Source organism: Osmerus mordax, chromosome 7 (genome assembly GCF_038355195.1).
Source record: "Osmerus mordax isolate fOsmMor3 chromosome 7, fOsmMor3.pri, whole genome shotgun sequence".
NCBI lineage: Eukaryota > Metazoa > Chordata > Actinopteri > Osmeriformes > Osmeridae > Osmerus > Osmerus mordax.
In genome coordinates this window covers 7,490,148-7,558,205 of record NC_090056.1, presented here as the reverse complement: position 1 = coordinate 7,558,205, position 68,058 = coordinate 7,490,148, and the positions used below count along the sequence as shown (strand labels likewise).

The 68,058-nt window shown below is 43.8% G+C and overlaps 8 protein-coding genes across 18 annotated transcripts; 6 read left to right on the top strand and 2 right to left on the bottom strand.

Annotated features, from left to right (window-relative positions):
- Positions 1-17,310: 17,310 nt before the first annotated feature.
- zgc:174906 (uncharacterized protein LOC571548 homolog) lies at positions 17,311-19,362 on the top strand. The gene is made up of 4 exons (XM_067240668.1): positions 17,311-17,329; positions 17,703-18,051; positions 18,158-18,229; positions 18,310-19,362. Exons 2-4 carry the CDS (start codon positions 17,733-17,735, stop codon positions 18,591-18,593), a joined length of 675 nt encoding a protein of 224 aa, XP_067096769.1. The 5' UTR covers positions 17,311-17,329; positions 17,703-17,732; the 3' UTR covers positions 18,594-19,362.
- A 1,966-nt stretch (positions 19,363-21,328) lies between these two features.
- On the top strand, positions 21,329-23,396 carry LOC136945254 (cysteine sulfinic acid decarboxylase-like). Its single transcript, XM_067239000.1, has 7 exons — positions 21,329-21,476; positions 21,913-22,039; positions 22,232-22,322; positions 22,569-22,791; positions 22,974-23,053; positions 23,196-23,254; positions 23,386-23,396. The coding sequence occupies exons 1-7, from the start codon at positions 21,333-21,335 to the stop codon at positions 23,394-23,396; spliced, it is 735 nt and encodes a 244-aa protein (XP_067095101.1). The 5' UTR covers positions 21,329-21,332.
- Positions 23,397-23,465: 69 nt separating this feature from the next.
- Positions 23,466-25,826, top strand: csad (cysteine sulfinic acid decarboxylase). The gene is made up of 7 exons (XM_067239363.1): positions 23,466-23,576; positions 23,735-23,799; positions 23,989-24,070; positions 24,232-24,431; positions 24,616-24,667; positions 24,900-24,989; positions 25,091-25,826. Exons 1-7 carry the CDS (start codon positions 23,565-23,567, stop codon positions 25,262-25,264), a joined length of 675 nt encoding a protein of 224 aa, XP_067095464.1. The 5' UTR covers positions 23,466-23,564; the 3' UTR covers positions 25,265-25,826.
- Positions 25,827-26,885: 1,059 nt separating this feature from the next.
- On the top strand, positions 26,886-30,634 carry znf740b (zinc finger protein 740b). Of its 4 annotated transcripts, none has more exons than XM_067239359.1 (6): positions 26,886-27,019; positions 27,233-27,484; positions 27,760-27,894; positions 28,034-28,196; positions 28,315-28,433; positions 28,542-30,634. In XM_067239359.1, the coding sequence occupies exons 1-6, from the start codon at positions 26,975-26,977 to the stop codon at positions 28,713-28,715; spliced, it is 888 nt and encodes a 295-aa protein (XP_067095460.1). In that variant the 5' UTR covers positions 26,886-26,974; the 3' UTR covers positions 28,716-30,634. The 4 variants fall into 4 exon arrangements, with proteins under 4 accessions (XP_067095460.1, XP_067095463.1, XP_067095462.1 ...); XM_067239362.1 differs by having other exon boundaries at positions 27,233-27,502; positions 28,076-28,196; XM_067239361.1 differs by having other exon boundaries at positions 27,233-27,502; positions 28,073-28,196.
- A 9,130-nt stretch (positions 30,635-39,764) lies between these two features.
- Positions 39,765-42,686, bottom strand: copz1 (COPI coat complex subunit zeta 1). The gene is made up of 9 exons (XM_067239722.1): positions 42,620-42,686; positions 42,126-42,194; positions 41,859-41,940; positions 41,681-41,772; positions 41,499-41,554; positions 41,326-41,403; positions 41,151-41,202; positions 41,019-41,057; positions 39,765-40,398 (listed from the first exon to the last, which is right to left on the bottom strand). Exons 1-9 carry the CDS (start codon positions 42,635-42,637, stop codon positions 40,351-40,353), a joined length of 534 nt encoding a protein of 177 aa, XP_067095823.1. The 5' UTR covers positions 42,638-42,686; the 3' UTR covers positions 39,765-40,350.
- Positions 42,687-46,030: 3,344 nt separating this feature from the next.
- On the top strand, positions 46,031-50,846 carry nfe2 (nuclear factor, erythroid 2). 3 transcript variants are annotated; one of them, XM_067240884.1, is made up of 4 exons: positions 46,031-46,267; positions 47,617-47,695; positions 47,989-48,126; positions 48,935-50,846. In XM_067240884.1, the coding sequence occupies exons 2-4, from the start codon at positions 47,648-47,650 to the stop codon at positions 50,243-50,245; spliced, it is 1,497 nt and encodes a 498-aa protein (XP_067096985.1). In that variant the 5' UTR covers positions 46,031-46,267; positions 47,617-47,647; the 3' UTR covers positions 50,246-50,846. The 3 variants fall into 3 exon arrangements, with proteins under 3 accessions (XP_067096985.1, XP_067096987.1, XP_067096986.1); XM_067240886.1 differs by lacking the exon at positions 46,031-46,267 and adding an exon at positions 47,391-47,500; XM_067240885.1 differs by lacking the exon at positions 46,031-46,267 and having other exon boundaries at positions 47,467-47,695.
- Positions 50,847-50,864: 18 nt separating this feature from the next.
- Positions 50,865-55,027, bottom strand: hnrnpa1b (heterogeneous nuclear ribonucleoprotein A1b). 6 transcript variants are annotated; one of them, XR_010876909.1, is made up of 12 exons: positions 54,941-55,027; positions 54,305-54,421; positions 54,042-54,188; positions 53,736-53,946; positions 53,552-53,647; positions 53,376-53,459; positions 53,199-53,288; positions 52,963-53,115; positions 52,721-52,879; positions 52,514-52,601; positions 51,050-51,119; positions 50,865-50,948 (listed from the first exon to the last, which is right to left on the bottom strand). XR_010876909.1 is itself a non-coding variant. In XM_067240888.1 (11 exons), the coding sequence occupies exons 1-10, from the start codon at positions 54,950-54,952 to the stop codon at positions 52,528-52,530; spliced, it is 1,143 nt and encodes a 380-aa protein (XP_067096989.1). In that variant the 5' UTR covers positions 54,953-55,027; the 3' UTR covers positions 50,980-51,119; positions 52,514-52,527. The 6 variants fall into 6 exon arrangements, 5 of the variants coding, with proteins under 5 accessions (XP_067096989.1, XP_067096988.1, XP_067096990.1 ...); XM_067240888.1 differs by lacking the exon at positions 50,865-50,948 and having other exon boundaries at positions 50,980-51,119; XM_067240887.1 differs by lacking the exons at positions 50,865-50,948; positions 51,050-51,119 and adding an exon at positions 51,253-52,272.
- A 673-nt stretch (positions 55,028-55,700) lies between these two features.
- cbx5 (chromobox homolog 5 (HP1 alpha homolog, Drosophila)) lies at positions 55,701-59,135 on the top strand. Its single transcript, XM_067240892.1, has 5 exons — positions 55,701-55,833; positions 56,131-56,348; positions 56,473-56,728; positions 57,149-57,249; positions 57,822-59,135. The coding sequence occupies exons 2-5, from the start codon at positions 56,218-56,220 to the stop codon at positions 57,961-57,963; spliced, it is 630 nt and encodes a 209-aa protein (XP_067096993.1). The 5' UTR covers positions 55,701-55,833; positions 56,131-56,217; the 3' UTR covers positions 57,964-59,135.
- The last annotated feature ends 8,923 nt before the right edge of the window (positions 59,136-68,058 follow it).

The window sequence follows — 68,058 nt, the reverse complement described above, 5'->3', positions numbered from 1 at the left end:
AGCATTCCCTGGTCACCACGTCTGATAATCAAGTGTGTGGATCTCCTCTGCACATGTGAATACACACGCACACAAACACACATCCCAAACATCCCAGCATGCTCACAAATACACACACACACTGAGGCATGTAGCGCACGTGCACCCCAGACACACACTCTCACACTGGCCCTTTGTGGCTAATGGACCTCTCATATGGGTTATTGATCAGGCCAACCACAGCTAAATTAATTTATTCTTCCAATCAAAGTTTAATTAATCAAAGGACACATCGGAGACCCCCATTAAACAGCTTGGTCATTACTCACAGGGGGGAGGGTTGCCGTGGAGAAACACCAATAATCAAAACGTCCCTCTTCAGCCCCCACACTGCAGCTGCTCCTAGATGAAGCGTTTGAAAGAAGGCCGATTGAACTTGATTATGTTGGTGGTGGAAGAGTGCGGGCATGGCTAAGGATATTGTGCCACATCTTAACTTTGACGAGTGGGTTGTGTGTGCTTCTGTGATTATGAAGAAGGGAAGTGATGTCGGCGAGAGAAAGGCGGAGAGAGAGAGGGAGGGAAGGAGAGAGAGATGGAGAGAGAATGACAGGTTAGGAGACTGAAATGCAGAAAGCTTGCCAGGTTGCACTTAGCGGATGATAAATCTCTCCGATTGCTGCTCATCCTCAGGGGGATGATGGTATGTCTGCATACTGGACCTCTGTCACTGAAACATCAGCACACAGGAAGAAGGCACTAAGACTGTCCCTGCATGGATACACGCACAAGAACAAGCTCTCTCCCGTTGAGTTTCTCTAATGGCCATTTATTGTAGTTCCGTGTGTATGTATGAGTGTGGGTGTGTTTGACTGTGTGTGTGCGTATCTGTGAATGGAGGGTGAGTGGAGGGAGGACTCGACAATTACCGTTCATAATGAGATCAGGGTTATCAGGCTGGCTCGCTGGTCACGGCTGATGAAAAGAACACTAATTCAGTTTGTCTGTTCCGCTCCTCTAACAACGTTCACCGCTGAGAGGAGAGAGAGAGAGAGAGGGGGGGGGGGGGGGGGGGGGGGGCGTGCGAGTGCTAGGCCGAGCACTCACCAGAGCTTTATCAAATATGAGCTAAACAAGGCCCCAAGTGTACTTATATTGCTTTGAGGATTCAGCAAGAGATATGGGAGGAGGGAAAGAAAGAGAGAGAAATAGAGGGAGAAAAAGACAGAGGGAAAGATGAAAGGCAAACTGTGGCAGCAGGTCTAAGGAATCGGCTGTTGCTCACGTCCTCTCGGCGTCTGAGCTGTAATGATGAGCCGAGGCCCTGGACTACAAACTGCTTGTTGTCATTTCACTGCTTGTTGTTTTGGAAGTGTTAGAAGTGTGAGGTCGATCCCCTACCCTCACATGCACTGACTCTGTCTATCTCACTCCGTCTATCTCTGTGTGTGTCTCTCTCTCACTCCGTCTATCTCTGTCTCTCTCTCTCTCTTTCTCTCTGTCTATCTCTGTGTGTCTCTCTCTCTCTTTCTCTCTCACACGCTCTGTCCCTCTCTCTCCTGTTGTTCTGTCTCTAAATGTATCTGAGTCTGGTTCGCTCCGCAGGTGTGGTAAATGAGTGTGAACCACTCTGAAGGGGGGAGAGATGGATGGATGGAGAGATGGAGGGAGGAGCGTGAGTGGCGAGAGATGGATAGAGACACAGGCGGAGGGGTGGAAGACACTGAGAGGGGACGTTCACACACATCAATACGGACGCTGACAAACTGCCATCGCTCACTCAGTAAGTACTGGGAACAGGAGAAACACACACACACCTCGCTCAAGTCCTCTCATCTCACTACCAACACAAACACAAATCCGCAAATAGGTTCATACCCTATTGCCACCATTTCCTTTCATTGTCTTGACCAACAGCTATTGCAACATGGAGGCCCTTTTTCTGGACACACGTCTGTCCCACGTAACTCTGACTCCAGATCAGCCGTCTCACTCTGACGACGTGCACTTCATCAAAGGAACTTAATCACCAAGACTGATTAGAAGACGGTCCAATGTGAAAGGACCTCACACAGACCATCTATCTCTCTTTCTCTCAGACTCTCTCTCTCTTTCCCACCCACACACACACACACACACACACACACTCACACGTGCACAAACATGCACAACCACACACATACTCCCCTCATCCATCACTTTGCCCATGGCTGGTCTTTCTGAAGCCTCCATGATTAGTTGTCCTGCCTTGCTGAATTATGTTGTTAATAAGTCACTATTAGCTGGACTATCCACTCACACACACACACACACACACACCTATATGCCCACACACCCATGCCCACACATACACACAAAAACACAAAATGGCATCTCCCGCATCACATTGACTGCTTGTTGGGGGCGGTGACCTCAGACTGACAGAGAGGGAGTGTGAATCGATGCTCTCTCTCTTTCTCTCTTTCTCTCTCTCTCTCGCTCTCTCTGCTTTTCATTGTGATGTCCTTTCCTCATAGCTAACCTGTTATTCTGGTGGTATTTGTGTGATAGCTGTTTTTGTGGTATTAAGTTTAGCCTTGCTGCTTTGGATGACATACTGTATGAGGATGCATGAGGATGCTCCAACAGACACTAACACACACAGACACACACACACACAGACACACACACACAGATACACACACACAGACACACACAAAGACACACACACACATAGAGACACACACACAGACACACACACACATAGACACCCAAGCCCAAAACTCCTATTACAACCACCATCAATTTTTGTGTCCCTGAAGTTCAGGTGTGTTTGTGAGTGTGTGTGCATCCAGTGTGTGTGTCTGTGTTGGTGGGTCTGAGTGACATGCTGGTAAGATCCTTTATAAACTGTGGGAAGAACATCAATGACAACCTACTGTCCAACTCAATACAGGCATAACCCAACACTGTCCTGGTCAATAGTGGTGCCCGTAACCCAGAGAAATGGAGAGAAGGAGAGAGAGGGAGGGGGTGGGGGGAGAGAGAGCGAGAGAGCATGGAGTATTTATCTTCAACATGATCTATTACAAAGTAGTAAGACATGTAGGTGAAATGGCAGAGGTCACAAGCTAAATTACATAACAGATCAATGGCGATACCAGTGGCAAGGTTGTCTGATTGGAACTTACCCTTCTGACGATGGCCCTGATCAATGTCTAAAAGCATATTAATCATTGATTTCTACCTTGCCGATAGGCAATGTTCATGTATGTTTGTGTATTTGAAAGAAATGGAGAGCGCACACATGACAATAGTAAATATTGTAAAATATCGTTAGTAGCAAACATCCAAATTGGCAAACCTCAACCAACACATGCATTAGCTTACTGTAAAACACCTCTGTGGGGTATAAAAAGATCTGTCTAAGACCAATCTCCATCCCCCCTGTGAATACACAGAGGGAGAACTGAACAGTCTTATCAGAGGGAACCACGGAAAGGATTGATGTTTTAAGTCGTTTTAATGTTAAGTGCTCACTGAGGAATAGCTGAAACAGTATGCCACTGATAATAAAGAAAATAACCCATAATCAAAATTCCTGTTATTAAACTCCGGTGTTGCAGACTGGTGAACCATTAATGATCAAATCATTTGCAGTGGAGTTACAGTTTTTCTCAATTGTTTACACACAAATACTGGTACTTAAGACACAATGACCACAACATGTAACTCATGCACCAACCCCATGAACCAATTGTGCTAAACTACAAGCACAATTCCTGCTTTACACTCAAATTGCAGTTCTAACACACACTTTTTTCAAAACACTACACACAATTCTCTGCATTTGGCACAATTTTCATGAAGACAATCTTTTGTTTTCACAAAGAACACACTGCCATTCAAATACGCACACTGACTCATCGCATGGGCAAACACCTGTCACACAGTTTTACAATTAGCAATCAGAGCTTTAGAATAAAAGGGAAACAGGTGACCTTTTCTGTTTTTGAGCAATGGATGCCAGAGGCAGAGGAGTGAGAGTAAGAGGAGGAGGACAGGGAGGACGAGGATGAGGAAGGCCAAGGACCATAATCTCTGATGATATCCGAGCCGCTTTGGTTGACCATGTAGTCAACCATGGTCTAACAATGAGGGAGGCTCGGCAAAGAGTACAGCCAAATTTGAGCAGGTACACTGTAGCATCCATCATCGGGACTTTCCGAAATGAGAATAGGTAAGAAATCTACTCTCACCAATAAAATTGCAGTAGGCCAACTGCATATAAATACAGTACTCAATGAGTACAGTAGTACAGTATTGCCTGTGGACTGTTCTGTTGGACTGTAAAAATAAAGTATGTTTCAAGCATTTGGAAAATGTATTCCTACACAGTATTCCTACACAGTATTTACAGTATTTTACTATTTGTTTGGCAGAACTGAAAGATTACCAACACAAGGTGGTCGGGAACGCCTTCTGTCTCCTGAACAGGAAACTGAAATCATGAACATGGTCCTAGAAAATAACGCCATAAAATTACGGCAAATACAAAGAAAAATAATAATAATGTAACTGTATACACTATACAGTAAATTATTATGTTGTTTTGTATGTAAACCACTGTATGTGCAACTTTGTGTTGGTTGGGATGTACACTGTGTACATATATGTAAAATATATTTGTTACCGTGTATTTCTGTGTTCTGAGTATAAAAACAATATTCTCAAATATTTTACAACACACTTATGTATGTACTGTCTGTAGTAAATGTAACACTGAACAAAAAAAGGCCTAACTCACTATGATGAATGAAGAATAAGTGTTTTCCATTCATCATAGTGTTTTACATTGAGCACATCAGTGTTCAAATGGTTCTTATAAATGTCTATTCATATGATGGTTTGTGTTTGTCATTTGAAAACCAAATACCATTTTGAGATTAAATAACATTGTTTTGAATGTTAAGTTTAATTTTGCAGGAGAAGTGAGGGGTTTTGCCCATTGTGTGTGTGTTTTTTTTATTTGTGTGTAGAGTTCTGAGAGTATGAGGTATGCATTCAGAAAATGTGTGTAACCAATCGAGAAAAACTGTAAACCATATTCTCTCTTTTAAAAAGCTACTTTAATCCCAGTTAGCCCTTTGTAGCCTTTCAACTACAGTTTTTCTGAATTGCTAAAACACTAAAACCAATTGGCTGAACAAGTTCTCAGTTGCCTGAACTCATGTAGCTAATTGTGCAGTCTGTTGTCAATACCTTAAACCATTTCCCATGGTAAAACACAATTTGCAGATCTCACATAGACTTTTCATTAAAACTCTAAACACATTCTCATTCTCAAAACACATTCTGCACTCTAATGCACATGTAATCCATACTGGTAAACACAAATGGCAACAATCAAATACAAATAGAGAAAACATGTCATTGACAAAACACAACCACTCAAAATTGATTTACAGTTTTTCTCGATTGCTAACACACAAAAATGGTATGTGTAAGCCATTCCCACATAACCATTTTGCCAAATCCCAGCAGAAAGACCATGTACCCCAATCTTTAAACACAATTTACCCTTTTTGACACATTTCTCAGGTTCATTCACACTTCTTTGCAAAAGTCTAAACACACCTCTTACTTTAATACACAATTATCACCATTATGTCATTCAGAAAACACTGCCATTTGATAAGTAAACCCAAAACAGCGCAATTCAAACACCCTTACCAACCAATTATCCATGTGTAAGCACTAACAAGCAAATATACTCAACAAGCAGTCAGGGGTTTGGAATGAATACAAAGGTAAGCTCATCTGTACTTTGAAATCATGGATGAAAATATCAGAAGAAAAGGAAGAATTGTCCAAATGAGAGGAGGTGGACAAGGGAGAGGAAGAGGCAGAGGAAGAGGAAGAAGAACAACAATCTCAAATGAGATCCATGCCACACTATGACAGAAATCCCTATGATGATTTGTTTATTTCCTTGTTTTCTTAGCCTTTGTTCCCCAAATTACAATTTACAGCAATACATTTGTGTTGTTGACTAACAGTACTACTATTTGTATACTGTGACTACTACAGTAACAAGAGCTCAAAATGCAATTGCTGTATAATATAAAATAAACAGCCTGTAAGAAGGACAATTGCAGTAATTGTGAGTTTTATGATTTACATCATGTCAAACTCATGAGGTGGAACGTATCTAAAATTCAGGGACACGTTATAGTCAGTGGTTCTTGGAAACCTTTTTATAATAGTGTTTTCAATTCCTCCCAGCAGTGTCTAAAGGGTATTCAGAAGGTTGAATTTATTTGAGGGCTTTGTGTGTATTTTGAATGCAAAGTTAGGTTTATACGACAGATAATATGGTTTTGACTACAGTGTTTGATTTTGGGTCAAAAGTCAAGGGTTTGGCCAAAACAGTGTAAGTATGAAGATGTGTGTTTAGAGTTTGGAGAAAACACAGTACACATTCAAGAAATGTGTCTTAACAATTGAGAAAAACTCAACTTGTTTCAAATGATGTGACACAACCAATATAAGCCAGTTCAGAGAGCAAACAGGTTGTTGAAGATGGGAAAATATTGCTTGTGATGTCGACGAAGTGCTCTGGCCTGACCCAGCCCAAAGACAAGAAGAAGCACATTGATCACATGTTTACTCCTTAGATTTTTGTCCCTTTTACTGTAGTATTGTATACTGTAGTACAGTGCATTGTAGGCTGTATACTGTACAATGAACAAATTGTATGGCCCTGAACATTGTGCTTTCCATTTGTTACAGTAACAGTACTGACTGCTCAATAGATTTTGACTGGTTGCAGGTTCATATCAACAAAGAACAAGAGTGAGTTGTGAGTAGTGAGATGCAAGGTACATTACTGTATAGGGGTACAAGGAGGAGAAAGAACAAAAAAAATTGCAAAGAGCAAAGCAGAGTAGTAATTTCTGATACATTTTGAGCTACTATGATAGAACATGTTGTCGTTCATCAAAAGACAATGATGGATAAATATGAAATTTGTTTTGAGGTTACGTAACATATAGTTCTCCTTGAGAACTATATGTTTTGAACAATGTATTTTCAATTTGTTTGTGTATTGTTTACTGACTGATTGATAGTGTATATCATTTTGATCACTTTTTTTATGATTTGAGAGCAGTGTTTGATTTTGAGCACAGGTAAATCTGTTTTGAGGCGAAAGCTTGATTTTGAGCACAGGTAAAACTGTTTTGAGGCGAAAGTTTCATTTTGCAAGAGGATTCAGAGGTTTTGTAAATAGTGCTTGAAGATGAGGTTTTGTGTTTACAGTTTTGAGAAAATGGGTGACTGTTTCAAGAATGTGTTTTAGCAATTGTGAAAAACTGTAAGTACAATAACCATTGAAGTTCAAGAGAATTACAAACAGAACTTGCAATATGTTCATTATTGTGTTGTTTTAGTTAGCAAAAGAAAACATAAGGGGCTTTTAGACACCATCTGTTGTTGAATTTCTACATAATGACTGGACTGTAAAAACGTATCCACCATTTGGGCTGATAAAAAGGAAGATAGCCATCTGTTGACACAAAATGGCCGCCGTCACAATGCAGATTGCCTCCTAAGCACTGGTCTCATGATGGACATGGTGAAACTTTGGACAAGAAAACTTTCCCTAAATGTGTTCATTTTGTTATATATATATATATATATATATATATATATATATATATATATATATCCGGATGTCACAATAAGTGTTAGCCTACTTAGACAACTGCTTTGTCATTTATTCATGTTGCCTTGACAATGACCACAACAGACCACAAGTTAAAAATCTTGTAAAATAAGCTGTTTATAATATGTAATAACATCTGAAGCAAACTCACTTCCATAGTCATACCAGTCTTGATAAGGATTTTTGTGCCAAAGTAAACGTGTTAAGTCAGCGTGAGGTATCAGTCTGAGGAACTGTGTGTTCTTCACCACTGGGAAGGTAGGTGGGGTGTGACTGGAGCTCAGAAGTGACAACTTCCATACTGCTCTTTGATGCCAGCTGATGGCAGTATCAAACATGCACCAGAAGGAACGAGAGGCAGAGACATCACCAGGGCTGAGTCTGAGTGCGTGTGTTTGTGTGTGAGAGACAGAGAGAGAGAGAGAGAGAGAGAGAGAGAGAGAGAGAGAGAGAGAGAGAGAGAGAGAGAGAGAGAGAGAGAGAGAGAGAGAGAGAGAGAGAGAGAGAGAGAGAGAGAGAGAGAGAGAGAGAGAGAGAAATTGAAAAATTGTAAAAGAAAAAAGGTGAGTGAGTGGAAGAGATGTTCCCCATCTTCTCTCATCTCAGTCTAATCCCGTTAGGTTAAGTTAATAGAAGCACTTTGGTAGAGATGGGTTGTGTGTTTGTGCGCGTGTGTGATTGAGAGAGGAGCAGGCCAGGGTCGAGCATTTCCTCCCTGCTGTAACTTCATTAGAGAAATATAAAATGGCAGGCCATTAGGCCAAACGTACCCTGCACTCTTTTATTGAGAGATGCTTTTATGCTAATCACTTTTTCCATTTTGTATGACTTGGCATCCACACAAACACTAGAACACACATTGAATGACACAGGTGATACACACATGCATACACACAGCACACACACAACACACACACACACACACCTGCTCATACACCCTTGTGTTTATCTAATTCCCAGAATATGGCAGTGCCTCTTCGTAGGCACGTAGAGACCAGCGGGGGGGTGGAGATCCTAGTCGACGGGGGAGAGCGTAACCAAGGTGATGGAGTGGCACCACAAACCGGGCCGTCTGTACTCCTCTGTCCTCTTATTAACCATCACTCACTCAGAGAAAGAAGGAGAGAGGGAGAGAGGGAGAGAGGGAGGAAATGAGATGGGCTGGAGAAGGAGAGATGGGGAGGAGGGGAAGGGGGGGGGCAGGGAAGAAGTAAGGCTCATCACATTTTGGAGCTTTATCTTCAAAACTCCTCCACACCCCACTTTTGTCCCCTTTTATCTTTCTCTCATTGTTTCCCCGAGACACCTCCCTCCGTCCTCACCTCCCTCCTTCCCTCCCTCCTCACCTCCCTCCCTCCCTCGTCCCCTCCCTCCCTCCTCCCCTCCCTCCCTCCCTCCTCCCCTCCGTGAGTTATTTCAGATGAGGGGAAGTCATTCTGTGTGTGGTTATTAGTATTGATCTGCCAGGTCATTCCACAGACGCTTCCTGTTGATTTCTTCTCCTCTTTTCCCACACCTTCCTCCCCTTCTCCTGCATTCTATCTTTTAGCACCCACCCTCCGCCCCCTTATCGCCCTTCAGCCCTCCTCCCTTCTTTACTCTCTCCTCCTTAATCCCCCTGCTCAGGTGCTCACAAAGAAGAGCTCGAGCTGGCCATAGTCTGTTGTCTGATGCGGCTGTCTGATTTGGTGGGCGTTTCTAAGTCCAAGCATTCACACTCAAGCACACACACACACACACACACACACTGCTCAGCCAAGGAAACAATAACTCAGTTCTATGCTCACTTGAAGGCTGTCCAGCGCCTGTGAGCTTTATTGACTACTATCTACCAGACTGAAAATATACTCTCCACGGTCCACAGCATTGTACACTCACACGCACGTTATTACATTATCTGTCTCTTACTTCAGCAATAACTGAAGAAATCACGATTAAAAAGGTTTGCCTATAGCCATGTGGGAGAGTTACTTCTGTTCGTTTCATTTTAGCGGAGTTAGCACTTTTCAAAACTAACACAGATGATTGTCTGGACATTTGTGAGATAGCCTCTTGTACAAATGTGCACACACACACACACACGCTGGCCTGCCGGTCTGGTGCAGGGAATGCTCATGGTGGGCCTTTTTGCATCATTAATGGTGCATGTAAATTATACAGGTTGAGATCCATTTATTATTGATGGTATTAATGTCAGTTCACACTCCACACCCTGACTCTTGCCCACACCGCAAGCACTCACTCACACACGCACACATGCACACACACAGAAACAACATAAACACAACATGCATCTCCTACACACATTTACAATGAATGCATATCACATGATAATTACGTCCGGGCCCCTGCAGAAAGTGAGCACACAAATAGAGTATGGATTAGACATTAGATCTCCTGGGTCCTAGGTGATAACATTGATTGTATCCCAGGATCATATCAATGTGTGGTCTGACAGCCATACATTATGGGCTGTGCTCCTTCTCAGGATAGTCAGGTGAGATGTAGAGAGTGCTTCTGAACATTCCACTACCCTTCACCAGTCAGCTAGTGTCCTCTGTGCAAATCTAAAACATCTGCCAAAGGCAGGATTACCTGTAGAATAGCACTATTCGTATTTTGTCGAATAGGGAAATTACCTTTTATTTGTATTGTTGCACCTAAGTTCAACATGCTGAATGCAGAGTAGATGATGAGTGACTTCTGGGGGGATTCAACACCACTTCTAAACCGGGATTTTAACCCAAATCTCTCTAGGGACATGTACTATGTGTGTGCTTGAGGGCAAACCGTCTCATAGGTCAATTACCTCACACTAATTTGACCTTCACCCTCCCCCTAACCTTAGCCCTGAACTGAAAGACTTCATTATGAGAACCCATAGCTCATAGTTGTTCAAAGCAGGTGGCTATTGACGTTTTTGTCCTTGTGTGACATGACCGAGCAGGTCTTTCTTATTAAGTCTAGGCACTGTAGCGTAGCTAGCTGCTAATGACAAAGTGTTGGTGATGCTCACACTGACGTAACATAAACACACACACAAGGTCAGCACAACACAGACTTAACAACCAAAACCAACAAAAATGTGGAACTGTTTACCAAATAATATTTATATTTAGTACCTGAAGGTTCCTCAGCATATTCTGGTCTAGCTGGTCAGAAACAGAAGGTTTGTAGAGCTAAATAATAACTGGCCAAGGTACTTTGACACAGGTCTTTGTTTAAGCTCATCTTCAGATATTTCATTGTGTATTTAATATTATGAAAGTAAAAGAATGGAATATGGCACTGAAACTTTTGATGGATATTGAGAAACTATAGAAAGTATTCCACACTAGCATTAAATATATCAGAATGTGTGTGTTGTTATGTGTGTGTCTATGTGTGTAAATGTTTGACATAGTGCTATAGGTGCATAATGCAAAGCTAAAGTAGCTGTCCTTAGTGGAGGAACTCGGACAGCCTCTCCCAGAGGCTTTGATGCTAGGAAATTACCAGGAGAATGCAATTTTTAAAAGTACACTTAAAAATAGAGGCATGCCTTCCTTTTTCGGGGACAATGGAAGGACAACAACTGCAACAGTGCACCCAGGCACACTTCCACACGTACGCATGAGAGGGAAAAGTAGCTTCCATTTCGGAAGATGATATTGTCACGTCTGATGCAGGGACACACTTCCTCACATGACCAATCACTATGCATACAGCATATATACATAGAAACTGGGTTTCTATTGTCAACCAGATCTGATTGGTTGCCATGTTTATCTACGTCAAATTTTGACCGGAGATTGGAACGTGTTATAGCAGCAGTAAGAGTGTTTCCTTCCAAATGAACACTGAATCAAAAGAGGGGATGGTCCTGTACGTGCCTGGCAACCCTGCAGACTGCTAATGAAGATGGGAAACAGCCTCCTGTGTGTTCCCAAAAACCCAGTGATTCACAGTGCTGCGGGCGTACGTGGCTTCTCCTATGTGTCTCACTCATCCACAGTCTATCTTCACTCCCTCTCCATCGTTCCCTCTTTTGATCTGGCTCTCTCTTCCTAGACTTCTTCTCCTCTCTCCCACTCAGCACGCATCAGACAATCCTTCGTTTCCTCCGACAACCGTTCTTTTCTTTTTCTCGCGCGTTTGCTCTCACAACTCTTTGCATATTTCCCCTTTTCATCCCCTCCCCCTTGTCAACTTTCCCGTTCATCCTTTTTAGGCCCATCCCTCCATTCCTTCCCCCCTTCCTTTGTCTTCCTGCCCTCCTAACTCCAAAGTGCTGAGGAGGAGGAGGGTATTACCATGTGCCTGGGTGTTAATCTACCTCAGATTACCCCCCTGATTACTCACTGTATCAATTAACATTTTAGACATATTTCCCGGGTGGGGTTCTGAGTGCATGGGTTTAGTGAATGAGCCAGCCGTATCACATATTAGACCTTTAATTGCCCTTTCACCATGATGAATGGCTCTTTAATTAGCCAGCAGTTATCATCACCGACCTCACCATGGAGCTCGCTGTCACAGATGCCCTATCCGACTTTGCGGGCACGTTTGTGGGTAGACCACTAATGGAGAAGGGTCTGGCTTGTAGTTCCTGAGTAAGTGGGTTTGTAATCTGAGTTGAATGTGGGGTGTAGCTACTTCAACTTGCATGAGATAGAGACTTCAGTAAAACATTCTCTCAGAAGAGGGATTCATTTCCTGACCTGCAGCAGAGATTGCAGAGCCGATGAACCCGATAGTCTTGAGCATTGTCCAGCTAATAAACACATGAAAACATAATGAAGGAGACCAATTGAATAGACTGCACACACACACACACACACAGAAAAAGAGGAGGTCCCAAAATGGTTCTGTTTCTAATACATCTCTCTCTTTTTCTCCTTCATCCACACCCTCCCATCCATCTCTCCTTCCCGCAGCCTCCCACCCTCCTCTCATCCATTTCTGGCTCCCTCTCTCACAGATTTTTTTCCCTCTATCCTTTTCATCTCTATTTCAGCCGCTCTCCAGCTCTCCATTTCGTGTCACTTTTTGAATCCTGTAAAGACTCAAGACTTCCTCCCAGAGGGGATGTAGTAGGCGTGAGCACGCAGTTGGAGATGTTGTTCCCGCATTGACACTGTCACCTATTAGGCAATACACACACGCGTACGAGAGAACACACACTGCGGTTGGGAGAGTGACAGCTGTCACAGACACTAAGAGTCACAAAGACAGCTTCTACCTCACGGCTTCACTCTAATGATGAACATTCCTACACACAAACACGCAGCAAACTGTGCATAGGTGCTGTGATCGACTGTGTGTGTGTGTGTGTGTGTGTGTGTGTGTGTGTGTGTGTGTGTGTCTGTGTGTTGAGGGAGAGGGCTTGGAAATGGATACATCCTGGAGGGCTGAATCATCAACCCTTAATGTTTGTGTTAATCCCTACAACAGCAGCCACATTGGAATATGTCTCAGGAGACCAGGTGATTATAATCACAATATGGAGATTATAATTACAATTATAAGGTCATTAGTTTTGCTATTAAGGCTATTTTCTTGAATACCTAGAAATGTCACACAGTGAAATGTGTCACATAACATAATGCACAAGGTTGTACCTTAGAGGGCTTGGTGACAGAGGGAAAGAAGTACCCCGTCTTCAGAGTTTAACGTCAGCTGGGGCCCCACATGCAGCAAACAGTCAATGGGAGATAAAGATATGCAGGTATTCAAAGACAGCTTTACACTTTCGTTTACTGGCCTCATCCCTCCATCTCTCCCTGCAGCCAATAAGCTTTTATGAGGACCTAAAATGAGACGGATAAATAAGAAGAGAGTGCTTGCATTTTCGCTTAGAGAGACTAGGGTATAATAAGGTCTAAACTTTTTCATTAGTGCCCATTGAATGTTAAATACCCCCCTATAAAAATGTGTGTGTGGGTGCGACACTGTGGAGCTAGGGCTGGGAGGAGAGAGAGGGAGCAGGGAGGGTACTGTGAGGTTATTTCATTAGTGAAGATATAAGTCAGTGCTGAACACCATGATTTTAGGAGAGAGGGGGGGGGGGTACTGAGTGTGTGTCTGTGTGAGAGAGAGAGAGAGAGAGAGAGAGAGAGAGAGAGAGAGAGAGAGAGAGAGAGAGAGAGAGAGAGAGAGAGAGAGAGAGAGAGAGAGAGAGAGAGAGAGAGAGAGAGAGAGAGAGAGAGAGAGAGAGAGAGAGAGAGAGAGAGAGAGAGAGAGAGAGAGAGAGCTAACTGCTGACATACAAATGAGAACAGCTCCTTCCACCGGCAACTTTTAGACTGCACTCATTTGCATTGAAGCAAGACAATCTCTCATTCATTCGTCCCTCTACATAACCTCTCCATCCATCCATCCTTGACATCTTTCCAACAACCCCTTCCCTGGAAGTTTCATTCAGCTGGACACATTCATTTCCACGACTGTTCATTGAGGCATTGAAGTGTTTGTTTATTTGTGATGTTCTCGGAGGAGTTCAGAATAGCATACTCCCAGCTTTGGTATCCAGTGCATGGAGTCCTGTGTGTATGTGTGTTTGTGTGAGGGGCTGGTTACGGGAAATCATGTAGAGGTGTATATTCATATCCACCAATGAAATCACCAACTGAATCGTCTGTGTGTGTTTCTTACAGTTTCAACATGGACCTGATGACAGGATGATGACATCCTGCAAGCACGTCATCCAGGCCCTCACTGCCCCTTCTCTTTAGTCTTCAAGTTCTTCCCTCCTTTAAATCACTGCATTTATACATTTACACAAACACGTACTCGCACACAAACACACACATACACAAAGACTACAACACAATTGGATTTGAATCTAGACGGCAGATATAGAGCCCTGAAACAATGTGACAGAAGATTGAAGTCTCTCCACACTAAACGTGTGTGTATGTGTGCATACATGCGTGTCAGACTCAAGTCATACTTGTTCCAAACACTGGCACAGTCCAACATAAACATAAACGCACACAAACACACATGCACACACAAAGAGAGAGACTCAGAAAGTGGAACAAATGCTTTTGAGCTGTGACAGTGGCAACTGTGATTTCTTTTCGCTTTCCTCTTCTTCCTGAAATCTGCTATGCGTGTGTGTGTGTGTGTGTGTGTGTTTGTGTGTGTAGGTACTCCCAGTCTACAGATAGATGTGCAGGAGAATGGTTGTGGTTCACACTGTCTCTGTGTCTCCTCTCAGAGACAGATTGTCGTGGATGTTTCAGCCATGGGGCTGAGCTGTAGAGCTTTCCTCTGCTCCTACACCCCAGAGCTGCAGGCTCCTTCCTTCCTTCTCTCTTCACCTCTGCCTTTCTCTTTCTATCGACCTCCCTCTCTCATGCTTTCCCTTTCTGCCATCCTCTCCTGGACTGATTGCGTGACTCAGGCTCCCTGTATCCCTGTCATCCTGCTCTCTCTTCCTGTACTACCTTTAGATTGTCCTCATAACGACCTTTCTGTTTCCAATCTATTTTAACTCCAAACTCCATCGCTTAAACTCTATCTTTCCGCTAGACTCGTCCATAGCCCCTGTTGATCTTGGAATGTCCATTGTCCCTGACTGGGCCTCTCACACTCCACACCTCCCTCCCTTTCCATCCTTCTCTCCATCCCCCTCCTCCTCCTCCTCTTCGACCGTGCCCTCGGCGTGCCTGGAAAGCCAGTTCTCAGAGGAGGCCTTCTGTTGCTCCATCACTCTGCCTCTCTCTCTCTCTTCCTCATGGATAATGCATGGCAAACAAACAGGCATGTCAAAGTCGTTCAGGCGCACCGCTGTCCCCTCCGTTCCACCTAGCAGGCGGGGTGGAGGGGAGAGGGGGGCGGGGGTGAGGCAGACGGCGGGTCCCTCACTGTCCCCAGCACTGTCCAGAACACACACACCTTGGTGGACACAAGGCCACTGGGGGCGAACATCGACCTTAGAGTCCGGACAGCTCTTCCCTCACACGGCACCCTGTGTACGAATGTAGGCCAGGCTACTGAGCGATGCTGTGGTCCACTTTGGCTCAGGTGTCACTAGAGGGTGCTAAAGAGGCTATATGGTTTGATGAGGAGTGGTTCATGGGCTTGTTGGGTGTCCTGTAGGGGTTGGGGATGGATGTTTGTGCTTGAAGAGACTTTTACGATCCGACTGTCGCACTTTCAACCTCCACATCGGCAAATGGGCACATAGACACACAGACACACACACACACACACACATGCACCATTCTAATTTTCCACTTGGCGAAGTCTGGAGAACAGAGCTGGAGCCACTCAGAAGGAAAGAGCACTTATATCCTAGTGAACACAGTTTAGAGACTGAGTCACAGCAGAGCATCATTAATCATTATACCATTTACCACCTCAATGTACACACATAAACACACGCACACACACATCATGCAGACACAAGTAATGATAGGATACAAAACCACAAAACTGTATGCCTGGAAAGATTGTAGGCAGTTTGCAGCCTGAAGTGAGCTGATTCATCAAATCCTTCAACAGATCAACAGTGTAATGGCACTGGTGTATTTAAAAACACTAGGCAGACACACACGTACACAATCCCATGTGCATGCACATACACACACAATCTGTGGCTCACTCTAGAAATAAGGTGAAAGTCAACACTGAGAAATGTATTTCAATCAAAAGCAACATCCTGATGTTTTCTGTCAACTAATGATTGGACTTGACCTTGCTAACATGAGCTAAGAAAAGGCTCCAATGAGTTCTGCAGCTTTGTTTGTTGTTCAGACCTGCTGTCAGTAAAATGGCTTTCTGTTGAAGCAGTTGCCAAGCACAGTCTAGTGTGTGTACATACACAATGCCAGTTACTGAAGACAAGGAGTATAAAAGACTATTAAAAGAGCTATATTAATTTTAGCACAGATACACTTACTGTTTGTTGTTTTTGTGGTGGTGAGCGAACCAAAGTCGAAGTGCTCTTTGTAATTGTATTAGATCACTAATGCATCTCAGACATCTTTTCATCTGAAATGAATTTCTGAACAGAGGTATAAATCATGTATCTACCCTTTCATTGACCTCTCTCTCCTTAGATACGTGTCCTTCACAATTCTCTCTCATACAGGCTCACAAACACAGAAGCACACACACGCAAACAAACACATTTTGCAATTTTGCGACCGGTTCCTATTTGTGCTCTAACACACCAATTAAATATTTATTTTGATGTTTACACGATTCCCCTTCTCTTTGAGGAGATGTCACAACATGTATTTGAGAGCTCGCATTGAACTTTTAAGTTCTCACATAGGAGGGACCATCTTGCCCGGCAGACATGGTTTAGTTGAAATAACCTACCTGGAAGATCTAATGTCTCCAAAGTGTGTGTGAGAGGAGAGAGAAAGAGAGAGAAAGAGAGAGAAAGAGAGAGAAGGAGAGAGAAAGAGAGAGAAAGAGAGAGAAAGAGAGAGAAAGAGAGAGGGATTTTTGACGCCAGATTTCAGTGCAGGTCCAACTTGCAGGATGTTTATTTGTCCACCTAGTGGCGCTTCAATAATGTGAGTCCACTAGACTTGTGGCCTCCGTCCATTAGGTGGCAGTATACTATCTTAGTACCACAGGTAAACAAGTGACGAAGTAAATGTGTAAACTTTGAATGACGGCGGAACTTGGAGGACGTCTTTATTTTGAGTACTGTTTCATTGTATCAACATGATTAAACTGTAACCCCTTTTATCTTACTGTTTCACAATTTTTTTCATGCATGAATCTGTCTTGTATAATATGTAGCTAGGTAGCCAGTCTGCTATATGTTTTGCTTGCTACTACGCATTGTGTGGTAATGAGCCAGTAATTATACAGCTAGGCTACTGTACTGCCGCAACTTCAACTTGGTTCAGGGTTGCCCATGAAATCAGTAAATCATAAACAGTAATCGAGGGAGTGAAATTACATTATTTTAAAATGTTACAGAAGTGTAAATGTATTTATCATTATATGGAAAGCTATCTTTAACTAGGCACTTTGTCAGTTTTCTAAAATATTGCTACAATCGTTTTCTCAGGTCCAAAAGTGAGTGTTGTAAAACTACGTTATGGCCGAGGATGGAGAAGGTAGCAGCCAGTGGCTTCGGAGCTTGAAGAGCCGTCTTATCGAGATTTTGAGTGCAGATCCTGATCATGTGTTGCAGCACGCAGACTCGCTCGGCCTACTTACAGATCAACAGTACAAACAAGTCAAAGCCGTAACAGACCCAAGTGCAAACATTCGAGACCTACTGGATAATGTTATCCAGAAAGGGGATGCGTCTTCAAAAATATTTCTACAACTGTTGAAGAGAAATGCTATGCAAGAAACATTTCCCATGTTGGATTTCCTGTGTAAACTGCCAGAGATCCACAATCAATCTACAGGTAAAGTGACATACTCTTGCTGTCCAGCATCATGGAAATCTCCACCCCCCCCCCCCCCCCTTACATATTGTAAACTTAATAACAGCTGTGTTTGTGTTGGGGACAGCTGAAAAACAAAGGAAACGAGAGGCTGCTGCATCAGAGGATGTTATACCAGCCAAACAGGCATCCAAGGGTGGTAAGTGACCTTCAGGAGACTCAGGCAAAACACGATGATGCTTAACTTCAGTAACCAACCCACGTGTCCCATTGTGGTAGCCCCGAGTCTGGTAGAGGAGAAGCAGCTGATGAAGCTGGCTCGTAACATTGGGACTTCCTGGAAAGAGATCGGAAGGCTGGCCCTGGACATCGCCACTGTGAGGCTGGAGCAGATCGAGGAGGACCATCCCAACAGCCACAGAGAGCGCGTGTTCGCCATGCTGCTGTGCTGGCGAACTAGCCAGAGGCAGGAGGCCACGGCAGTCCGGCTCCATGCCCTGCTCTGCCAGGACGACTGGGCGCTGCCACCAGACAGTATCGACTTTCTCCTGGAGCCCAGATGAGCCCCTTACAGGCTGTGTCCATCATGGCTGTGCCTCTGCAGGTTTCCCTGCAGTGTTAGCCTGACTGATTATGTCACAGTGGGAACTTTGATATCGACTTTATATTCTGTAAGCCTATCTTTGTACTTTGGTTTGATGTGTCCGATCATGTTCTAAAGCTTAATGAGATCATGGGATCCCTATAAGTTCACATCTAAACAACAGCAGGTCCTCACGGGTTTACACAATACAGGACCATAAACAATTCCAAATCTTCCAAGGGACAGTTGTCACATTATTATCCAACGGTAATAGTCAACTCCAATTATGTTTTATATCCTTCTGAAGTGCTTTTTTATCCAACCAAGATCATTTTATGATTACTATGTGATGCCTAAATGGAAATCGATTGTAATGGATTGTTGTCCTTTTTCTGCAGTATGCTGTGTAGCCTATGTGCCTATTTCCTGTTAGTCACCAAATTATGTATAATTGTGAAAGATGAGGAATGCATGGTGTTGCGTTTATTAAATTTTTTACTAGAATTTTATACTTACTTAGGAAGTCAGGTGGCTGAGCGGTTAGGGAAGCGGGCTAGTAATCTGAAGGTTGCCAGTTCGATTCCCGGCTGTGCAAAATGACGTTGTGTCCTTGGGCAAGGCACTTCACCCTACTTGCCTCGGGGGGAATGTCCCTGTACTTACTGTAAGTCGCTCTGGATAAGAGCATCTGATAAATGACTAAATGTAAATGTACTTTGTATTCTGCCTTATAGCGGCTACTGAAAATTCCAGGAATAAAAGTCTCATTACGATTACTCATTCATCAACAGTGGGAATGTTTTTCAATTCAAAGTCTGTCCCATCCAGAACTTTTATTGTCCACAAGATGACACTATATCACGCCCACTCTTGCATCGAAGAGCGTTTCCTTGCAGGAGTCTGGAACATTCTAAATAGCCTTCATGCACTACGACAGCCTCACGTAAACAAGGTGCACAGTTGACTTTAATGTTAATTGAGTAGTTAAGACTGCAGTACTTGGAACACGAAGGATACAAAATATTATTGATGATGGTAGCTGTTATGGTGGGTCAAACTAGGTGGAGAAGGATACAAGTTACATTCCACACCATGTTCTTTGTAGTTTATTCATAAGAAATTATGCAATAAACAATGAATACAACACACCAGGATGTTCTCAGTCCAGAACAGTAAATCAGTTGATGCCTATGCAGCTTCACAGAGGTCTCAGATGTCTGAGATGTCTCAGAATAGATCAAACGAAGGCCTTCATTGCGAAAGTAGTCTTGACAGAAATCAGAGAGAGTTCTGCCCAGTCCAAGTTCTGTCTCCCTGTCCTCGGGAGACAGGTCTTGTACCCCCAAGAGAGGGAGGTGTTTGTTAGGTGATTGGTCAGAAGACCACGGGGAGGGGATGTGGTTATCCAATTAGATGTCCAGGGCATTTGTGGTCTGCACATGGTATTGATTGTTGTAGCAGCATTGGATTAGCAGTATAGATATAATTCCTTCATAATTCCAAATCCCTCCTTTGACACCACTACCTGGTGTGAACACTAAAAAGACATTCAACCAGATATTTTAAATGTTCTAACAATCCCTCCTTTCACACCCTTTAAATGGTGTGACAACAATCACAAATCACGCAAATTTAAAATATCCCAGTGAGATTACACAGTAAAGGTTTGACGACATACGGTATACCTAGTTTACATTATCGTAACCTAAATTATTGTAACATGAAAATTGGGTCATCTTGTCTACCACGATGGCAGTATGCTGTTACAGGCTGTAAATCACCATATACTTGATAAGCCAGTAGATAGCAGGAAAATCATTTGCGAATCAGCAATACTGTTAGCAACAGCTTTCCAGGAAAAGTTAACTGTAGGGGAGATCATGTAAGACTACTGTAAATTTCCACTGAGGTGAAAGTTAACCTGTTCACTGAATGGAAATTTCCTTTGATGTTTTGCAAAGTTGCAGGTTGAAGAATTGCACGTTGTACAGATGCAAGTTTACACAGAGATTATTCGACAACATTGTTATCAGTCTATATACATTTCTTGAAAAGAGAGGAAAATTGCCACATTGTAGGCCTAGCTAGGACGGTCCGCTAACTTGTTATCCATCCAAATTGTAGCAGCTGTCGCACCCTCTGAATTTTAATTAGGCTATGAGTAAGAAATTGAGATGGCATAGACTTCACAAGGGGCGGTTCAAAATGTAAAGGTTGATTATAGGCTATAGCCTACTTTAAAAAAATACAGTTGCCATGGAAATAAATAATGATTTGAGGGAATTGGGCGTTTAACACGTCGGATACCAATTAGGGTAGTGTATCAGATTAGGCTACCGGTTTTATGGATCTTTTTTATTCTACTTAATTTTTTTTAATTTACCCTTGGTTAAGAAAATAATAAGTGAACTGGATAAGGACCTCCCATTTAAGCTACATCATGACGTGACATGGTGAAGACACACAATCCAACTTCAGTGAGATCTTGATCAGGAGGAGACCTGCAGCTATTCGATAGCCTATACTCAGCTGAAACCCCAAGGTGAGTAAGACATCCAACTGCATACGATAGGCAAATAATTTGATTTGACATGATGGCAAAAGAGCAAAAGCATCACACAGGATTTTAACAGGTAATCTGTATAGTATATCTCTTGATTTGAGCTTTCCCCCCTCATTGTTGTACTATCGACGCCTTCCCCCATTTGCAGGAAACGAAATGGCCAACGGTTTAACTCCAAACAATGGCTTGGATCTGAACGACCCCTCGCATTACCACACCGATGGTCAGCTCTTTTTGACTGAAGCTTTTAAAATCATCATGACAGAAGTGCTACGCAAGGGTACAGATGTGAACGAGAAGGTCTGCCTTTATCGCATTGCTTTGTCCAAAAACAGGTTTCTGCTGAAATAGTTTTAAAAGTTGTTCATAAGTGTAGAGGGGGTCTATAGACAAGAATAAAAAGATGGTCATAACCTGCAGATACATATCTACCTATGTCCCATCAGAGGCTATCAGATGCTGATTGATAAGACTAAGGTTAATGCACAGCACTTTTTGTAAGAGAGTACATGTGGTGATTTGCGGCAAAATAGTAGGCATGATACATTTGTCTTTCAAATTGGTGTGACTGTGTTTGGGTTTGTTTAGGATATATAAATGCAAAAAATCAACATCCTTAAAATTGTCACCAATGTGTATGCTTAACTGGCATCCAATAAGATGTTGTTTTATCAATATCATGCAGCATCCGCATTACAAATGGATCATGTCAGAACCGTGTGTGGTTCAACCGCAGGTGTGTGAGTGGCGGGACCCAGACGAGCTGTCAGCGCTGCTGGACCTGGAGCTGAGGGACAAGGGCGAGGAGCAACCCCAGCTGCTCCAGAGGGTCCAGGACGTGGCCAAGTACAGCGTCAAGACCAGTGAGTAAGACCTCTCCACAGAGGATACACCTAGTGGTGTACAGGATGAATTCATGGATACATAGTGTGGATTGACAGGGATGAGAGTTGACCCGACTGAATCTCTCCTATGCTGAAGGCATCACATGGATTATGTTGGGCCAGTTGTCGATGATGATAATGGTATGATTTCCTTATGTTCTGTCTCTTCAGGTCACCCTCGGTTCTTAAACCAGCAGTTTGCCGGGGTGGACTACCATTCACTGACAGGACGCTTTCTCACTGAGGCTCTCAACACAAGCCAGTAGGGGCATTAAAGACACACACCTCCTTCACACTTAAATATAGCATCTGATTATCTGTCACCACAATTGCAAGTGATTAGAAACAATGTCAGTGTGATGATTTATCCTGCTTCCAAAGCCCACATATTTAGATGATTTCAGAACATTAATGTCAGAACATTTAGATCTCCTTGCTGGAGGTTGGTGTTTCAGATCCCACCATCTGACAGATGAAGGACCTGTGCTTGCTGTCCACTCTCCTGCAGGTATACGTACGAGGCGGCGCCGGTATTTGTTCTGATGGAGAACGAGGTGCTGAGGAAGATGCGTGCGATGGTCGGGTGGACCGACGGGGATGGCATTTTCTGCCCGGGAGGCTCTATCTCCAATATGTACGCTCTCAACTTGGCACGCTACAAGACCTTTCCGCAGGTCAAAGGTCAAGGGCTCTGGGGCCTTCCACGACTAGCTGTGTTTGCATCCAAAGAGGTGAGGGGGAAAGCCTGCAACTGCCTGTAATGTATTTAACCCCTTCATGCTGTGAGTAAGGGTCCAATACACCAGCAGATCCACAGAAATATAAACTTAACATCTATAGTTATATTTTCTTGTTTAAAAAGATGTCAGGTCACACTACAAATGTTGACAAGATGCCTTCCTATATACTCTAGAGCCACTACTCTGTGCAGAAAGGAGCTTCATTCCTGGGCATTGGGATGGACAACGTCTTCATGGTGAAGGCTGACAGCAGGTAATTTGGGTTAACCTGGATTAACCTCACCTAGAAATTGTGTGCTGTCAATAGGTCATTTATTGTTGGTTGACGTTACAAAAGTTTCTCTTATCTATCTGGCTGTCTTTTGTTGCCCTATTGTCCTCTCTGTCGTTTGCAGGGGTTGCATGATTCCAGAGGATCTGGATGAGAAAATAGCACTGGCCAAATCACAAGCAAGTTGGCTCCTTTTGTATTCAACACGTGCACACCTTTAGTGTGGTCTTATGTTAGGAAATGGGAGACAGTGTGTGTGTATGTGCATGTGTAGGTGTGCCTGTGCATTGTGTACTGTACTGCATTGTGCCAAGATTCCTACTGATAATGTAAATGGGGTTCAAATAGCTTTATAAGGTCTCTTACACCAGCCTCCTGCCTCTGCCAGGGTGCAGTTCCTCTCCTCGTCCACGCCACGTCAGGAACCACCGTGCTGGGCTCCTTCGACGATCTCAACCGCACGGCTGATGTCTGTCAGAAACACAAGATATGGATGCATGTAGATGTAAGTTCTTCAGATAGGTTTACAGTACATGAAGAAATGAGTTTGAAGAAACACAGTTGTGCCATCACCGTTATCCTATCATGATGTTATGGCTGTTGCAAAATACCTCTGTTGCCCATTGACTAGATAACAAGGCAGTGTGGAATTTTGTGATGTAGGCAGCATGGGGAGCAAGTGTGCTGTTCTCCAAGCAACATAGGCATCTCATGAATGGAGTCAACAGGTAGGTGTCATGTTTGTGCTAAAAAATGGTGTGTTCTCAGTTAGGGGAAGGAGTTGACAGTGCGGTATGGCATTGTGCCTGCGATGTGTTGGATGTCTTAGCTTGTCCTGAACGTGGCTGGGCATGCCGACTTGTCTTCAACCCACGAGTTGCAACGAATACTAAGTAGTAATGTTCTTCTGTGATCAGAGCCGATTCAGTGACTTGGAATCCACACAAGATGCTTCTGACAGGCTTGCAGTGCTCTGTCATTCTTCTCAAGGATACCACGGTTAGCCAACATTGTCAGGCTCAAGTCTAATATCAAAAGACATCGATGAGCTCCGACTCCAATACATTTCCACATTGTTTGTCCTTTACACAATCATTTATATGCGTAAAGTTGTCAACAACACCTTTTTAAAACCAAGTTTTTCTCTCTTCGTGTCCCAGGGCCTGTTGAATAAGAGCCATTCTGCCAGTGCCACATACCTCTTCCAGCAGGATAAGTTCTATGACATGAGTCTGGACACAGGGGACAAGTCCATCCAGTGTGGCCGCAAAGTGGACTGTCTGAAGCTGTGGCTGATGTGGAAGGCTTTGGGTTCTGAAGGCTTTGCGGCCCGTATCGATAAGGCAATTGCCCTCGCAAGGTTCGATACACCTCCCAAAAAACTTGCATTACAAATAATTCAAATTTTACCATATAATTTACTTTCAAGACATAAATGCTAGCAACAATCATGCTCGATATCTGAAATGAAAGATCAAAACTGATGATTTTATGATGTCCATCATAAAAGGATTATAAAGATTGTGCCCAATCTATTCCTGCAGATATGTAACAGAGGAGTTGGTAAAAAGGGATGGGTTTCAACTTCTGGAGAAGGTAAGTCAATCATTAATCATCCCCATGCACATAGTTACTGTACACATGTTACAGAGATGATCTGAAGATTTCACTTGAGAGAAAAGCATAGGTCACCCCTTAGTATCCTCCAATTGCCTTTTGGGGATTTTCCACTCTGCTTCAATATTTAGCCATTTGTTAGCGTAGCATGAGACCTCTTTCATTTTATTGATCTCCACTCATACTCCACTGCTCTTATCTCCTTGAACAGCCGCAGTATGTGAACGTGTGCTTTTGGTTCATACCACCCAGTCTAAGGGGAAGGAATAAGGATGCAGACTACCAAGAAAGGCTGGCAAAGGTTGGTGTCAAAATGCAACATCGCTGTGGAGATCAGCGTGCGATAGAACGAACACCTAAGCACCCACTGTTCTTGATTTGATTCCTGTTTGTGGTCCTCAGGTGGCTCCTGTGGTGAAGGAGCGCATGATGAAGAAGGGGAGCATGATGGTGGGGTACCAGCCACAAGGAGACAACGTCAACTTTTTCCGCTTGGTGGTCCTTTCTCCTTACGTGTCCCAACAAGACATGGACTTTTTCCTGGATGAAATAGAGAGGCTGGGGAAGGATCTGTAATAGATTTGCACTGATTGTTAGAGGCCATTACAGGTCATTAACGAATATGTAAAAAATGCATTGTATTCCATATTGCATTTCTCATGCACGGTTCATTTGATTTATATTCATGTTTGTATTATCAGGGTGGTAGTGGATGTCAGTAGAAATAATTGTTACATGTTTACCAATCTAACAGTGATGAAAATGTTGGGGAAGAAGTGTTATGACAGATTCACCTTATTTGTTTCTTCATACCTACATATACAACCATGCAGACCAGCTTCAAATATAAACTGTACTTGATAGTGTATATGAATGTATTATTGTTCAGTGCATAAGCAATGTCATTCCATAAATACATACATACCAGATATTATGGTTATGGTCGTGTTCTGTTTATTTAAGTAAAAGTGCAAACATTATGTATGGCATTGTGGAGTCACCAGGATAAGAGATGTATGTGATTGGAGAGGTTGAACTTCCCGCTGGAAAAGAATCCTTACCAACATGGCGGATTATATGTTCCATTATAGCCTGTAGGTGACTACCCTCTCCCCGGGGAACACTTCCGGTAGCGTTTCCTGTGTTTGTAAACTGAGAAAAATTGGAAGTGCGACAAGAAATATTATTCTGCGAAACTTGGAAAGACGAAAGGTAAACGACTTGCGTAATTACGTACATAGAAACAAGCTTTTGTGTTTCAGTATATATAGGTAAAGTATTTTGAAGAAATAAAGCCAATGATACTTATTGCAATTTGTAGTCGGCGCTCAACCCGCACGCCCTGCCTCGCTGTTGTTGTGTTGTCTGGGGCGGGGGGTGGGGGTGCGAGGATAGTTTTGCTCCAAAGCCTAGTACCAGCTAGGAAGCTAACGCCAGTGAGATTAACTTGTGTGTTGGCCCATTACCCACATGTATTACACGTTCCGTTGCTGATTCACAAAATAGTTAGTTTAATCCTATACCTGATTTCCGTCGTTGGCATGATCTATGTGTGTTAGATTTTCGGCCTCAAACTCATTGATTGAAAGCCTAACTGCTAGCTAGTTAGCTTGTTAGCCTGCCATTAATAAGTCAGTTTTCATCTCAAGCTAGTAAATGTTGTATTTTATCTTTATAGGCAGCAACGTTCACTTATTGAGTTTATATAAATCCTTTATGGTGAATATAAGGAGCCAGCTTAAAGGGAAAATGATGTAAACTAGCTAACAGAAAGATGTAAGATACCTTGGTTTGTGCCTGTAACTGTTTTTGTAGTGTTTATTGCTTGCTTCCTTGCTCGTGTATATTTTGTCTATTGAGTTTCAACTTTAAATGTTTAAACCTGCATTTCAGAGCATACTTAACATTTATACAGTTTTTTTGCTACCCTCTCATTATTCCTGTTTTTTCTTTGACACTCCAGCTTAACCAGGTTTGTCACTAATATTCAGTTCACCTCAGGAAGAGGTGGCATGCACCAAACCATTGGGTTTCCAAGCCTGCTATTTGACCATGACAAACAGACTTGACAATATGACTAAATTCACTGACATTGATTTTAATTTGATTGGCATCTTGATCCCTAACAAACGAGTCAAAGAAGCGGACCAATCAATCTTGGCTTCACGTCCCTCCTCTATTTTCAGGCTTTGGGCCCTGATGATTTGGGTGGGTGTGGTCTCTTCCAGTACCTTTCATCCTGAGTGAAGTCCCCCCTCTGTTTCCCCAAAACACACCCATTCAACGATGACACACCATCCCAACAACACAGTGCGAGACCATATGAAATGGGTCAGTGGATTTCCTCTCATTTCCAGAATCACCTTCATTGTTTTTGTTTATTTATAGTCTCTGTGCCTTACTTTCAGACTCCGTAAGCCTACATGCAGGGCGGGGAGACTTACGTTTTCCTTTACGCTCACTTGTTTTGTTCTAGAGGTTTTTTTTGGTCCCCTCCTACCCCGAACATTGGCAGCTCCCTAACATGTCCGTCTGTGTCGTCAGGCTGGGCTGCTGGGCTGTGAGGCGGTGCTGTCCAGCATGGCACTGATGCAGGCCAACAACATGACAGGCCAGAAGAAGATGATGTCACCACTGGGCCAGGGACACGGCCAGGGCCAGAGAAGCAGCCAGGAGAGCCACCAGTCCCACCACAGCCAGTCCCACTCCCATCCCCACCACCACCACAGTCACCAGGGCCATGGCGGGCACCACGGGCACCAGGCGCACCACAGCCACATGGTCCTGCCCTCAGGGGTGAGCTGCCCGCCCCTGGTGAGCGACAGCACACTGCCGTCCAAACACAAGGGCTTTCTTTATTCTTCTTCTCAATGTTGTGTTGTCTCAATGCCGTTCGTTTGCTTTGCATATAATGCAACCTCCCTGAACACGGTCTCATGCCTGGGTCTGGACTGAACTCCAATCCCGGCATCCTGGACCAATCCCAGGCATCATCTGTGTCCAGGAAGTTAGCCCTCAGTTGACTTGTTCCATCCTTGTTTTTGGTTGAGCATGTTTTGTTCCTCCCCCAGTTAATCCGCAAGGATGGAGAGTTCCACTCGTCCCGGCTGCTGGAGGAAAAGGACATGCGGGCAAACCAGAATATGCAACCCAAGAAGAAGCACCGGAAATCAGGGACGCCCAACAAAGTGAGAGAGAAAGTAGAGGTAAGTGTTTCCCACGCACCACAACGTACGCACATGCCCAAGTCATCATCGACCAACTTCCTGTATATAGACACTGCTGGATTCTGGACTTCTGAAGAGATGGAAATATTAATCCACCATTGGAATTATCTCAAACTAGGCCTCACCGTGTCCGGGAACACCCCCCTGTGTGTCCCAGCAGGTGGAGATGGACATCGATGGAGACAACTCCCTCAAGGTCCAGAAGAACTTCATCTGCGAGCACTGCTACGGTGCATTCCGAAGTAGCTACCACCTCAAGCGGCACATGCTCACCCACACAGGTGATGGGATTATGTCAAAGCTGTGGTTGTAGAACGTTCTGTGCCCAGATACCAGGACAAAAAGATACCCTAAACTCGCAGGAACAAACGTACGTCTGACACACATTGCTACTTTCAGGTGAGAAGCCGTTCGGGTGTGACGTGTGTGACATGCGGTTTATCCAGCGCTATCACCTGGACCGGCACAAGAGGGTCCACAGTGGAGAGAAGCCCTACCAGTGTGACCGCTGCCAACAAGTAGGACAACATGCACACCCATGTATGACCTATGTTCCATTCCTCCCCTGTTCTCTGGTTCCATGTATTGCGTTTTTTTTTTTCTTTCTCTCCACTTCTTTCATCCAGAACTTCTCGAGGACGGACCGCCTCCTGAGGCACAGGCGCCTGTGTTCGGTGGGAGGCGTGGCCAAGGAGGAGGGCCAAGCGTGCTGCGAGGGCCGCTCGTACTCCCAGGACCCTCCCTCTCACACGGCCACGTGGAGCCCCCTACAACCCCCCAGCAACCGCCTGACCGTCTGACCGCTACCCCCCTCCCCCCCCCCCATCCCTACCTCCCTCCCAGGCCTCCCCCCGTCCTCCCTTTAGAGAAACCCACACTCACACAAGACGGCATCCTGACTTGGCTTGCCGCTCAGTGCTGCCACGTGCTGGAGCACTCCAGTACTGCAGAATCGGCCAGCCACGAGCCAGCTAAGACGTGACGAACCAAACATTTTAATTTGTTCTCTCACCAGCTCATATCCTGAGATTGGGATAGTGAATTATTTTGTACTCGTTTTATTCTTGTTTTTTGTAATTGTTCCATAACGTCTTGAATCTGGTACTGACAAAACAGGGATGTCAGAGGGGACGGTGGGCTTAAAGTAGGCTGTCTGTCTTCTTACCAAGGCAATAACTGATGAACAGACACAAGAAGCCTCATCCCCAGAGAGGTGTTGTGGACCGCCTGTAAGTAAGGATCCTCCTTGTGAGGTGGGTAGTGTGAGGTGGGATCCACAGGCCCCCTTCCACTTGGCTTTTCCCATCTATTCACCATTGGGCAATACTGAACAGTAACCTGGAATGAGAACTCTGGTGTCTGCCACTTCCTATGGACAGGAATGTGTGAATGGCAATCTGAGAACACCTAAATCTTTGTGGCCTTGCCAGCACCCATCCACCATCAAGTTGGTTTTAATGAGACTCTACTGATAGCATACTAGTTAGTTGTCCTACTTGTTTTAGTGAATGGTTTGACAATACTAGTTCACTAGTCAGTGAACAGATATAGTGACTAGCCGATCCTGCCTTGATGTAGTAATGATCAATCGAGAATGGGGTCATTTGTTCTGTCCACACATCCATCCAGCCCTACTTTTGTGTTCGCTTAAAGAATGTTAAAGATTAACTTAACTTTCTACACAAGATAAGACACTGGTCGGTTAAAAAAAAAAAAAAAAAGTTGTTAAACACTGGTCAGTGCCGATGTTTACCTCTAAAACATCTCCTTGTTGTCGTTTCAGATAACAGACTTTGTCTTTTCAATTAAATTACAGTTTTGCTCCCAGAAGATTTTTGTATTTTATAGTACTATGTTAATTGTTTTATTTTGTATTGTTTATTTCTTCTTTTTTTTAGTTCTAATTGTGTGTCAGCCTGTATGGAAACCCCTTGGTCTTGTCCCCCTCCCCCTATAACTCAGTGTTACAGTATTCTGATAAGCTGGTCCAATGTCACCTATCTGTCGTCCCATAGCGGGAGGACGAACCTGTCAGCATGGACCCATTCTGACTCTGGTCTCTTAACTGGACCACGCCATATTGTGTCTGTTACTTTACTCCTGGCATCTTCAGTGAAGATGACTATGTTGACCTAGTGGGAAAGGAAACCCAGGGATTCTTTCAAACCCCGTTGTGAAAGTTCTCTGTAAACACTGGAATGACAAAGCCCAAACCTAGAGGACACTTGTCAGCTTCAACAGATGTTCTCTGCGTAGACGGGACTGGTTTTGTAGACCAGGCGTATTACAGTCAGACTCTTAGTTGCAGTATATCAAAGCAGTTTTGGACCTTTCAGTGAGACTTCATACAGTTTCCCTAGCGCCGATTTGAAGTTAATATATATATATTTTAAAGTGTATTAGGAGTAGAGGCAGTGCTGCCACTAGTGCCCGTCTAGTAGCAGTCATGATTAGTTATTTTTTTATCATTTGTTTTTTGCATGCATTTGTGATCCCCCAAGATAACTGAACTAAGGGATTTTATATTCATTTTGTTTTTGGTTAAGAGAGTAAGAATGTTTTTTGATAAAGATAACATTTGTTTTTGGAAAAGAAGATCTTTGTTATAACCGTGTTTCTAGTCCTATCACAGGTAAAGTCCATTTTGACCCAGTAAGGCATAATGTAGTTAATGGAAAGTTAGGGCCTCAAGCTTGAATAAAGATGTTTCTCTTTTTAAGTTGGTGTGCTCTAATTCATATGATCCATCCATTGTTGTATTGATACTTGTCATTGGGATTCAGTCAGATAAATCTAGATTCTGGATATTTCCCACATTGTCATTTTACTGATCTTACCAGCAGATGGCACAAGTTCACATAAATCTGTTGAATGGCATCTGGATTCAGAGCATTTATACTAATGCAAAAGGTTGGTATGAATTTAAGGTTTACGTCTTTTTTCTTATTTAAATCTTTGATGTGTTATTTTTAACGACTGATAGTGTTCTGTGTAACTTTTGTTTGTTTCTTATACAACAATAATCATTCCAAGGTTGTTAATTACATCACATCCACCACAAGAGGGAGCTCTATTCTGTGTTGCTCAACAACAGACCTTTACCTTTACCTTTTTTCCTGGAACTGTCCAGCCCTGCCTTCCAGGAATCATGGATTTTTATTTTCAGAGTATATCCATACTGATGGATTGCTTAAAATGTATTGAAAATACATCTAATTATATAACCTCCAACATTCTACAGAATAATGCAAAATAAAAATGTGTGTGACAGAGAATATGGCCAACCCTTCGAGAACCTTCCCCTTCTTATTGACCAGCCCTTTAATTAAAGCTTCGGGGTAGGAAGGATGAGATCAGCTTGAAGGCTGCTGGGAGTGTGTGCTTTGGCCCATGGGAGATATTGGCTCCTTCTCTGGTACCTGATTTACTGCACAGGTCCACAGCACTTAACACAGGGCCTTCTTAAGTGAGGGAGAAGAGAAAAGATGGGGGGACACCACTTTATCATCGCAGAGAATGCTGAACTTACACAGCTTTGAATTAAGCCTTAAGAGAATAGACTGGAGTCGTTCCATTCAGTAGAGAGGTGATTATAAAAGGTGAGTCTAGTCACTACAAAAGTCTACAGATTATTCAACAGAGTAGGCTAAATCTTTAATACCTATCTGCTCGTTTTATTCATGTAAAAACACCGTTTTCATTTTCTAGACAGTTCCTGTTGAACCTCGTCTCTGATAGTCAACTCATGTAACCTACATTTCAGTTGGCTACACACACTGTTCAACTTCACGCAATTTAGGCAATCTGTCTTGTCAAATGTATTTTTTCCCCATGGTGTTGGTTGCCGTTCTGTTCCTATTGTCAGATAGCTCTCACGAAACCCTTCTAACAATAGCGCCCTTCTCGTTATTCCCGAGGTGTGGAAGCGTCTCTTTATTTCGTGTTTGATTAATAAAGGAATCAGGTGCTCGAAGGCAGCGATCGGCTTGCCACCATCCATCACATGTTTGACAAGGCACCTCTCCGTGTTAATTAGCGGTGATATTTAAGTGAGCAGAGGTTTGCCACGGCCGTCAGCATGGCAGCGCTAGCTCGTCATTAAAATTTCAATTCCTCTGTCCTCACTTTTCATCTCCCCAGACACTCCCACACCCCACCCTTGGCAAGTATGACTGCAGGCTGACTCCAAGTGATGAGAGTGAAATATTAATACAGGAGTTGTCTTCCACCATAAGGGTTCAGTCCTGAGCCATGGGCCTTGTGATTAATCAATAGTTCTTACACATCCACTTATATTTTAAGTTTGTCAAATAGCATAAAAAACGTTTTACCTGCAGCTGTTACAATATGAAAGATAACATGGTTTGCTAACTTTCATCTTAAAAGGCATATTGTTATTATTTGCTCTATACTGTAGATATTTGTTTGATTTTGAAAGACATTGGCTACAATTGCCAATGTTTTAGCATTGTGATGCTTAAAAAAGTAGACCATCAACAACTGGAGAACTGCAGCCTACTGTGGAATTTGATAATTGTCAATGAATTGTTGACAATTGAGTTGTATGCTTAGGAAAATTTGAAATTATTGAAACGAAAAAATATCCCTTTTGCTTTGTGGGGGAAAAAAAACACAATTGGCTACAGTCATTTGTCAAAATGTTTTACATTTAGCTAATTTCTAAAGGTAAGAGCGGTCCCACAAGGATTATGCAATGCAACTGCTTTTTGCACTGCATTACAAAATTGTATCTTGTACATTTGTATTTTTTGTAATATTTGTATTTTTGTATTTTTATATTGTAAATTACGGCAACTTATATTTTATTTTATTGTATATTTTATTTAATTATAATTCCTCTTAGTACTGCTAGTTTATGTACCCCTAGTATAGATAGTCCACATATTTAAATTTTAGGTCCCTATATGTTTATTGTATGCACCTTCCTGCCAAAGCAAATTCCTTGTCTGTGCAAACTTTCATGGCGAATAAATCCCCATTCTGATTCTGATTCTGATATAAGGAATATGTTTTAGTAAGAAATGTAACTTGGTCTTATGTAATTGCACACAGTCTCAAGGAAACTGAGACTGACAGTTCTCTCCTGGGACGTGCAGGAAATTGAGTCTTGATTAAATGGCAGCCATCTTACTTGTTTGTCTAGCTGACTGACAGACAAAATGGCTTCCAAAGGAAAAAAGCAACAGGCAGGTTTGTTTCATGCAAAAAGATGATAACTAGCAGCCCCTTACTGTTCCATATTCAACTGCTTTATGACAATGTCAACCCAATTACCTCTGAGCAAGATTAATTAGCACATGAAAATCATTCCCAATCCTTATAGCCTCATCCCAAGTCGTCAAATCAGGGACAATCACAAGTGAGTCTGATACGTAATATGGGAACAATTTTAAGGTGGCCTACTGCAATGTTTGTTGTAAAAAAAAAAAGAATGCATATTCATAACCTTGCATTAGTGCATCCACTCAAACTCAAAAGCTCTAAATGAGTCTTATGTTGTTTAGTATTTCTCTTGTTTGTCTCTGTTACTGGGGAGACTGTACAGGGAGAGCTGCAGGGGCCCCAAGCAGCTGTCTCACCGTGCTCCTAGGTTTGAGTGCTCTTTAACTCTCCATTCACACCCATGCTAGCTAGGAGGGGGGTTGGACTAGAGGAGTGGGCCCAGCTTAGTTGAGCAGCACCTCATTGTTAAGATTTATCTGGCTCGAGAGTCATCCACATTCCCCTTGACAGGATGGACACCCCGGCGCTCTGCCGATGGTGTAAAAATCACTTTCCAACGGAGGCGCATTTAGCCTCGACAGATACATTAACATGCCGTCGCCCCACACCACCCCATTAATCTGCAGCTTGTTGGGACGCGTTGGGCCGAGGCGAGGTGGACTCCCCGAGGAACATGCAGCCAGCCAGCCTGTCGAGGGTCCCTCAGAGAGGGCCTCCACAGCATTGCACTCCAGAGGCTGTTTACCCAGTCCACTCACAGGTCCAACCTTCTCAGACCAGGCTCTTATTTAGAACTAGGAATTGAAATATGTCCTAGTCCACATTCTGTGAACTCACAACTGAATGATGAGAACCTGGAGAATGTGGACAGGGAATGTGGTAATGTGGGAATGTAGACCACCAAGAAGATCTGATTTGGGCCAAAGGTTTGAAAGTCCATGAGGACCATGAGTTTGTTGCCACAAAGTCATGGACCCAACTACTAGCCATTGGCTTGATGGAAGAAATACAGGTATTTTTTTTATACCAAAATGGAGGGGGAGTTTCTAAACATACCCCAACGGTAGCCGATAGACTCTGGCATTCTGTCTTTTGACTGACTGTATGGCTCACAGTGCTAGCTGCATAATCTATCAATGAAGCTGTTCCTGAAATCAATATCCTTGATCACAGAGTAGTGAGTGAACAGAGTAATGGAGATATCAAACTATAAGTTAGTGTATTTTATACTCTGATCTTCTCATAGACAGCACAGTGACAGTGAGTATGCAATGCATCTCTGAGCTCCAACGTTCACACGCCCTTCTCTCACGGAGTTACCCAATCACAAGGAACCATCCACTCCAGGGCTTCCCTCTCCATTTTCCAGCAATTTTCCACCCGAGCAGACCGCCATACGGGAGGAGTTACAGGGTGTGGACAGATCAGATACTGGAGGAGGGGATCACGCATGAATCCTTGGGGGCTTTGATAGACTGGGCCGACCTTGACTTTCACCTTTGGAGATTCTCCCAGGTCATGGCCGTTCCCGCGGCACATTCTTGTTCCTTTCTGATCTCTGGGGATAAACTGTCAGACGGATGAAGAGATAGGCCCTTGTAGATAGATGATGTGTGTGGCTCCATGCTCCGATCCTGCAGTGCACAGCAGTGGGTAGATAGAGTCAAAGTGACTTTGACAGTTTGCTTCTGTTGATTAGCTATGCAATAAATTGATTTACCTTCCATCGTTTAAGGTCCTTTGACCTATTATAAGTCATCTGCAGCCTCACTGATCCTATGATGTATGTGGGAGTAAAGGTGTGGCGGGATGGGAAAAGAAAGGATGGGAGAGTTGGATGGGTGAGGAGGAGTTCAATGATAGTGTCCACTCATCCTTGACAGAGTGTAGACCATAGCCGCCCTAAACTACTCATTTTAACTGTGGTAGAGACGGATAGAGAGGGAAGCAGAGGTTCTGATAGAACGATTTGCTGGACAACTTTATGAAAGGCGGGCCTTCGTGTGTGATTGGATTTAAAGATCAAGAAATACCCCCAACCTTGAAGACAATCTCAACATTATCATACAATAGGCTACTCAAGCAATTTAAAGGATACTGTAAGTATCATATGTTGAATCGTGTACTCCTGAGAAACACACTATATTGTCATTTGTATTCTTTGTAATTATATAGCTCTTTTCCCTAACCCTCCAGCAGGTCTCTCCTCCTCTTGTGACGTCAGAAGTGTTACACACCAGCGCCATCTCCCTTCAGGGAGAAGATTTTTACGATTGCAACCTGACACCATTTCTGTGTCCTATAAGCGACAGAGCCGTAACTCACTTCAAAGGAAGCAGGCATCAAATCACAGCGCAGCCATAAATTAGCCTGTCAAGTCTCGGCCAATGAGAGCAAAGCACTAAATCTCTGCTGTCACGCTGGCGGCCAATGAACAGAGGACAGCGGTAAATCTGCCAAGGCTTCGTCTGTTAACGGCGCTGCAGTGTGGTGTGGTTGGGGAATCCGTAGGGAGGGTGGGGGAGAAAGTGTGTGAGAGAGAGAAAGAATAAATGACAGAGTGGGAGGAGGGGAGAGGATAGAAGGCTCAGAGGTATGCTGCAGAATAAACTGCTCATTTTCTCTCTCTCCCTCTGTCTTTTGTTAGGTGGAAAACCCACAACTGAGCACAGTTTAGTAAAATAGTAGAGCTCTGACTGGGCAGGTGAAGGAATTTGGGGAAGAAAACAAGACCAAACATGGCCACAATAGAGGAGAAACACATGTCCTGCAATGGACGTTTCGGGGTAGAATAAAAACAGAAACAAACGTCTGGAACACTTAACTGCCACCGCAAATGTCTGTTGTCGACTGTCTACAGTGAACTTGAGTTACAGCCATTCTTGAGGTCTAACTCTTGCATCAGCTTGTCTGCTCCCTAAAGTTTGACCGCTGTATTGCACTAACCCTGTAACCTCAAGTTGTCAGGAAATGGCACATTCGGTGCTCAGCCACTGTAGCAGAGACTGGACTGGACACGAGGCAGGCTGTTGGAGGCCCCAGATATGTTCTGCTAGATCCTGCAGGCAAGCAAGATGAGGAGCAGTCTAAGAGGCCACTGCAGTATGGAGGAAGCCAGGCCTGGGGGAGGGTTCTATAGGCTTCTAAATCAAAAGGAGGAGGGTGGAGGGGAGAGGCAGCTCCACCCACACAGAACATTACAGGCTGGTGTTGACTGCATGAGGACTATGTTCATGTCTCACACAGCCAAGCTATTTCTTTAAAGTATAGGGTATAGGGATGTTCTGTATAGCTACCTATTTATTTTACAATCAGTACAATTCAGCAATGAAGTTGCACCATAGCCATACTTTCTGAATGCACTTGAAATGGTGCAATAGGAGGGACACTTCATCCCGTTCTTCCTGATGAAGATGTTTTCATGAACTCAGCCAAAGTTCAATATTGTGGCACAGAAATAGATGAATAGCTGTGCAGTTCTCTGAAATGTTATTATTCAAGTGAAAGAAGCACATTCTCACATCGAACTATACCAAAATGGCAGCCAATAAACAAGTCACTATCATTTTCCAATCATAAATTAACACCAGATAAAATATTAGCAAAAAAGGATTTATGGTCACCTTATTTCATACTTACTACAAATACAATGGTTTCGTATTTTTCTGGTGAGAAACAAAAACAGAACGTTGAATTACGACACAGGGTGAACAGAAATGCCATGGAGGTGGTGTTGGTTTTGGCTGACTTGTCCAGCGAGCAGCAATGATTCTCTACTCTATAGGAATCCATAAACAGGCCCCTGTGAGGGCAAGCTTGGTCATAAAGCAGGTCACACTGCGGTGGAACTGTTGATGAGAGGAGCGAGGGGAGGGTCCACCCGTGCCTCGGACTCACATCTCAACGGAATCAGAACCTTTTCTTCCAAATACAAGCGCGCCTTTTTTCATCCCTCCTAATTCACAAATTCTATCTGCTTCGAAAGACATCCTCTGACAAGACCATATTTTTCTGCCAAAACACTGAACTACACAGGGCAGGCCAGACAACAAAGAATACACAGTGTGTCAATGGGTGATGTATGTTATGGTCTGACATAATTCACTAATGAGGTGATGATCGAGTTATAATTGTGTCATTTCATTTGAATGTTTGCGCAGTGGTGAACCTCTTTACTGCCACTGCCTCTGGTGCCAGTGTTGTCTCTCGCTGAGGAATACCATTTAGAGGGAACTGGAGCACACACACTCTCGATGACATAAAGACTCTGTAAGCTTGCAGATGATGATAATTTATTGACACTAACTCACACACTCCCGACACACAAACTCTCACTCGTCCTCTCTGGCACACAGCACACACACACATGCAGTCAGACACTCACTTTCTGCATCGATCAATTATAGGGCTCTGGCCCACACGTCTCTGACAACTTTACAGCATGTTATGTACAGCGTGTCAAGTCGCTGCATTTCAAACTATTATACTCATTCCTGTATAATTAATATAAATTACCTCTCTGGCTTTTTACGACAAGCAACTGTAATTAGTGGATGAAAGCAGGTCGTTGGCTGCCCCAAGGTGTCGCTGGGCTATCTGAATGAGAAGCTGGGGAGGGGGATGGGACGCGCTAGGCACCTTGGGTGGGTTTCATTTCATCCCTCTCTCTTCCCTGCTGTGGCCTCATCCAATCATGCTTGTAGCAGCCGAGCTCTGCTAACCTCATCCTCTTTGACCTTCACCCCCCTCCCCCTTCCCTCTTCCCTTGATACGACCCACTGGGATATAAAGGCCAGATTGTTGTTTTGCATTATTGTGAAATGCGATTCACATTTAATTTGATTTGGGATCAGTAGACTGCTTCCTAGTTGAACGCACAACCACACTTGTTGTTTTGTGGTAGAAGCCTACCTATTCTGATTCTGATTCTCTCCTTCTCCCAGACAGAACAGCTACTGTAAGTCCTATAGGCTAGCTAGCAGAGACAGTGTGTAGCTACAGCATGAAAGGGTCTGACTGGCAGCTAGCCAGGACGATAGGTCCACAGGTCAAAACCAATAACTGTTTCATTAACTTGTATTCCTTTATCGCTCCCTTTCTTTCTCTCTACTGGCAGACAGCAACGAAGAAGCCTGAGTGTCACTGTGGTCTCCCCACAGTTAAACAGGGATTGTTACTTAACAGACTTGCCTGTAGTAGTTCTGGAGCTTGTGGACAATTAAAACAAGTTCAATCAAACACAAAGACCTACAAGGAGACAGGAGTCCTTTAGCAAGATGAATCACCTTTCAGACAGAAGGGCACTTCTAAATTGGTCAAATTAATTAACATTTGAGGTTCGCTCAAGGATGGCAGGGTTTCACTTAATGTAGTTACAACTTGCAGGGATGGGGCGATGTTTCAACCCCCCCCCCCCCATCCCCCACTTTGCCGTGTTTATCGGCAGCGACTGGAACTCCCCCTCCTGCTCCAGGGTGTGCGGAGCCCAATGTCTTAGCTCTCCTCCTTTATCTCCTTCTCCGTCTTCCTTTGATATGTGAGCCAAAGCATGATCACTTATAAAATACATCAGAGAGGAGAGGGAGCGGGCCAAAATCAAGAGTGCTGTTCCACATCCATTGTTTTTCTTCATAGAGATATGGGCCCTCTGCCTTTTGGCCCTCGTCCCATCTCTTCCTGTCCAGGACAGGCCACATCTGAGATAGCCTGAGACAGAGTAAGCGCGCCTGGGGGAAATACCCCACTTTAAACCCTTTATTTAAATAAATGCATCTTTCCTTCAATCTCGATACACCCCCCCCCCCCCCCCCCCACCCCCACCCCCCTGACCCTTCCTTGAGGTCATACATGACAGGATAGGTGAAAGCTTGTTCTCATCTGCTTCCCTGCTCCACCAATCCTGGGATATGGAGAGGATGGATGAGTTACGATTACTCCGTCGGAGCTGTAGTCTTTAAGGAGCAACCATCTGGATTGCAACCAGTACCTTCCATGGGTCATCTTGGGAATCTGCCCGAGTGCAAGTTCACAGGTAGATGAAGAGCAGACCACAGTGACAAAAACTATAGATTGACATTGAAGTGTTACCTAGACTGCAGTTTTAGACTCATGATGTATTGCCTATCTTCCCATCCATCGTCTCTGGAGGGCATTGTTCATTTGCATTGAAATAAGGGTATGTATATGTCAGCAGAGCTTCAGGAAATCAAGATTCATGTTGCTTCTCAACAGGGCATTGATGGTACGTGTGGGAACGTGACTGTGTGGAATCGTGATTACAGTTATAACGTATAGGTGACCTGACACCATTTTATTTATGATTCGGCATGCATGTGCATTTCCTATTATTGTGTGTGTAAGGTTATGTCCCTGTGACTACACTTCAAAACTGTGCTGTGATTCATTGACCAGCAGAGGGAGCCCTATTCACAAATGCACACCACAATCCACAAGTATACAACAACCCACAAATGCACAGAGATTTGTTAATGTGTAAAACAATCTCCAAATCTGTAGTCACAAAGGCAGGCCTTTTAATTAGCTGTTTCAGTGCGCATTTCTGGATTGTGGTACCCAATATCCCCTGCACCAAATGTAATTGAAGATTATGTTCAAACCATTTATTAAATTTATGAGTGATCTGGAGATGCAATTTACTTGGACACACACAGAGATTCTGAATTGAATTTATTCAAAGTATTTGATGACAGATGACGACATCAGTATAACACACTGCATCTGACGTACAGATTTTCATTAGAACTTTCACATCACCTAGAAATGTCTGTCTTGGCCTTTCATTAAGGAGACAGTACTTGATGGACTGTACAGTACTTTGAAGAAAGAAAGAAACCCTGCCTAATATGATAATATGTCTGCACTAACTGGTACATGGAATGTTAACACAAGTGATGGTCACAAAGTTTTTATGGATGAGGAAAAAACCTCCCGGGCTATTTCAACCCACAACCCGTGCGGTGGTAGGAATGTGTATCATCCAGTATCTAACAAACCTCACACTATTGATTTATATGGTAGGCAATAGACCTTTTGCTTCTGATCTACATATGAGATGTGATTGGTTGAGCCACTGCACTTGTCATAGTATTGATTGGAGGACAGGTAGGCAACGTGGAGGCAGAGTGGGAATGGAACTACGTCAATGTAGTGGTGCATGTTGCCCAATCGGTCCTATCGAAGCAGAGACCATTTGATCTGTTCTTTGGCAGACTGCAGCACCTGTGAATAAAAATATGTGATTGTGAGAAACAGACTAAAAACACACTAAGCCAACACTATGAATTATTTGACACAATACAAAAACGAAAACAATGACATTTAAATCAAATGGCATATGTGCAAGAGAACAATGGCTAATTCAAGGATGTAAAGCGAGTCCAAATCTAGCCAAAGAAATTACGATATGGTTCGACAAAAGTTTTACAGACTACGAGATGAGTAATGCCAGTAAAGGGAAATATGCAGGAATTAATTCATCATCTTAATTTGTTGAACGAGAGGCCAACCATAACCATAAAGCATGAAGAAGGGGAACAGCAGTTAATCACCGCCACAGAAATGATGGCGGCAGCCTGTCACAGGCCTCTTAAATGAGAACATTAATCAGGGGGAGCGCACACGCTCGCACGCACACAAAGTAACGGAATCACCGCTGGCTACTGACGACTAATAATTGGTAATCATATGCAGTTGGTGATCATATTACAGTTGCAGAGTGGTTTCCTGGTGTGCACATCACTATGCTAGAAGCAAGGTGATATTAAAAAACGGTTTCCACACATATCTCACAAGTAAAGACATTGGGCATCAATGCTGAACAATGCCGGTGTTTTTCCTACCTGTGTGACAGTCTGCTCTGTTAAAGGCACGTCATCGCCCTATAAGAGAGAAGACACAGATGTGTTTAGATTGTAGAAAGAAAGAAAAAATTGTTGATAACAGGAAGTGAGGACAGGAGAAGAGCCTTTTACCCTCAGCGCCACACGGTGGACCACCTGCTGTGGGTCGCTTTCCAAGATCACCCTGCAGGGGGAGCCAGAGATACAAAGACTGATGACTACTGTAAAATGTGACAGCAAGAAACCAGACTAAAACACAACTGACATATATATATATATATAGTTTTAGATTTTTCTTTAAACTCACCCCCCATCCACAATCTCATCCACTGCCAGGAAGAGACCTTCCATATTCTCCAACAATGCTCTCCTCTCCACATTCTTCCTGCAAATGGACAGAACAGACAGGATGTCATTCACATACAACGTCCACATATACTGAACACACACAACTTGATGCCTGGTATATTGAGCTCTCACCTCAGCATTTGGCTCAACGAGTCAAACAAACAATTCAGAACTGCCATTAACATCAACTGGGAAAGTAAAAAGAAATAACACAAAGTTTGGATTTGAGTTAAGCACAGCTGAAGACAAAGTTTGGATTTGAGTGAAGCACGGCCGATTGGAAGAAATTTGGCAGCATTGTGAGGACAGTTTACCTCATTTTCATGGGAACTTCCAATAACATAGAAGAAGAGGTCTATGTTGCTCTTGTAGACCACTGTGAGACCCTCAAGTAATGCTATCTCGCCTAAGGGAAATCAAAAACAACACAATGATGCATAATTACAGAGGCAGGGTTGACATCTGATGATTCTTTGTGTATGAGCTTCTTACTGTCAGTTCGATGTGTCTTGTTAAAGATGTTCTTCTCAAAGGCTTTCTGTTCTTTCACTGTGGGGTATGTCTCATCGTAATACTAACGAGAAGACAAATGCAGGTTAGAGTACATTTAGATTACTGTATTCTCGTACTAGCGATTTAGAATGTGATTTAATGTGGGCTAAAGTATCTTGTCTTTGAATTCCGTCACACACACACAGCTAGAAGAGCTAGCCAAGTTCAGTACAGTACACATCAAGAACTAAATCGAACTCATCATACCTTTGCATATAGTCTATCTCCATCATTGTCCAGAATGAGTACGGCTTTAACTGTGTACAATGAAGGCTCCTGTCGAAACAATGAAATACAATGCTGACACTTTAGAACCACTCAGTCTGGTTTGTTTGGCTAGCTAGATCAAGACGGTTAGCTATGTGAAAGGAAACACGTTTAAACAGGTCAACAAGTTTGTCCAACCAATTTAATCTGGATGTTAGCTAACTGATGTTGTCGGCAGATTAGCTGTGTCGACAATAAAACGTATTTTGGAGAGTGTATCTACTACTACAAGTCAGTCGCTAACACTAGTTGGCTAGCTAACGTTTGTTGGCTAGCTAGCACATCTTGTTGTTAGCAAGCTACAGTAACAAATTAATTTTGCTACAATTTCCGCAGTCAGGTCTCATCTTAATCTATCCTGATTCTATATGTCAATAATATTATAAATACCTTGAAAATTACAAATGTATATATGAATATATCAGAATTATTACCAGAATTGGGGAATCCATCGTCTTCTTGTCACGTACAGCTAGCTACTATACCCTGTTTCGCTGAAGACTACAATTCAATAAGTGCTAGTTGAGCTAGCTAGCTAGCTAGATGGATGATGACGTCAGTCACTGACTGCCATCGACCAGCTCACATCCTCTGCCAGGGTTCAGAAGCACACACAGGCTTCAATTTGAAGTGAAGTTAAAGTTTCGTAATTGGTTTTGAGTTATCGTCATTATATGCATATTGATATAGATGGTAATTAAATAATTTGTGTATGTGCATAAAGCAAATACATCAAGGTTATTATAACTGTTGTAAACCTCTGCCAGTTGATTGTGCGGCTACGATGTTTGTATTTACTGTCACTGTCCTCTCCTCCAAGAAAACTGGCCACATCTTCTGCGAAGCATCAATCTACAAGCTGAGGCCAATGGGGATTTCCCTTCGCTATCCCACTCCATAAATAACCAGAATCAATCTTTACCATATTATTTTGGTGAACATCATGATTCAAATCAAAGAGGAGAGTAGGCCTACAGAAAGGGGCTGTTTGTTGATAGACATATAGCGAATTTGTCCTAAACAGAATGAATGGTTTATGGGACATGGAAGCTATAGGCCAATGATTTAAACTGTAAGCAACAGAAATGTGGGTAACCATCACATTTTGCAATGTGGCAATGTATGCTCACAATGTAGTCTAACCACTATGATGTTGTAATTACCCTTGAAGTCAAAGGAAACCATCTTAACTGTTGTAGACCTAGTGGGGGGGAAAGCATGTTTCTCAATGGCCAATAGCTTGTATTTCATTTTTAGACTGTAGGCTACTAGATTTAACATGATTTAAAATCTTGAAATCAACTCAAAATGTTCATTCAGCATCGGTTAACATACCTCAGTGTTGTCACATTGAAGCGGTGTGTTATTTCACTTAACCTTGACTTGCTGTACTTTCATAAGTTCAGAAGATCAAAACGTGATCAGACATAAGAGAATAATAATAGCAACAGTAATAATATAAATAAATAAAAAACAGTTGCATGGTCAAGTTGAGGAAAATAATGAAAAAGAGTGCTGTATATCCTGTAGGTGTGTACAAGTTGCATATGCACATATGGATCTTGGGGTTGGTGGGGGAAGTCAACTCAGGGTGGAGAGGCAGAGGGAAGGGAAGGGAGGATGCTGGGTGGCGGAAGCACTGCGGAGGTCTGATAAAAGCAGCTGTGGGTGATCATGCAGGGACCTGCTAACTGTTGGGGTTACTGGCAGGAGCTGGGGAGTGGAGAGAACCCCATGCTATCACAATGTCCCTCCATCCTCCCTGTCTTGCATCACTGTACACTGCTGCACACACAAACTCACACGCTCACTCTCTCGGCTTAAGAGCAGGCTTTACCCATTCATATAGGCAGACACCACAAATGTATGTGACTGATAATCTTTTGGAAGAAATTAGACGATGATCTCATGGATTGCTGAATGTCTGTCGTGTTATAATATAACGCACACATGGGACACTATTCACACTTTGTCCTCCCACGCTATGAAACTGCCTGCCTCTTCCCAGCAATGCCCAAAACATTCCCTTGAAGAGACCACAATCAAGGCAAAAAATACTCTCTTTAGTGGTCAGAGATATACAGCCCTTCTTAAGGAGTGTGTTTTTAGATGGTTGTTAGAGCATGGCCGCAAATGCCATATTTCCCATCTTTAATGAGTAAACGGTGATCACAATTAACTGCCATGTGAGAGAAGGAGAGGAACAACCAAACATCTGAATTACAAGGGGGGGAAAAAAACATGTCTCAAATGAGACTGATCTGAGCACAGGTGTTGTAGCCAAGTGTGTTCTTATGGTCAACACAGCACATGAGGTGGGTAGGTCAGATGTTCCTGTGTAAGGCTCTGTATGGCTCAGAAGGACTTTTAATAGAAACTCAAAGGGTTGGTTACCAGACCATGAAGTCACCAGCTATGACAGATATACCGTTGTTGACAGTGGCAGTCTAACAATAGTAAAGGGTCATGTGCAGAGATGTTAAAAACATGAGGCTGAGCGAGATAGCATCTCCGAGGATACACTTTAAAAGTCTGAAAGAAGCATGTAAGAGACCAAATAACAGCAAGCACGCATGTCTAGAGAGTGAGTGCTCAGCTGGGAACCTCGACCCGGTTGCAAAACGCTGTGGTCGCTGTAATCACAGCCCAGCTAGTTGGCCTGCAGCTCCAGTGGTTGGGTAAGGGGGCTGGGTGCTAGGAACTTGGGAGCATTGGGAAGTCCCTTCTTTTATGATTCCTGGTAGACATCCACCTCTGTCAGCCACCTACATTTTCCATGTTAGAACAATGACATGAAAACCACGATCTGTGGCGCGGAGGGCGATGATGTCTGATGACCTCTTCCTGGGTTGTCCTTTGATAGAAGCAGCAATAGATTTAGATAGACGCATGTTTCATTTATGGACTTAGCACATCCTTGTTTGTCACCAGATTCTTATTTCCACGCAGACGTTTGAGAAACGTATTCACACATCTATAGATCTGAAATGCTGCACGTAAAAGTAATCAGAAATAAATCCTTCAAACAACTTAATGAATTGCCTTTACCTCCAAATTACAATAAAGATTCTCCAATGTCTTCACTATGGTTTGTCTCTACCACTGTAAATAAAAGATACAACTTTGAGATGTGCTATGAATCCTAACAAATATGGCATACAAAGGGGTAACAATGTGAGATGTCTTTATGTAATTTACCCTTCTTAAATGCAGAGAGGAAGGGGGATTTTGTGGTTCAGGATTGTAATGGTCACTTGCTATGTAAGACACGCTCCCCTCCATTCTCCCCCCTGCTCCTCTCTCTCCCTTGGTGGTTGCTCTGCCAGATATAGGAACAATGTGGCCTTTCTTACCTGCTGGAGGTGTACATTCCATCCCTCACTAAACCAAGTCTTCATCCAGACTCCAGCCCACCCCCGCCTGCACAGGGCCCTCACAGCAATGCCAGCTTCAGCTCCAGGTGCTCCCAGTCACACTCTTCATATGTGTGCTAGTCAGCACAATTTGTAGAGGCACAGAACTTAAGGTTGTGTGTTTGAGGTGGTGGGGGTAGCGGGTATAGCGGGGTCTTTTGGCTGGCTTTGATCAATAATTATTTGGGCATTTTGCCTGAATGCTGATTTAAAATTGTCAAAGTATTACCATTTTAAACATTTGTAAACATGTGTGAACACTAGCCGGGATATATTCTGGGGTTTGCCAGACCACTGGCTTGTGGTTTGTATGTGGAAAAAAAGGGAAATTTTGGGGTTGGGATACGAGAGGGCAAAAAAAGTGTGGTGTTGTGTGGGTGCTTTACAGGAACACTGCTCTCATCACAGACCCATCCCATTTATGCCGGTGACTGACTGTGTAGCGGGGCAGAGAGTGACAGACACAGAGAGAGAACGAGAGAGAGAGTGAAAGCACATGCAGTCTTTTTGATGGTTGGTTTTAAAAAGCAGACAAATGTACTGTCCAGACCAAAGAGATTGAAGACTCCTGTTAGTCTGTTAGCTCCATCACCACATGGATTATGTTCCACATCTGAGGACCTTTTTTTCTCCAAACACCTGTTGAAGAAACAGAGAAATGTTCCTCAGGTATGTTTCTTCATGCCCTACATTGCCTACACAGCTTTCCATTATCTGCTTTTTTTCTTTGCGAGATCATGCTAAAACATTGCTTCTTTCAGATCTTGAATATATATCTGGACATGATATCATGTAAAGTAGTTTAACGATTATATTGTCAAAATGTGTTTCTTTAGAAAGACACATATAATGTGTCTTTATAATGTGTTGAAGTCAAAGTATATTGAATAGTTTTACAGTTTGTTGTCCTCAAGGTTTCAATTATCAATCCCTGCTACTCCAATTGACCACTGCAATGACAAAAAGGTTATCTAATAAATAACAAGACAACTTCTACTGTCCCATAGTCTTAAGTGATTTTGAAAAATGCCAGTTCATGGATTACTTGTACATGGTACATTTGGAACTTGTACACTTTAGCACCCAGTCATTTATTGACAATATTCTTAATGCTTGGCCTACAACATTTATCACGTTAAAAGAAGGCAAACTTACAACCCAATGACATGGTTTACCATAAGACATCCATGTCTCCTTGTGTATGACAGGAAACAGCTTTATCATAACAGTGGTGAGGGCAGGATATGAGGGGATGTCACAACAAGCCCATGTTGGTTACAATAGGCAAGGAAAGCGGTTCATGATACATAATATCATACGATAAATTCTAACTGAATTGATAGGATGAATAACACCCCAGGGTCATGGATCATAAATCAACAATTATTGTTTTCGAATGGTTGGGATTGCATTAATGATACTCCTTCCCGTAAGTAAATGAATGATTGACACTAAACTGCTCAAACCTCTGGTCATAATATTATGTTTAGATTCCTGTAATACTGTAAGTATACGCATCATGTGGGAATATTGGCCTTTATTATACACCAAGGGATTCAGGTGTCACATCTACCTCCAGGACATCCACATGACTACATGTGTGTTGATACATATACATGTGTGTTAAACACACACACAGTACTTCCAGGACTTTCACTTGCAGAGGAGGAGGGGGGACTGCTGTCTTCCAGCAGATTGTCTTATCAGGCCCTGGCATGGTGGTTCCCAGCCTAGCTGATAGGAGGAACTAACCAGACCAACGGCACGACGGGCGGGCTTCAAATGTACCAAGAGTCCATCTATGAAAATCCCCCAAACAACTCATTCACTGTCAGCGGGCTGGCACTTCGGAGGGTGGTGAAGCAGAATCTAGCCTCTGTAGTAGTTATGTTTATAGTATAGGTATAGTAAAATGATTGTTCCTTCCTGGATGTTTTCAAGTGGTTGACATATTGTTACTGGAAGTAAGGGTATGTCATGTACTTTGAATTGCTGATATCTCTATCTCTCATTCCCAGGAGGGTTGGCTGTAACGAGAGTCTGTCCTGAATGTGTTCCACAGCCAACTATCTGCTCCCTTTGAGGAGAAACTGTGAGGTCGGTCTACGCCACGGATGGAGAAATATACGAAATATACTAACACTACTAACACTGTAATGGCAGATATTGTACATAGTCTAACACTGATACTGATACTAATACGTAACGTTTTTTATTGAAAGCATATTCTAGATCTAGGTTAAATCTATCTCAATAAAAGCACCTCTGCTGATTGTATCTAATTCTATCTGTATGTAAAACAATGTAATGGCATCTTGATATATGTACTTACAACCTGCCCAAACAAATCCCAAAAGTGACCAGTCCAGCCCTGTCTCCTCCGTCATCAGGTACTGGCTGCCCCGGGGAGGCTGTACGGGGGAACGTCCATGCTAACCAGCGCCTCTGGAGCCAGATCACATGGAGGCCCCCAGGACACAGACATGGACTTGGCCTGGCAGGAACTGATGGCCATCACAGAGCTGCAGGTGAGCATAGTGACTCCAGTGGCTCTACAACACTGATTTGACCGGATACAGGATAACATTTGCTGAAAGTGTTCATACAGCATTTATGAATCGTAATGGTCGCCTCAATTTGTTGACTGAAAAAACCTCACCTCACATACAAAACACCAACGCACAAACCAGAACAGATCTTGACGTTTTGAACCTAAGAAGTCCCTAGTCCATGAACACAGATACACCTTAAACTCAGTGCATACCTTCCTGAGCCTATCCCGCACCTCCAGACCAACACACACTCAGGTGAGGTTGATAACAATGGGCCAATTGAGTGATGGCAGGATAAAGACACAGGGAGAAAGAGGGCCAAATGCTGTATGTTGCGAGCAGTCCCCTGCACGGCACAATGACCATCTGTTTCCACATGAAACCTGATCGCAACTGGAGAGACCTTCAGAAGCTATGGGTGGCACAGCAATGTGTGTGTGTGTGTGTGTGTGTCTGTGGAGGAGGAGGAGGGGGGTATAATCCACTTTGCAATGTCATGTCTTGATGTGATGCATTATAGTGATATAGATGTGATATCAGCACAGCATACCAAGGCAATAATGCTCCTCAATATGCCATGAGTCTATAGCGCTGCTATATTATTATAATAACTAAAGCGACTGTTCAGCCTCACGCAGAATTGATTACTGATTGATTTTTTCAATATAGCAGGCCATTTTTTATGACTGAACCTGCCTTCCAAAACATATAAGGCCATTCCAAATCCAAGATTGAATTACATCTTTCAAATAAAATAGTACTGTATCTTACTTTCCTATTGCAGGAGTTCCAGGTTCCTGGTGAGGGTCCTTATGAGGCCGTCCAGTACCACCCAATGGAGACAATAGTGCCTCTGGGATCGTTTGAGGTTGGTCAGACGCCACAGCCCCTCTCCTCTGGCTGTGACCTCAACTCTGTGGCCACTGCTTTCCAAGGATCCTACTCTGATGTGATGCCAGCCTGCCATCGACTAGGCACCAATGCTGAGAGACAGTACGTGCATTCTGGTTCTCAGCTCAATGCCCGGCTACTGCCCGCTCCTTCTAATCTCCTGCAGCCTCCACTGACCATGTGCCTGCTGGACCATGTGAACCTGCCATGTGTTGGCGAGGGGCATGGGAAAGACAGTGCCGGCCTCACGCAGGGTATTAGTTGCCAGATGCCTGGGAGTCTTCTACATGGACAGACTGAACATACACAGGCAGGTGATGATCTGGAATCAGACTCTGGTCTTTCCCTGGGCTCCAGTCCTCCTTTGGCCTCTCCAGAAAACGCCATGACTGGTGTAGCTGTATACCAGGGCACAAACATTGCCCTAAACTTCAATGATGGAGCGATGGAGAGTATGGGTGAGGGGAGTAGGAGAGGAGGCGTTTTGTACCCAATAGACTATCAGCACCCCAATGAGTCTTACCATTACCATGGAGCCTCATCTTCCTTCTTCTCACCACAGCCAGGTTCAACCCCCCCCCACACACACCCTCACCTACAGCCCTGTGGGCCTTCGAAACAGCAGCAAACTCTCTCTAGTGCCTTATCTGACTTGTATTCAAACACATCTGGTGTCGCCAGCAGAGGGAGCTCCTGCCAGGCTCTGTATGTGAAGCCCAGGGGGAACTCTGCTTCCACGGCTGCTGTTCATCTGAGCAGAGATGAGCGTCGCGCTCTGGCCTTGAAGATCCCTTTCGCTCTGGAGAAGATCATCAACCTACCGGTGGACGACTTTAACGAACTCCTTACCCAGTATACCCTGGCAGACTCTCAGCTAGCACTGGTCCGTGACATCAGGCGGCGCGGAAAGAACAAAGTGGCAGCTCAGAACTGCAGGAAGAGGAAGCTGGAGAACATTGTCCAGCTGGAGGGGGAGTTGGGCCAGCTCCAGGCCCAGAGAGACCACCTGGCACGGGAGAGGCTGGAGTTCCAGAGAAGCCTGTCCATGGTGCGATGCCGGCTTACGGACTTGTACACTGAGGTTTTCTCTCAGCTGAGAGACGAGGATGGACACCCCTACTCTATTGAAGACTACACTTTGCAACAGAGCCCCGATGGCAACATATATTTAGTGATGCGCAACTCAATGCTGGATGGAGAATGATTCACACTGCTTTTTTCTCTTACTGACATTTTTCCAAGTCATTACTTTGTCATGACAGTATAATACAGACCTGTGTGTCTGAAATAAATTCAATTTAAATGTTCAGAACTAGACCTTGGGAATGGCCGTTACAGAAATTGTTTAAACTGTTCAGTATCTACATTTAGTATGCATTTGAAATACCGCATTGTCGCCCAATTTTACTTGTACATCTGTAAATGTGTCAGGTCAATGTACAGCTACTCCACAATACATCTAGCCTGGGAACAAGACCAATCTGCAAACTCACGTTTTATTGCTCTGGCCATCCTCCCATTCAAACTTTTTTTACCTACGGCATTGAAAGTACCGGGCACCAGTATTTCTAATATGGAGCAGGTCTGATGCACTTTGTTGCATCCATCCAGACATGTTGATAACCCTTTTTATATTATAAATGTAATGAGATTATACCTCATTATATTTTTGAAAGGGGCAAACAGTGTGCTTGGTGATGCAATCAGGTTCAAGACTAGTACGTATTCAAAACATTGTCTGGCAATAAAAGGCTACCATTTCAGCGTTCTTTATATAGTTTCCTTTGCAGTAATAAAACAGTTATGGCTTAAATAAGAACACATTTTGTATAAAAAATAATTTATTGATAAAGTTTAAAAAGTATGCACAGCACATATAAAAAGTGTAACATCTCCCCTCGCTCACCCTGCAAAAGAAAATACATTTCAGAAAATGTCTTCTTGTGACATACACTTATTGAAAGATGACTTATACATGCTGAAAGACTACAAACTTGACAGGTTATACCTCATTAAACGGTTACAGGGGCGAACAGAACGTGCTTGGTTGTGCACTCCACAGGTCAGACATCTGGCTCCTGAAAGGCAGAAAGGAAGACGTAAGAACGACAGAACTTCGTGAAAAGCGACGTCAGAAAGATAAGTCAGGAGTTGTGTTTACACCAGCATGCATTACAAATTTAAACAACGTTATGAAAAAGTTCAGGCCCATTCTTTTTTTTTTTTTACATAGTGGGGCATTGGTGTCAAAATCTGACATGGTCATTACGACTGCTACTCATGACTAAACAAGTGCTTACTCTACCAACTACAGAACATGATATTTAACAGAACTAACAGTAGGTGAAAATTCTGGTCTTACCTACAGAGCGCATTTTAGCCCTTTGGTAGCTGCTGCTTGCTAGTCTCACATGCCTTCTGTACTCACTCTCCCCTGCTTGTCTGCTCCTGGACGTGGACTTTGCTACGTCTCTCCCTCAGCTGGCTTCCATGGCTAGCCTCAAGACTTTGCATGTAAGCTAGCCTCCTCCGGGTGAGCTTGCCCAAACCACCCAGGTGTGCTTCAGTCTCAGTGCTGGGGCTCACTGACGACACTACCTCTCCAGTGTGAGACCAGACGCATCAGGAGTACTCCCATGCTATGGAACCACTCACTGTTCTCCCCACTCACTTGACTTCTCTGGGATGCTCGAAAAATCATTTTCTGTAGTCTAGAGTTGGTCCGATGATTTTACTACACAGTTCTAGCCAGATTGAAGTTTCCCATTTATCACATTGCTTCTCTTCATACCAAGAACAGATGGTTCTGACAAAACAATTGACTTCCCTCAATAACGAGAGCATTTGTACAACACACCTCCAGAGCACCCTCCCTCTCCCAAACCCCTAAAAGATGCTAACACGACTGAACAGTGTTTTAAAAAAAACTGAAAGGTGGTTTATTTCATCTTGATTGGGTTGCAGTTACACAAAAATAAAAACCAGACGCAAAGGAAAGAAATCGACATAAAACCTCATGGAATGCTTGCTTTCCAGAAACATAAAAATATAAAATCCCGGGTGACGACAAAACATTTTTTTTTACGAATCCCCCGCCATGATTTTCTCTATTGTACATCTCTTCTTTGTAGCAGCTGTAACCTGCCACAACTGTTTGGCTGAGCAGATCTATGGGGTAAACCTGCAGCTGCCCTGTCACTTCTCTCGCTCTCCTCTCCTAAGTACTCAGTCCTGTTGAACAATACGGAACAACATAGTTACAACTGTGAACTGACTTTTTGGAATGTGACCTACATTTAAATCCAGAGTGAGCATTCTTTTAAATGATAGAAAAAGTATCACTCGGGTCGACATCAAATCTACATGACTTGCATAACAAGTGTGGTGTGCCCTGCTGGTAGGCTTACACTGGTATCTACGCAAGACCACACTGGGTTTACATTGAGCTCACACTTAATGTTTTGGTGCTCACCATTCTCCCATTATCTAGAATCGTCTCCCGCCGGATCCACCGCCATATCCACCACCGCCGCCACCACTTGAGCCACCTCCATATCCACCTGATGGGAAACAACAACAACGTAACACGGTTAGCAGGAAGACATTCTAGATTAGTTCCTTTTGGAACTTTCAAGAGTTCATCTGGTTGGGTCCCGGTACAAGGCCATGCAGTACACACCTCCATATGGGCCTGAGGTCCTTCCACCACCGCCGCCGCCGCCACCACCACCACCACTGCCAAAGTTGTTGCCCTTCATGGGACCGTAGTTGGACGCCTGGTTGTTGTAGTTTCCAAAGTCGTTGTAGTTGCTGCCGCCGCCGCCACCTCCGAAGTTTCCTGTAATTTAAGTGGTGAAATGTTAACCAACAGAACAGATAACCGAAACAGTCAGGTTCACGCTCAACTCCAAGTCTACCCACCACCACCGAAATTGCCGTTCCCGTTGTTGTAGCTGTCGTAGCCGTTTCCTCCTCCTCCTCCGTAGCCTCCGCCGCCCTGGTTGCCGTAGCCCTGTCCTCCTCCGTAGCCACGGTTACCGCCACCGTAACCGCCAGGGCCTCCTCCATAGCCACCTGGGAAAGCAAAAGGGTCATAGAACCACAGCCAGACCAACACTCAACAGAGCTCTATGGCCACACCAGATCCTAACCCTTACCATCTCCACCTCCATAACCATTGTTGTAACCATCTCCGCCTCCATATCCACCCCCTCTTCCGCCTGAAACAGAACCCGAGTCAGCGTCACCTAAAGTATATTGAAACAATCACCAGAGGTTAAGCATACAGGTTCAAACAAGGTAGGAATAAAGACAAGTGGTGCTGGACCACATACCACGGCCACCGAAGTATCCGTCTCGGCCAAAATCATTACCTCCATAGCCCCCACCTCGGCCGTAATTACCGGAGCCTCCACGGCCTGTAAAAAAAACAAGCCGTTGACTGCTGTGGTCTTGGCGTGATGGGGGGGGGCCCTCCTCAGAAAAGCACTAGAGCGGTTATTGAGCTCACCTCTCATTCCACCCATGGGCGATCCTTGCATTTCCTGTCTCGACAGCGCCTTCCTCACTTCGCAGTTGTGGCCGTTGACAGTGTGGTACTTCTGGACTGGGGGACAAAAATAACTTCATTACAGAGTGAAGGCTAAATGGAAATCAAAATAAAAGACGATTAAACACACTGCCAATCCACTTACTGACGATCCTGTCTACTGCGTCGTGGTCGTCGAATGTTACAAAACCAAAGCCCCTCTTTTTGCCACTGTTGCGGTCGGTCATGATGTCTATGACCTCAATCTTCCCATACTGCTCAAAGTAATCACGAAGATGGGACTCTTCAGTGTCTTCCTTGATGCCACCAACAAAGATCTTCTTCACTGTGACATGAGCACCAGGCCGGCTTGAGTCCTAAATAACAATGACCATTAGATTAACTCTTGACCGAGATTCCCATTCATGACTGATCAGCGGGTAAATCAAACAGGTCAATGGGAGAATCATACCTCTCGAGAAACTGCCCTCTTTGGCTCCACAAGCCTGCCATCAACTTTGTGAGGACGAGCTTCCATTGCAGCATCAACCTCTGTCACAGAGGAGTAAGTGACAAAGCCAAATCCTCTCGAGCGCTTGTTTGCTGGATCCCTCATAACCTGAAGATTATTTGATATTTAAAAACAATGTTTGTAATAGCTTACATTTAAGAAATTGGATCTCTCAGAATTGAATAGAGCAGTTAACATGTTTTTATATAAACAACTAAACTCACCACACAGTCTGTAAGGGAGCCCCATTGTTCGAAGTGAGCTCGGAGGCTTTCGTCGGTGGTCTCAAAGCTCAAGCCTCCGATGAACAGCTTGCGGAGCTGCTCGGGTTCGCGTGAAGCCTGTTAAATATACACATTTCGTTTACGCGCTGGGCATACGCCTGTTTCACAAAAAGTATTTAAACGGATATCATGATAATGTAAACTACGGGGTGAACGGTCTGTTATGAACAACAATGCCCACGATGCAGGCGGAGGGGGTCGTAAGCGCCGCCATTCAGATTGCAAAGCTAACGTATCAACAAACATTACTCGATCATGTTCCCATTCAGTCCGTATGTTTTATAAAACATCTACAACTTATTACGTTAACATTACATAGCGTCGAATATTTACACACGATGGTACCTTTCAACAACTACATTCTGAGATAACTAAAACCGCACGAACAAAGCAGGCCACGAGGCCTACCTTGTTTTAAGATGGCGGCCTATAGATGGCTAGCTAGAGAGCAAAAGAGCAGGATACGATATTTGGTTAACTTATAGCAAATGTTTACATTGCATTTACCAATATCCCTGCAGTCATCTACGGTATGCCACATTTTACCACAACTAAGGCACACATTACAAATCTCACCTCTTTCGACATTCTGCTGATGGAAATTTCTCGATTCCGTGTGACTTGTTCGAGGAGAGCAGATCTGCGACAGCCGAGTAGAAATGTAATGGAGTCCAATAAATAGAAAAGGATACGCCTCTTTCGTGCAACTATTGGTTCGTATTCCCGCTCGCTCTGGTGAAGGCTAGTTTACTTGAATTCGGTTGGATAAACTACTGTCAATCAGTAGACATGTCCAATGATGGTAGGCGTACGCTTTATAGATATTACGTAAGTGTAAAAAGGTTGCCAGGTAGAAAGAGCGTGCTGGTTAATGTAGTTTATCTTCATGTCATGTACGGACCCGAAACACAAGACATATAATCACAAGAACACTATAAAACTGTGTCGAATAGACAAATAGTTTCTATGCAGGACATGAAGTTGTGAACCAAGTATCCTCACGTTATTATTCGATTCCTTCCGTATTGGAGAAATTAATCGTATCAATCATGGCCCGCAATCCATATACGTCAAGGAAATAGCTTCAGTAGACTTTGTTATGATAGGTAGATGAAGCATCCGTGTCTTCAATATATATCAATATCTAATTTGAATATGATTATATTGTACATTTCATTCAGAGTCACCAGCCAATCAAAAATCACATTTAAGTAAATCTGAAGTTTGTTTTTTTGTGTGTGTTTTTCACGAATCGCCATTGTGCGTAGCATTAGCGCGCGCTTTTTACGCAGAGCAGGCAAAGGAGCCAACCAGGTCAGTTTGAGAAGGAAAGGAAGGAAGCTTGATAAGAAGAAAGCAGTGCACGCCGGACAGAACCCAGTCTTGAACGCAAAAAAGACAGTGACTTCGTATTGTAGTGAATTGTGACATAAGGGATAAAGAGGTTTGGAATTAACAGTCTTCATAGAGTAAGTTCGCATTTGTATCTCTAACCTATACCTCAAATATCTACTGCTAGATGCACCATCGCCTGTGTAACGGCTAGCTAGCTAGCAAACTAGCAATATCATGCGCCATGTTAGCTTAGTCGGCTAACAGTACTCATTAGCTGTACGAGCAAAGTAGCCCACATGCTACCTCAGCAATAGTACATCCAACCCTAGCTATATATTTAATTATATTGGTATTCACCTTCTAATACTCATAGCTACTAACTAACAAATCAAATCTACCTGTCGCTTTCTATAATCTACTTTTTTCTTCAGGTATTTTCCAGTTTGATTCAATCAAGATAGCCATCTATAGTTCGCTAGCTAGCAAGCGATTTCTCTTGCTCTAGCGGTCTATTAGCCATGGGAAAGAAGAGTCGTGAAGATGGTTCCTCGTCTTCAGAGGAAGAAGAGTATGTTGTTGAAAAGGTGCTGGACAGAAGGGTAACAAAGGGCCGAGTTGAATTTTTCCTCAAGTGGAAAGGGTACTCAGAGTAAGTTAATTTAGATCACAAATAATATTTGCAGTTCATTGATTCCTAATGTTTAGAGAGTCGTATAGGTATGTAAGCAAGCTAACGTACTCATCTATTACAATTTTTGCGTGATTCTTTTCAGGAAGCACAATACATGGGAACCAGAGAAGAATCTAGGCTGTCCTGAGCTCATTGCAGAGTTCATGAAGACCTACAAGAAGAGCAGCAGCAGCAGTAGTAGTAGTAGTAGTGGTGGTGGTGCTGCTTCTACCCCCAGCAGTGGGGCAGCCAAGTCCAGCTCAGGCCCTTCTGGGCGCTCCAAAGACAGTAGCGGCAGCAAGAGGAGAAACTCAGACGAAGATGAGGAGGGCAGCAGTAAGCCCAAAAGAAAAAAGGAAGTAAGCGATTGAGGCCACTGAAGAGTTCACTACAGTTTGTTCTTGCTTCTTCTGCTCCAAACGTATGCATCTGCGGAAGTAGGGTGGAACACCCCGAAATGTACCCCCCAAGACGTGTTAAAGCATGTCCTCTTATTTCTGGCGTAATGTGATCTGATATTTGACTCTTTGTGAACACCAAAGACCTCTTGCATAGAAATTTGTGTCTATAGGACTTGTTTTCTGGTTGACACCTTGAGCCTTAAACAATGGCTTAATCTATTGACTTTGCATTTGAATACATGTTTAAAAGCAACCTAATTTAAAAGTGAAAACGGCTAACCCCACCCACTGCAGCAGTATCCTGTCAACATCTTTCCCGATACCTTTTGTTAGTATCACCCAAACCTGTTGGGAGTAATATTTATCCATCTTTTACAGGATGAAATACTTGTTGCGCGTGGCTTTGAGAGAGGTCTTGAACCAGAGAAGATCATCGGCGCCACAGACTCGTGTGGAGACCTCATGTTCCTCATGAAATGGTGAGTTCCCTTTCTGATCACTGGACAAATGAACAGGATAAGACTGACATGAAGGCTAACCTGCAGACTGTGTTGCACATGTTGGTACACAGCACCAGGTCTGTCAACAGTGCTTTTGTCAATCCCATGATAAACGATACCTTTCCACCCCCCGCCCAATCACTGCAAAAATGACCTTGTTACCTTGACCTCTAAGTTAACATCAAGATATATAACGTCCCAGGACCAATTAATGCTCCCCATAGCAATGTCCTCCTCCTGCCTGTGTCCTGTCCTCCTCCTGCCTGTCTCCTGTCCTCTTCCTGCCTGTCTCCTGTCCTCCTCCTGCCTGTCTCCTGTCCTCCTCCTGCCTGTCTCCTGTCCTCCTCCTGCCTGTCTCCTGTCCTCCTCCTGCCTGTCTCCTGTCCTCTTCCTGCCTGTCTCCTGTCCTCCTCCTTCCTGTCCTCCTCCTGCCTGTCTCCTGTCCTCCTCCTGCCTGTCTCCTGTCCTCCACCTACCTGTCCTCCTCCTGCCTGTCTCCTGTCCTCCGATCCAATTTTAACGCGTCCATCACCCACCTTCTCTCCTCGCAGGAAGGACTCTGACGAGGCAGACCTGGTGCTCGCCAAAGAGGCCAACCTCAAGTGCCCACAGATTGTCATAGCCTTCTATGAGGAGAGGCTCACCTGGCACGAGGACGGAGACAAGAAGGAAAAGGAGGCCGTGAGCGTGTGAGTGGGCGTCCGGGGCGCTGCATGGGCAGAGCAAGACCCTTTTCTGCCCCATGCTGCAGAGACTACCTGGAGAGAGATGCACGCACACACACACACACACACACCTGTTGGCTCATTGTTTCTACTGACCGTGTGACTCCCCCCAGAACAACTCTGGAATAAACGGCCCGCCTCATGGCGGCCTCCTCCCCCGTGCCCCGTGTACAGACTAACGACACAGAACACAACAGTTCACGCCTTCCCCAACCCAGACACTGAAGCACCAGAGCTTAACTGAACAGCCCTCCATCTTGCGGACTCCGCTTTCTTCTCTCTCTCTCTCTTTGCTGTCGTTCGTCTTCTTTGATTCCCCTTGTGCCGTTTAAAATTGTGCTGATTTGTGTTGGTGAGATTATATTTGGGTCACTTGCTGAGTACAACTGTCCTAGAGGGACTTTGAAGGTAGCCTTCACCAAATGCATTTGAGTAAAGGTGTGCGCCTCACGACAAACCATCTGGGTTTCTACAAAGGTTCCTTCAATGTAGTTTTTGATATTTTTAGTGATACTCATGTTCAAGGTCAATACTGTTTTTACCGTCAGTTTAAGGATTCCCTGCTTTTCTTTCTCTGTTGATGGACTCTTTTTTTTTATTTTTAAGTGCTCACATTTGATGTTAAATTAAGCCAATGTCCAACACTCATTTTTATCGACCTTTTTTTAAAGCAGCTCACTTTTTAGCAGATTGTTCTCTTTGATTTCCATTTAACATTTGTCAACTTCTCAGATGAATGTCTTGTAACAACAAGCACAAGCAAGGGTGATTTGTCTGGCACATGCCCATTTGCTGACGTGGATGGTGTTTATATTGAACCTAACTGCAATAATGGTAGAATGGGACCAGCCACCCAATGAGACGAGTTGGACAATCATATCATAGATGTGAGTCTTCACAATGGATTATGGCACCAGCTGAAGCATTGACTGAAGTGTGCCACCTTGTGGCTAGATGAAGCAAAACATGTTGGTTCTCTGATGGAAGCTGGTGGTTGCTTCCATTTTAGACTCCCCTGCTCATTGATGGGGTTATTTTTGTGGTATTTTATTTCCGGTTATCCAATGAATCCAACCATTAGAGTATTTGTTGTACTACGTATTAATGTGATGTTAACATCATTAAAGGGAGTTCAAAGAACATTCAGATATGTCCTGCGTTTGTACACATTTCCCCAACTCAATGTGTTCTGTTCAATCATGGAATTGTGTCAGACCTAACTGGTACCATCCACAACTGCAATGACCAGTTATGATTATCCATGTTATGTTCTGTATGAGCATCCTTTCTGTTGAATGCAGTTATTGATGTATTGTGCAGCTGGTACTCACCTCAATTCATTGTGATAGAAACCCAGGGGCCAAAACTACTAAGGCGAGTAACATTAAAAAAATCCTACCGAAACATGCATACGCGGATGTTTTAATAGTTTAGTAAACGTGCCTAGGCCTATGCTATGTTTTCAGTGTGACGTGATGAACCTTGTGACTAGAGGGGGAGAGGGAGAGCGTACATATCCTAATCAGTTAACTTGGTCTGATGTATCTGAAATGATTGTTTTCAATATTAATAGCTTAGGCCTACTTCTATATATTTTTCGTGTGTAAAAGTGTTCATTTCAATAGTTCCAACAGTTAATTATACCTAACATACGACTTAATTGAAATTGCGTTCATTTAAGGTAAACCAAGCAAGGGAACACACACCCACCCTGCTTCTCCGTCTCTGCTCTCGGAGGATGAACTCCCCGTTCAACCACGCCCCTCCCAGTCACTGATGACTTTAGGACGAAGTCTGAAGACGCTTGTCTTATGTTGAGCTAATGGTACCGGATGCAGCACTTTACTTCTCGTGGTATTTGCGAATTGGACCCTTTTGTGTGTTGTAATTGATGATGTTGCACTGTGTCTTGTTAAACAGACTGCTCTTTGGCACCAAACGCGCTTCGAATCTTTGATTATCTGCACCATCCATTTGTAGGATTAGCTACTTGCTTTTATCTAAAGCGTCTGCTATACCTAAATGTAATTTATTAAACGGTGCAGCAAGGGTGCGATATGTCCTACTACATTTCGATTGATACCTATGTTGGCAAGAATAGCGCATATCCTCTGGAGAGAGACCACCAGTGGCCGTAACACTGGCCTGACGTGCGGCTTCTTTTCATATCGTCAACTTTGTATGCGCACATCAGCACCCACATTTACTGCTGCCATATTTTTCTCTTGCTGCTTGTGACCAAACTACTAACGCCACCAAACAAACAATTGTCCGATTCCCTATATCGTAAATTAATATCTCAATTTCTCATTCTTTGTAATTGATCTTCTCACGTTTTCTTGTTGACTTTGCCATTTCTAATAACAAGAATCACATTGTTTAACGGGGACATCGAGAAATGTATTCATACTGTACAGTAAAACATGGAAGGTCAAAAGTGAGAGTTGACAGGGACTAGAAGTTCGTTCACGTGCGCACAATCACAAGTAAATTGGAATCTATAAACAAACGTGCGCACCGGTCAAGTAGCCTAGCCCAAAAACTTCTGATAAAACTTGAGACCTGGCCAGAGATAGATACATTTCACCCTGGTTCAGTGGTCTCCAACCCTGGTCCTCAGGGCCCACTGTCCTTCATGTTTGAGATGTTTCCCTGCTCCAACGCACCTGATTCGAACGGTTATCGGGCTTCTGCTGAGCTTCATAACGACTTATTCATTTAAATCAGGGTTGAAGACCATTGTCCTAGGTGATTGTTATATCCCTACAGTATTTGTAGATAAGAATACCTCATTCTACTCAACACCTACTTTCTCATGATGAGAATTTATAGAAGGGACAACTAAGTTGTCAAGTCACTGTTGTTGACATCCATATGTAAACCCATGGCAAATGTCAAATTAATGCAATGCAGATTTATTTTTTTAGGACGGAAGTAACATCATTGTACATTTAAGGGTTACAAATAAAAGTTATTTTACTTTTTGCATAGATATTGTATCTCATGTTCAAATATAAAAATTAAATAAAAAAATAATCTTCATTTTGACTTTGCTTTTTTAAGGTATTGTCCACTCAAAATACTTACAGTGTATTGGTTACAATAAAAACGTTGTTAATGTGCAATAAATCAAAATACTTTCCGGGCAGAGCACAGATAGTGTTTGTCCACCAGATGGTGCCACTTTGTACGAAACTATCTTAATGACTAGCCCTAGTTACTGGTCTTTGTACAGACATCAAATTCAAATACCCAATGCAAAGTAAAGACTAGTCTCAGATCATTCCATGGTGTGTCTTCATTTGTGGGGAGTAATACCATGGGTAGTACCATCATTACTTTCAAAAGATATGAATATGACATCAATGAGTCATCTAGTCATTTTCCTATTTATACTCTGAGTTAAGATCAATAAACAGTTTAGAGAATTTTCTGAATGTTAAATGATATGCTCAAAGATACCCACTGATTGACAGGATGTACTTAATGTAAGATAGAGAGACTTGATGGGAATGGTACACAGTGTGTTTGAATTCTAAATGGATCTGAACCCAAGGCTATGTTGCTGGTCCTGGTTCTACCATGCAGTCATGCATGCTGGCAAACTATGGAATATTCAGTAGGATATTTTAGTAATATCGAAGTTGATGGAGAACGGGAGTACAAACTGTGGTGCCTCTCTTCCTCTTCCATTCCTTTATGCTCTCCCTCTTCCTCCAAGTCTTTTGTTTTGTATCTCTCTTTTCTTAGTCTGTCTCCCTCCCTCACACACCAAACCGCCGCATAGCTACACAACCATGGCGGTGGAATTTTCCTGAAGAAAAAACCCTTCTACACTCCAAATGGAATGCAAAGGTCACTAGTAAATTTCCAGCCCCTGGGACCATTAAGCCCAACAGAGGGAGTGAAGCAGCAGGGTGTTTTATGGAGCCTGGAGTTGTCTGCTGCTGACAGACCTGGGCTGGAGGGGGGGGGCTGCAGTGGCAGCCAAGGGAGCCCTGTCTGTGATGAGCGGGGTAAACACATGGGCAGCAGCAGGGGCATCTTCAGAATACCGGGACTGTGTTTGAATTGAGACAGAATGTACAGACACAGAGAGAGGAGGAATGTGTAGATGACTTCCAGAGGGCATAGTCAGTGTCTCAGCACATTCTGCCAAACGAGTGTCCAGGGGGCAGCAGGAACAGCTGTGGTGAGGTTGGCTCGCCGGGGGAGCGATTGCCGCAGTGGCTCTGATCAATGGCGCATGACTTGTTGGTCAATAGACACACACACAAGGTACACTCATGCGCACAAAAACACCTTGATGCACATCTACAGGGAATGTATTCATGGATGTCTTCAGACATCTAAAAATGCCCTACAGTGCCCTAGAACGAGCACCTTTTCTGGAAAACTCCATAGTTAGGAAGGCCTTAAAGCGTCTCATCTCCCCAGAAATCTGGGTGCTTTGTTTCACAGGACCTATGTCAATGAAATGGCCTCCATTTCTCATTGTGTCCTATTGGTTGACAGGTAAGGTATGCACTACAGCCGGCCAGCTGTCCTACTTTTCCACGCATGCTGGTCCTTGTTGCGACAAGACATAACGGCCAGCAGTGATGAGTCGCACACACTCGCCTATCGCCGCTGGAGCACTGATCCGTGCGAAGGTGATTGCGGCGTGATGCTCTAATTTGGGGGCGGTCATCATGTTTAATGTGCAGTAAAGCATTGGGAGACAAAGGCTCTTTCTTTTTTCATCCTAAGTGTCCTCCCTCTCCCCTTCCCCCTCCACCACCCACCGTCCACCCAGTACGAACACTACTGGCCCATCCCCCCTGCCTCACCCCCCCTTTCCCTTCATCTTCTCGCCTCAGCCAAGACAGAGAGAGAGAGAGAGAGAGAGAGAGAGAGAGAGAGAGAGAGAGAGAGAGAGAAGAGAGAATTATAGCTGCCATAAAAGGCAGGTAATGCATTGTTAACTAATTCTGTCTGCTCAGAGCTGATATATCCTCCTGCTCTAAATCTCCACGCTTCCAATAAAATGCAAATGCTAATGCTTGCCCTCCATGAGCCGGTATAATTCTTAGCAGGCTAGCCAGAGGTAAATGCTGGAATAGGGGGATGGGGCGAGCAAGGCTGGAGTCCAGTGTGTGGAACTAGCCTGTCTAGAGAGGAAAGATAGGCTAATCCAGACAAGGAGAGGTCCAGCTCTGCTCTGGAACAAATCCCCCAACCCTGTCTTAAACAACAGCGTCTGCAACTGTTCTATTAAACCATGCTTTTTCTGACAGGACCAGAGAGCCAACATGTTGACAGACTGCCTGATGTCAGGAGTTTCAGCCCTGTCTTGGGGAGGGAACATCCACCATCTTGGAAATCTGGATCCTATTTGAACTTGTGTCTGCACACTTTTCTGTTGTCTTGAGAGGAATAGTCACAAACGCTGATTGCACTTGAAACACCTTGATATCCAACAACCAATTGCTTTTATTCTAGAAGGGTCCACATGCGCCGGAGAAATAAGATTTGATGTTTCCTAACCACCGATCTACAAAGGATAGAAGTCTATAAGCCTTTCAATGTAATGCAACATATTTTCATGTTAATGGTCGTGTCATACTTGCAGTAACCTTGAGCTTCAAAATATTGATCCATTTTGGCGTTTTCAATTATCCTGCAGCATTTTCCTGCCATCTCCTAAGACCAAGTGATTTGCACTCCTTCATAACTCTAGGCTTGTCCTGTAATTAGACCATCAATTAATTTACAGAAAGGATAGGGAGAGAGAGAAAAGATTGCGAGAGTTAAGTAATCCCTCCGAGATTGGTCAAAAGACATTTATAAATATGCTCCAGTATATACATTGTTTCCATTTGTGTTTTTGTTGTAATATAAAATTATGATTTCGATGTGCACTCCAACATGCATCACTAACGTCATTTTATATTTGGTCCCTCTTGTGGCCAAACTGAGAATCTGAAGTACTGAAGGATTTCCTATTTGCATTCCAAAGTAATACTTTTTCACATCACGAGAAGAATGTACTTTTAATGAGTTAAATACAAATGTATCTTAATCTTTCAAACTATTTAAAACCACCAGTGAATTTACCAATGACTTTTTAATGCACTTTTCAATGCATTGTCTGACAGTAGTGAACTGTTCTCTGGTCCTCCCAGATCTGCCGGTCTCATTTACAGCTCAGCAGTTAAGTGAAGAACCAGTCCTGATTGATTTTAAAGAAGGACTGCTGTGCCATTAGTATTCCACTCCCTGCTGTAAATACTAAACAGAGATAGCTACCGTGGATGGATAGAGCCTTTACTTTACAGGAGTAGGAGTTACTCTATCAGCCCCACAGTGGGTGCCATAAGGACATTTACATTCGACAAGCCTAAGTTAGCACCATAATCAAGTCTTCCAGATGCTTTTTTTCCTGTGTGTATGTGTGTGTAGGCCTATATGTAGTGTGTGTTGTGGGGAGAAGGGGTTCCATCTGTGTGTGTGTGTGTGTGTGTTTGTGAACTGTGTAAAACACAGTGAGCTGTTTCAGTGGAAACTGCAATCTCAGCGATGTCTGAACTTAAAGCACCACAAACGTACCATAGTGTTAAATAAAGCCAGTGAGCTAGTGGCACGCCTAGCTCATCTCTACATCCAGGTGGAGAGCTGGCAATGTAACGTACCTGCTGTGCTGTACATGATATCCTCACATGTGAGTCCACAGCTGCCAGGGTAGTTAGATATACTGATTCTGGGGATAGCAAGGTCAGCCAATAGTACCCACCTGCTCCATCCTCCCCGACACACACACACGCACACACAGCCCCTCCGCCCTCAATCACCCAGCCCCCAGTTCTGGGACCAATCATAGCTGGACAACTTTCAGCCCACTCCGACCCCCGCATGTGTTCCTGAATTTATGACAGCGACTTATTGGCGCCATTTTACGTTAAAAGTCAGCTTGAGTTTCCCGGAGTTGCCATATGTGTGGCAAGTGTTAATCCACTCCCATTGGGAGAAGACACGTACAGGTCCTGGCTCCAAGCCGGCACCAAAGCCCCTGAAGTTTTTGCCCTCCACTGACCAAGGGATTCTCCTGCCATGGCCGTGTGCAGCCCCGGCATAATACCTACCCATAAAGCATCTAGTGTTACACCCTCAATGAATGTGAGGTATTACACGCTTGAGGTCCAATATGCGAGGATGGTCATCGGGTGAGGAGAACCCAGCTGTTGGAGCCAGATTTGGCGGGCCGAGGAAGGGGGAAGAAAGACACAATCTGCCACATCTGTCCGACGTAGAACTTGGCTCATCTGACGTTTCTATCCCAGCACGTCAACTTCAATATGGAGGAGACTGTGGCATTCCCCCCAAAGATCAGAGTATGGAGACCCTGTGAAACCCCCAGGATATTTATTTCATCACCAAATGTTAATTGATCCACAAGGAGTTGGTTTTGGCAGAACTTGAAATGCGTGACTTTGTGTGGCTTTGACCTAAAATAGAGACAGACTGAAATGCCGTCACATGTCCCACTTTTAACAACGCACGCCACAAAAGGCTCCAAGTTTGCCTTATTAAGCAAAACATGATCTGTTGTTGCTCTAGTCTAGAACATTTGTGAAGCTCTGTACTCTCAACGTATGATACTTCTTCAATGAAACACAATGCCTGGAAATTGGGTAATCAATATATATATAATACATCTATAAACATCTATCGTGATGGATCCAAAAGGCCCTGGAGCTTGGTGTCTCTTGCAGAAAGAGTGATAGATCTCATATTGTTGAAACAAGTCTATCATTACACATTTGGGATGAGTGTGAGAAGGAGATATAGGCCTTTGCTTGCAGAACGGCTCAGACTAATGACCTCATCCACACACGCAGAATTCATGTTGCAGTCTCCTTGATCTCCAAGGGATGGCTGGACAGGAATACACTCAGTGACTTGGCTGGAATCTTTGAAACGTGAGAGAATTTGGGTAGAAATAGTAGTAGAAAACACATATGTTCTCTATCTGTCTCCCCCCCCCCCCCCCCCCCCTCTCTCTCTCTCTCTCTCTCTCTCTCAGGCTGACACCTCCCACTCATAACCCCACCCTCTTCTGACGTGCACTCTCTCTCTCTGTTATCCCTCTCTTGCTATCAATCTCTCTCTCCCCCCTCTTTATCTGTGCCACCACCCCCTGTTCCACAGTGGACCAGTTTAAAATCTGTTAACGATGAACTGAAATACACGTTACACAACTAATATTGGGAGGTTTAATGGTGCGTTTTAGCACAGAGCGTTTTCTTAACGGCTCCAGGTTACGAGAGGAAGAGCGCGAGGAGAATGAAAGACGGCCTCATGTGTTTCCACTTTTGACCTCTCCTCTCTGGCATGTCTCCACCTGGTTTACTTTACTGTGTTGTTGTGGAATCACTGAGGGCCCGCAGGATGGTGGACAGACTTCAGCAACAAAAAAAAGAGAGTAGGACGTGAAAGGATGGGCACACAAACATGTCTGTCACTCGCTGTTATAGGGCTTTTCCATTCGCTTGAGAGAGGATGCTGCTTTCGTGTGTTCTGACACAGTAGGAGCACAGGCATGAGGTCATATGAGTTGTATGGATAAATGGGACTAATCAGATTAGCCAATGAGCTACAGAAGTGTACAGTGCATCGTGTACTCTTGGCTTTCCAGGAAGTCATTACTTCAGCATGTGCCGGCACACATCATAATACAACAGGTATTTTTGGCTTAGAAAAACAATCTCAACCAGAGTTTGTTACTGTGCGTGCCTTACTTCAAAACGAAAGCCTTAAAAAGGCCGACTTTACTTCCAAACGATGTGAAAATGTATGTCAGATGTGTTGCCTTGGCGACGGGAAGGGCAATGGAGGGCCATCTCCGACCAAAGTACCTCATCTGTTTCCGATTGGTTGAGAGCGGGAGTAGAGGAGGGAAAGACAAGAGGGGGTAGACAGGAAATGACAGTGTGACCACCGGGTCCACTTACTGCCCCCGCAGCCTGTTCACCGGCGACCCACTGGGCCTTGGATATCCAACACCTGCTGCTTCTGGTTCCCCCACATAAATCCAGGTGCTCCTGAACAGGCCTCTCTTTCTCCTGCCTCCACGGGGGGTGGGGGTAGCAGGCTGTAAGAGTGGGGGAATGGAAGACTGAGGGCTCAAGGACTGAGGGACTGGAGCGCTGTGTGGCGGGGAGATTGCATCTGGGGAACTTGGGTTTAAAAGACTGGAAAGCTAGTGGTTTGGAGCACTAGAGGCATGGATGGGTGGATGGATGGATGGCTTGTATGTTGAAGAACTGGAAAGGGTCTGGGCAAGGGAGAACTGTAGGGCTCAATTTAAATGTATCCTGTGAGAACCGACAGCTACTGTATTTCCATCAACGATTATCCAACTCTCCACTCAGTAGCCCTTAGTGTATACACCACTGAAATCAAGTCAAGTGGCTTTTATGGTCTCTCCAATCATATATATGGTAAAGTACATATTGAAACAAAACAACGTTCCTCCAGGACCATGGTGCTACATAAAACAGCACAGAAATACACAGGACGACTGTATTTCTGACTTACATAGAACTAAATAAGAAGAATTTCTATATAAAGTGCATGTGCAAACGTGTGCAACAGGACAAACAAGTAGTGCAGAAAGAAACAAGTAGTGCAAAATGTGAACATAAACATAACTCATACCATATATGAACATAGCAGTTACTGTGGCAGCAGCCATGTAGAAGCGACAATATAGCCGATTCCCCTTGCAAATTGCAAGGGGAATTGGCTGGTGTACAAGTGTGATTGTGTGTGTGTCTGTGTCAGTATTCAAATATTCAAATACAGATGTTGCCTGTTGTCTTTCTGCTTTTGAGACTACAGCGAGCTGACGCCTTGCCCTAAGTGCCTCACACTGCCCCCTGGCATCTATCATGGGAACCACAGCCAATAAGATGATAAAACCTAGAAATCATTTTCCCAGTTCAGGCCGCACTCTTTTACAGTGTCTCCAGCGCTCCCTGGTGATGGATTAATGTACTGTTGTTGTCATTTTATTGCCATTTTA

What these genes read in the sequence shown, in the direction of transcription:
- csad (XM_067239363.1), top strand. An exon ending in CTCATGAATGGAGTCAACAG is followed by an intron (nt 23,800 to 23,988) that starts GTAGGTGTCATG and finishes TTCTGTGATCAG; the next exon opens with AGCCGATTCAGTGACTTGGA. An exon ending in TTCTTCTCAAGGATACCACG is followed by an intron (nt 24,071 to 24,231) that starts GTTAGCCAACAT and finishes TTCGTGTCCCAG; the next exon opens with GGCCTGTTGAATAAGAGCCA.
- copz1 (XM_067239722.1), bottom strand. An exon ending in GAGATAGACTATATGCAAAG is followed by an intron (nt 41,941 to 42,125) that starts GTATGATGAGTT and finishes TCTTCTCGTTAG; the next exon opens with TATTACGATGAGACATACCC. An exon ending in GATGAGATTGTGGATGGGGG is followed by an intron (nt 41,203 to 41,325) that starts GTGAGTTTAAAG and finishes CTCCCCCTGCAG; the next exon opens with GGTGATCTTGGAAAGCGACC.
- LOC136945254 (XM_067239000.1), top strand. Translation starts at nt 21,333, where the DNA reads ATGGCCAACGGTTTAACTCCAAACAATGGCTTGGATCTGAACGACCCC. An exon ending in GTACAGATGTGAACGAGAAG is followed by an intron (nt 21,477 to 21,912) that starts GTCTGCCTTTAT and finishes GTTCAACCGCAG; the next exon opens with GTGTGTGAGTGGCGGGACCC. An exon ending in GAGGCTCTCAACACAAGCCA is followed by an intron (nt 22,323 to 22,568) that starts GTAGGGGCATTA and finishes ACTCTCCTGCAG; the next exon opens with GTATACGTACGAGGCGGCGC.
- nfe2 (XM_067240884.1), top strand. Translation starts at nt 47,648, where the DNA reads ATGTGTTCCACAGCCAACTATCTGCTCCCTTTGAGGAGAAACTGTGAG. An exon ending in CTTTGAGGAGAAACTGTGAG is followed by an intron (nt 47,696 to 47,988) that starts GTCGGTCTACGC and finishes CTCCGTCATCAG; the next exon opens with GTACTGGCTGCCCCGGGGAG. An exon ending in TGGCCATCACAGAGCTGCAG is followed by an intron (nt 48,127 to 48,934) that starts GTGAGCATAGTG and finishes TTCCTATTGCAG; the next exon opens with GAGTTCCAGGTTCCTGGTGA.
- znf740b (XM_067239358.1), top strand. Translation starts at nt 26,975, where the DNA reads ATGACACACCATCCCAACAACACAGTGCGAGACCATATGAAATGG. An exon ending in TGCGAGACCATATGAAATGG is followed by an intron (nt 27,020 to 27,232) that starts GTCAGTGGATTT and finishes CTGTGTCGTCAG; the next exon opens with GCTGGGCTGCTGGGCTGTGA. An exon ending in GGGTGAGCTGCCCGCCCCTG is followed by an intron (nt 27,503 to 27,759) that starts GTGAGCGACAGC and finishes TTCCTCCCCCAG; the next exon opens with TTAATCCGCAAGGATGGAGA.
- hnrnpa1b (XM_067240888.1), bottom strand. An exon ending in AGAGGGCAGTTTCTCGAGAG is followed by an intron (nt 53,947 to 54,041) that starts GTATGATTCTCC and finishes ATTGTTATTTAG; the next exon opens with GACTCAAGCCGGCCTGGTGC. An exon ending in CGGATACTTCGGTGGCCGTG is followed by an intron (nt 53,289 to 53,375) that starts GTATGTGGTCCA and finishes AATATACTTTAG; the next exon opens with GTGACGCTGACTCGGGTTCT.
- zgc:174906 (XM_067240668.1), top strand. Translation starts at nt 17,733, where the DNA reads ATGGCCGAGGATGGAGAAGGTAGCAGCCAGTGGCTTCGGAGCTTGAAG. An exon ending in GATCCACAATCAATCTACAG is followed by an intron (nt 18,052 to 18,157) that starts GTAAAGTGACAT and finishes TGTTGGGGACAG; the next exon opens with CTGAAAAACAAAGGAAACGA. An exon ending in CAAACAGGCATCCAAGGGTG is followed by an intron (nt 18,230 to 18,309) that starts GTAAGTGACCTT and finishes CCATTGTGGTAG; the next exon opens with CCCCGAGTCTGGTAGAGGAG.
- cbx5 (XM_067240892.1), top strand. Translation starts at nt 56,218, where the DNA reads ATGGGAAAGAAGAGTCGTGAAGATGGTTCCTCGTCTTCAGAGGAAGAA. An exon ending in AGCCCAAAAGAAAAAAGGAA is followed by an intron (nt 56,729 to 57,148) that starts GTAAGCGATTGA and finishes CATCTTTTACAG; the next exon opens with GATGAAATACTTGTTGCGCG. An exon ending in CTCATGTTCCTCATGAAATG is followed by an intron (nt 57,250 to 57,821) that starts GTGAGTTCCCTT and finishes CTCTCCTCGCAG; the next exon opens with GAAGGACTCTGACGAGGCAG.